This window comes from Miscanthus floridulus, chromosome 12 (assembly GCF_019320115.1).
Source record: "Miscanthus floridulus cultivar M001 chromosome 12, ASM1932011v1, whole genome shotgun sequence".
Taxonomy (NCBI): domain Eukaryota; kingdom Viridiplantae; phylum Streptophyta; class Magnoliopsida; order Poales; family Poaceae; genus Miscanthus; species Miscanthus floridulus.
This window is the reverse complement of record NC_089591.1, coordinates 49,760,563-49,832,651: the sequence shown is the minus strand read 5'-3', so window position 1 is coordinate 49,832,651 and position 72,089 is coordinate 49,760,563. Positions and strand designations below refer to the sequence as shown.

General features: G+C 45.5%; 2 protein-coding genes and 1 long non-coding RNA gene across 4 annotated transcripts; 1 reads left to right on the top strand and 2 right to left on the bottom strand.

Moving 5' to 3' along the window:
- Window positions 1-24,994: 24,994 nt before the first annotated feature.
- LOC136498471 (uncharacterized) lies at window positions 24,995-25,859 on the bottom strand. The gene is made up of 2 exons (XR_010769631.1): window positions 25,558-25,859; window positions 24,995-25,478 (listed from the first exon to the last, which is right to left on the bottom strand). It is a non-coding gene; the product is annotated as an uncharacterized lncRNA (long non-coding RNA).
- Window positions 25,860-27,339: 1,480 nt separating this feature from the next.
- LOC136498575 (uncharacterized) lies at window positions 27,340-39,661 on the top strand. Its single transcript, XM_066494474.1, is given in 10 exon segments — window positions 27,340-27,427; window positions 27,522-27,617; window positions 29,430-29,526; window positions 29,951-30,444; window positions 30,447-30,586; window positions 31,615-31,848; window positions 36,877-36,959; window positions 36,961-37,008; window positions 38,657-39,341; window positions 39,343-39,661. Coding segments are annotated over 10 exon segments (2,169 nt in total). The 3' UTR covers window positions 39,547-39,661.
- Window positions 39,662-40,858: 1,197 nt separating this feature from the next.
- On the bottom strand, window positions 40,859-50,120 carry LOC136496614 (splicing factor SF3a60 homolog). Of its 2 annotated transcripts, none has more exons than XM_066492338.1 (12): window positions 49,726-50,120; window positions 49,258-49,368; window positions 47,116-47,220; window positions 46,369-46,511; window positions 45,757-45,853; window positions 45,372-45,518; window positions 45,182-45,253; window positions 44,924-45,088; window positions 44,003-44,080; window positions 42,342-42,470; window positions 41,587-41,733; window positions 40,859-41,305 (listed from the first exon to the last, which is right to left on the bottom strand). In XM_066492338.1, exons 1-12 carry the CDS (start codon window positions 49,897-49,899, stop codon window positions 41,159-41,161), a joined length of 1,515 nt encoding a protein of 504 aa, XP_066348435.1. In that variant the 5' UTR covers window positions 49,900-50,120; the 3' UTR covers window positions 40,859-41,158. The 2 variants fall into 2 exon arrangements, 1 of the variants encoding a protein (XP_066348435.1); XR_010769090.1 differs by lacking the exon at window positions 40,859-41,305 and adding an exon at window positions 43,660-43,771 and having other exon boundaries at window positions 41,597-41,733.
- Between the last annotated feature and the right edge of the window lie 21,969 nt (window positions 50,121-72,089).

Sequence of the window (72,089 nt, the reverse complement as noted above, 5' to 3'; positions counted from 1 at the left end):
TCTGGGCATCAACAGTATATGCAGGTACCGACATCTGCCATACTCGAACAAGGCGACATAACCTCCCACGTGCATCTAACATCCAACAGTGTTGTGGGCGCCTACCATCATCCTGTATCCACCGGCGTGGGCAGCAAGGCTTAGAAGCATACGTACTCCCTCCCTCTCACTTGTAAGGCCATCCCCTTCATCTATAAAAGGGGATGCGCTCTCTCCCAAGAGAAAAAAGTCTGATTCAAGTTAATCCAGATCGATCAAGTTCACTAGTTCACAACCACAGAACCACCAGGTTCAGACCTCAAGCACATGCTTGAACACTTAGCTCATAGCGGAGCTCCTGTCGCTCTTGGCGCTTATGACCGGAGACAACCGGACCTCTTGTACACCCCATCTTTCTCCTTTTCATTTGTAACCCCACTGCAAACTTTGAGCACCTGGTCTCAGGAATAAAGTCCCTGACCGACTCAAACTAGACGTAGGGCGTGTTGCCTGAACCAGTAAAAACCCTGTGTCATTGATTGCTAGGCCACCTCCGATCATAACGTATGGCAAAACTACAAATATTTACTTGTTGGTCACTTTCTGCACCGACAGTTGGCGCCGTCAGTGGGGAAGATGTTGTATGTTCAACACTTTTTGGTCATCGGATGGCCCACTTTTCCGCCACCCTCACCGTAGCGGGCTCAGGCGATACGATTCGCTTCGGCTCACTGGAGTTTCCCGCACTCTCACTTGTTGGGATGTGGGTACCACCTGTCTTTGAGCCATCCCAGGCCTTCCTCTTTAGAAGCTTGGACTTCATCATCGACTAGCTCGGCATACTACACCTCCGTGAGGAGGCTCTTGTTCCGGTGCCCATCCAATGGGCGCCCTCCATCGGCTCCGGGACGCATAATGACTTCGATGATGTGGCATCTGTGCTTCATTCCGAGCAAACTCTCTGCTCAAACCCCGCTGTAAGTAACGTACATACTGTTATTTACTTGCTATTTTCTATCTTCCGCCGATTATCTAGCGGGACCCCATCATCTCCGCCGCGACCGCCACATGACCAGTTCCCCTACGGTCTCGCGTCCCTCGTGGATGTGTACGCCCGAGGGCCCCGAAGGGCACCGGCACCCCCCGCTCTCATGTCCGAATTCGTGGGAATGGTGAGCTATGCTCCCACATGTTTCCTCAACCTCATGGATGACGATGGCGAGAGTGACGGCTCTAGCATCGGTGACATGGAGCCTAGCCACCGTCTATCCTAGGAGCATGCTATGGTAGATGCTCCGAGACACCCACTGGTGGAAGTAGAGTCCTCACAGACTCACACACCTCTAGACTCTCGTGCAGAGACCCCCGAGCTCACACGGGAGCACGGCGAGGCACTATAACAATAGTGGTTGCATCAGCCACCGACTGTGCCAGCGTGCTCGGCGTACCACACTACGCCCTGTGCGCATAGACCGGTGAGCAGCGCCCGAGGTCACGCCCATCAGGTCTAGCACAACACGATGGACAGGGGGAACGATCCCCCATAGTTTGCTCAGGCCAGTCAGAACATTGCCGCTGCGGCAATGCTTCTACGCGGCTTGTCCGAGCCAAACGGCCCTCATGAACAGGTGATCCATCAGAACCTCTAGACACTAGTGGAGACCGTCGCCGTGCAACAAGCGGAGAGCTCTGTATTGCGACACCGACTTGTAGCCTCACTCCCTACCAGGGGAATGGGGATGCAGTAGATGGGCCGCTCCACCCGATCACCACTACAACCGCCGAGCGTGGCATAGGAGGCCGCATTGGCACCCCGTCTTGACTTGATGACCGCTCCACACCGACCGCCTATCTACGCGTGGCTCGGGCTGAACCGAGACACATGCAACAGTGACTAGAGTCCTAGCCCTGATGGCCTAGGACCGCTGACCTTTGTCCAACACCTATAGCAAGCGTCGCTCCCGTCGTGCTCCAACAGAGGCCAGGGCAAAGGCAAGGCCAAGCGCCAGGATCAGGACGAGGGCCCCTCTATGCAGAGGGGGAAAAGAATAGAAAGGATTGCCGCCGACCAGCCAACTTTGCGTTGGTCACCATGGCTGATCACGTGGGCACGTAGCCCCAGCAGGACCCTCTGGGCCACTTCCACGAGCTCATGGAGAGCCCATGCACCAACCATGACTACCCTATCAAACACCTCTACAAGGACTGTCAGCTCCTCAAGCGCCTTCTGTGGTAGGCCGGTGGGCCAAGGGAAGAAAAAGGCGAAGAAGTAGCGACCGAGAAAGGGGGCGTTGCGGGCAGGGATCCGGACGACTGAAGGTTGAAGTGATCTGACTGGACGGCTACCTACTGAAGGACATCAACGAAGACATTCTCACTGAACGCTCGGAATAGCTATGTTGTTTTTTCTTCCCCTAAATTTCAGTCTTACCATTGTTTACTTAGCGTCTGCTCTATAAGAGCACCCCGACCCGAACACTTTTTGGCCTAGGGCGCTTGGGGGCTCCACTAGGGTACACTACTACCTGTCTTTTTCGTTTACTATCATATGGTGAAACTCCTTCCTACCCAACCAAAAGGGTAGTTCATTCATTTAATTTGCCTTACGTAGCTTTGCTTTAAAACACTCCAACCGATCGCACCCCGCCTTTTCCTACGGTTATGAGCAGCTGAACCTCATGGGCCATGCCCTAGGCTCCTGAGGTTGTGGCCTATAGGACAAATGGGCAGGTACTAGAAAGAAAGAATAAAAAACAAAATTATGCTAAGGGAAAACTAAGGAACAAAAGGGACAAGCTTCCCCAAACGGAGTGACTCCATCATAGAAAATGAAACTGGTTGTAGTCATTAACTACATAAGAACATTTACACAGGGGCTCCCCCACAAACTTAAACTCTTTATGTTTACTAAACTACTTATATTTTATAAGCTATTGGGCTGGCTCGGCAGCATCTGCTATCGGTGCGACCAGTGAAGGCACGGGCTGCTCACTCTCCGGTGGCACGACATTCGGCTCGGTCGAAGCTAGGGCAATGTCCACCTCCAACCTAGGCTTCGTGCCATCTGTAGGCTAGGCAACGTCCTCCCGACACATGCTTCTGGCCATGTCTTGATGGTGGACATCCATCACCCACTGAGCAGAGACTTGCTCTGCCATCGACCTTGCGTGCGGTAGCAAGCTCTCCCCAATCGATTAGATGTCCTCCATGCTCAAGCCTTCAACGTACCCACTATAGATATGGCAAAGTCTAGGTTCGGATGGTGCATCACCACCAAAGTCAACACCCCCGATGCTCCGTAGAATAGCCCACTCGTGATAAGGTCCCGGACTGCATCTAAGACCTCCGCCAGCTGGACGGCGGGCGCGCCAGTGCTTTGCGCTGACCCGAAGACCTCCGAGATGATGAGCTGGGCAACATTGTGGATCTGATCAAGTTCCCCCTTGAGAGCACGTTGCTCTTCATGGGACTTGGCCAGCTCCTTTGCATTCTGGCTGAAAGTCGCCTTGATCGTCTCTAGGTCCTGCTCCAGCGTCTTCACCCTTTCGCCCAGCTCTAAAAGAGGGGCGACAAGCTTAGAAATAGGCTGAAGGAAGAAACCAACACGATGAAAAATAGCAAAGGTACGTACCAAGGCGAAAGTTCTCAAGGATGGAGAATTCCTCCGCCTGTCAAGCCGCCTGCGCGCACAGTAGGGCGTTCGCCTCCTCTATCCCCATCACCTGGCCCTGAAGTGCGAGTACTTCCTGGTCTGCCTCCAACTAGGCCTTCTGCTCCGACTCCAGGGCCTTCCGCGCCAACTCCAGGGCATTCCGCTCTGACATCTAGGTGCTCCACTCTGACTCAAGGGTCTCCAGGGATTTCTAAAGTGCCATCTCAGTGCCCGCCAGGGATGTCCACAACCCCACCTCGGTCTCTGCCTAGAGGGCCTTCATCGCCTCAAGCCCTCACTCGGCGGCGGTCGCCTACTCTGCTGCACGCTGCCCCTCTACCTAAGTCACGGTCGCCTCGGCCGCCCAGTACTGGGACTCATGGCGAGCGAACTCTAGCTGATGCTCAAGCTCAGCCACCTAGGCGTGCTCCATTCGGAGGAAGCAAGACTTGTGGGACGACATCCCCTTCAGACTCTATGAAAAACAAGCATGCTAAGGCAACCAACAAAAGATTCAAAGGTCAAGGGCAAGTACGGGAAACTCACCTCCGTGGCAAGCTGTAGGTCGACCTTGACTAAATGCTGAGTAGACTTAACCCGCTCCTAGACGTCTCCGAGCTTCGTGGATAGGTTGGTGAGTTCGGACACTACAGCAAGTTCTTGCTCCCCAAGGATGTCCCAGAGCTTATGCTCATGTGAATCCCAAAGGATGAACCGCACCTTTGCTCGGTCCTTAGGGTAGGGCCACTCTAGGTCACCCTCTAGTAGCCCACCAGAGGGCCCCGCGTCCGACCAAATCACCGCCAGCTCCCACGACGACGATGGTAGCTCCACCACTACATCTGCCTCATCATCAGATGGGATATCCAGCACCTCGGTTGCGCGCAACGACGCTAGGCATTCCGACCCTGTCCTGACCACGTCTCCCCCCGATGCCTTTGGCTCTGACCATGAGGGTGAGCTATGCAGCCCTCCACCCAGCGAGGCAGGGAGCTCGGTCTCCCTCTCCTCTTCCACCATGGCTGGTGGAGGAGGGGCCACGAGAGTTACCTCCGACGCGACCTCTGACGTGAGCATCGGGATCGCCGCCAACACTGACACCATCGCTGCTGCCGTACCAACAACCAACCTAGGGGGCCCACCCCTAGAAGGGAAGGACTCACCGCCGCCACCCTGTTCCCTCCTATCGCTCACAGTGACACACTGCAGGGTGGGCCTCCAAGTCGCCTGCATGGGAGTTGGGGCGATGCTCTACCCTGTCATCGCTCGGCCACTGACAAAAAGTGTGGGTAAGTCACACTCCAAAAAGACTCAATGGTGAAAGATTGAAAAGAAACAAAGAAAAACGTACCGAGAGGTGAGCGGCATGACTCTGAAGGCAAGACCCGATGTTGACGGGCCTACAGGGCAAGGACCGCTCCCAGGCTGCAACCCGCGCCCTATCACTTTAGCCGGGGGTGAAGTCATCCCAACCATCTCCTGCCTGGCCTATGAGTCATTATGACCCTTGGCTCAGGACTTCCCGATCAGAGCAGCAGGCGGGGCATCCTCTGGCTACGAGTTGCGCGATGCATGGGTGCCAGTCTGCTCCTTGGACCACTCGGCTTGCTCGACCATGCCACGGCAGGCGGGGCATCCTTCGGCTATGAGTCGCGCACTGGCACCGGTCTCGGCGACACATGGGTACCAGTCCGCTCCTCGGACTCCCCAGCTTGCTCGGCCACATCCGCAGCAGGTGGTGATGGGACCGGTGACACCACCAAGGGGCATGGTGACCACATCTGCTTTGCCTCCTGTGCACCGATGGCGTCCACGCTCACCGCACGCTTCCTTGGCATGGGAACCACCGCACGCCTCTTCGCCTCCTGCTCATCCTCAGCGGACATCGCCGTAGGGTTGCGACACTCCGCTGAGGTCACAATGACCTCCTGACTTTCCTCCTCCTTGGAGAAAACCATGTCATCCACATCCATGGGATCCTCTAACATGAGCTCCAACTCAACGTCGCTCCTACGTTCCCCGACCTTCATGCGCCTGGCAATCTCCTTCTCCTTCTCTTGCTCCCACCTAACCTCCCTGGTTCTCTTCTTCTTCCTAGCATCTGCCACCTCCTTTTGGGCGGCCTACTGGGCCACTTCCTCCAGTCCCTTGGGAAGGTGTGGCTGAGACTTGAAAACTCCAAGCCCCTACAGAATGGGTGGCTCGAAATAAAAAAATCAGAAAGCAGAGGAGGAAGCACGAACTAAATAGAAGGGAGCATACCAGTCTGGACATGATCGTGGACTTGAAAGGTGTGGGCTTCCCATCAACCCTCTCTTTGGGCTTTAGCTACAGCACCCTACCAAGGCGACTCCAGACCTCTTTGTCCGGCAGCTCCTCCGATGACGCATGGTCCGAATCTGAAGGGCCGCTGTACTTCCACATTGGATGTGTCCTCTCCACCAATAGCACAACCCAATGGCGGTAAAGGGTGTGGAACACCCGCACCCCATCATGGCCGTGTCGCACGATCTTCAAGAGCTCCTACTCAATGATCTCCACCTTCTTCTTCTTCTTACGGGCACACCCCCACGACCAATTGTCCAGCTTCTTTGGCCTCCCACCGGTGAACGCTAGGAACGACGCCTCCACCAGATTCCTGATGTAAAACCACTCCCCATGCCACCCCCGGTTGGAGTCGCAGGGGATGCATGCGGGATATGAGCCTCCCACGCTCAGTTTCCTCTAAAGGGCGAAACCCCCCACTGCCGCAACCTCGGCCAGATTCCTCGCCATCAAGGCTCTCCTAGAGAATAGTTGTCGGAAGAAATCTGCATGTGGCTCCATCCCGAGGAAAGCCTTGCAGATAGTGACGAAGCCAGCGATGTGTAACACCCCCGTCGGATTAAGGTGCTGCAGCTCTAGACCCCACTCATTGAGGAGCCCACGCAGGAACCAGTGCGTGGGGTATCCTAACCCACGCTCATGGAAGGTGAGAAAGGAAACCACCTTGTTAGGCTGAGGTTGCAGGAACTCCTCCCTCCTGGGAGCCCTCTAGTGCGCCACCTCCTTCGGTGGCAGAAACCCCTTTGCGACGAAGGCCTTCAACACCGACTCCCTCACGGTGGATGACCTCTAGTTCAACATTTCACTCCGGGATCACAGAAAGGATTGGTGAGTTTTTTCTATTCTCCCTCGCTCTCTCCCCTTTCTTTCCTAGAAACCGCCACCGCTCTCAAGAACACTCTCGGCGAGAAGGAAGAGAAAAGGAGGTAGCAGATGAGGAACAGGCAAAAGAACGAAGCAAAAACCTTCTCCCTCCTCCTACTTAAGGAAAAGGGTACAACAGTTAGGGGAGGGAGCACCGATCAGGAAAGGCGAAACGGCGAAGCGAAAAAACCCTCTCTCTTTCCCATTTAATGTAGATGAGATGCGCCCTGATCGATAAGACATGCCCTACTCGACGGAACGGTTCCTGATCAGACAGGACGTGGCTTGGGTGTGGCCCACCACTACCGCATGCCAGCCACTACCGCACGCTAGGCACAAGAACCAAAATGCCACCGCACATAGGTGGCTCTCCGCATCCCTAGGCGGGACTTAGAAAAAACACAAAATGAGATCTCTGCCAGGAGAGACCGTTGGACTTCTTAAGTCGATCGAACGGCTTAGAAAGACACACTGAGCGACAGGTAAGGAGCAAAGGGACGCCCCATGTTGGCCATGCTGACTTTGTCATGAACGACGAGCACAGGTCTTGGTCCTGGTCGGACATTTTCGACTGGAGCACTTCAAACCCCGTCGCTCGAGTCATCAAGGTAACACTACCGACACCCGCTATTTCTTTATTTTAAATCATTTCATACAACCATACATGCATTCATTTCATACGCATGTGCCCCCCGGACGATTCGAACCCTGAACCACCTAGGGGCTCGAGAACTAAGCTTCGCACGTGCAGCCAAATGCATCACAACGCTCCATGTTGCGTCACGAAGTGGCAGTTGCCTCATTCTACATGAGCAACGATAGAGCCAGGGGAGAAAACATAGATGAGCCTCGTGCGGCCCTTGCCTAGTCTGGCAGACAGGGTCATCTCAACCTTCTCGTTTGATCCTAAGCCTCTACTAAGCCCACAAAATCTCCATCGAGGGGAGGCCATTAGGCCACCCGAGTCGGTCTCTAAAATGACCCAAGCATCTGCCGAGTTGTAGGTAAATGAGCAGTGGAATGTCACAAGAGGGTTATGTCAACCCCATCATGAACGACGGATCATACCTGTTAGCGAACTCACCGAGAGCGTCACTCAAGCCCAAGCGATCGGGACAAGCGACAAAACTCAACCCCTCTGGTTGTGAGGAACCAAGGACGGAGAAACGCACACAACTCACACTGACCCCTGCTAAGGCCCAATAGGGCTCAGGGGCTCAAGACACAAAACGCCTAGGTCTATGACCCCGAACTCGCCCCATCCGGCTACGCTCCAAAAACACCTAGGTCTATGACCCCGAACTCGCCTCATCCGGCTACGCTTCGACTGCACTCCAAACACCTAGGTTTGTGACCCTGAACTCGCCCCATCCAGCTATGCTTTAACTGCACACCAAAACGACCGAGTCTGCAACCCCAAACTCGCCCCATTAGGATCCACGAGCTCTGTCTTGTCCGATCCCTATACTAACTGCGTCGACTACGCGAACTGCACCGAGGCTAGAGTCTATGACTCCGACTCACCTAATCCCATGGCACTCACTGATGCTAGGATCAGAGAGCTCAGCCTTGTCCGATCCCTATACTAACTGCCTCAGCTGCGCGAACTACACCGAGGCTAGGGTCTGTGACTCCGACTCGCCCGATCCCACGGTATGCACCGACACCAGGATCAGCGAGCTCCGCCTCGTCCAATCCCTATACTAACTGCCTCGGCTACACAAACTGCACCGAGGCCAGGGTCTATGACTCCGACTTGCCCGATCCCACGGCGCGCACCGATGCTAGGATCAGTGAGCTCCACCTCGTCCAATCCCTATACTAAACTGCCTCGCCCGGTCCCATGGTGCGCATCGATGCTAGGACCCACGAGTTCTGTCTCGACTGAACCCTTGACTAAACTGCCTCGCCCGATCCCATGGCGTGCATCGACGCCAGGATCCACAAGCTCCGTCTCCCCCCATCCCTAAAAAACTAAACGCCACGGCTACGCAATGATGCCTTGGTTAACAAACTCCATCTCAACTAAAAACACGCACACACGCCCGCTGATAAACACCCCCAGACGATTCTGCCCGAATCGCCCAAGGGCTCGGGGGCTACACCCACGGGTGCACTCGCGCGCACTCGCTAACAAAACAGTAACCTCCCCCACTGGCAACACAAAAAACCCCCTAGACGGTCCTGCCTAAACCGCCTGGGGGCTAGGGGGCTACACCCGTGGGTGCGCTCGCACGCACCCGCCGTCAAGGCAAAAAATCCTAAGACGATTCTGCCCGAATCGCCCAGGGGCTCAGGGGCTCCTGTTGAGTTGATAAACCCGGGGTCCCTCGCGGACTGGCTTCCCCGCAAAGGTTTGGCCCAAGCAGACAGCACGCGACTCATGGACCAGCCCAAATATCTAAACGACAGGGTAGAAGGGCAGTCCAATCTCCGACCAAAAGGTCTGGCTGAGGAGAAGTGGCACCCATTTTTCACCTCTGGCCCACCTCTTCGACCGGAGCGCTCGGTCTGCCTCTAGCCGCTTTCGGACGGTCTCTTCGACTAGAAGGCCTAGCAAAGCACTACCGCCGACTCCAACCCCACGTCTCCGACCGGGGGATGCAAAGACATTGATCACTGCTCCTCTCTAACTGGCGCAACCAAAGCCGACTAGAACCAATTGACTGGGGACGCTTGCCTGGAAAGGACCGGGGAACAAACGAAGAAGAGCAGGGCAAGGCGCACAAGTCAAACCATGATACCAGGGACCGTACGCTACACACCTATAGGAATAGTACTCTACGACCGCCTTGACATAAACAGTGTTGTAGGCGCTGACTTTTTACCTACAGTATTGTGGGCGCCATTAACTCCCATATGGTAAGGCTCCCCCACATGCCTCTGGGCATTGATAGTGTTGTGGGCGCCGGGATTTACCATACTGAGTGAACATGGCAAAACTCCTCACATAACTCTAGGCATCAACAGTATATGCAGGTACCGACATCTGCCATACCCGAACAAGGTGACATAAACCTCCCATGTGCATTTGACATCCAATAGTGTTGTGAGCGCCTACCATCATCCTGTACCCACTGGCGTGGGCAGCAAGGCTTAGAAGCATACGTACTCCCTCCCTCTCACTTGTAAGGCCATCCCCTTCATCTATAAAAGGGGATGCGCTCTCTCCCAAGAGAAAAAAGTCTGATTCAAGTTGATTCAAGTTAATCCAGATCGATCAAGTTCACTAGTTCACAACCACAGAACCACCAGGTTCGGACCTCAAGCACACGCTTGAACACTTAGCTCATAGCGGAGCACCTGTCGCTCTCGGCCCTTCCGACCGGAGCCGACTAGACCTCTTGTACACCCTATCTTTCTCCTTTTCGTTTGTAACCCCACTACAAACTTTGAGTACCTGGGCTCAGGAATAAAGTCCCCGACCAACTCAAACTGGACGTACGACGCGTTGCCTAAACCAGTATAAACCTTATGTCATTGATTGCTAGGCCACCTCCAATCACAATGTACGGCAAAACTATAAATATTTACTTGGTCACTTTCTACACCGATAGTGGCACTAACTAAAATAGATAACTCTAACGCCTAGTGTATTGGTATGCAACTTAACATAGAAAAATAAGACAATTGACTTACCACTCTGTCCAAGATCGGTCCTACCTCCACCTACCTTCCTGCACGAGTAGATTGGTCGTACGCCGTGTCTTCATCGTCGGAGGATTCGATGTCGGCGTAGTCATCTTCTGTTCACTGTACCCTTAGCCTGCAACGTGTCGCATGCTGGTACCAAGCTTGGTACCACCTGAACTCACGGTTCGTGTGCGGCTCGTTGTTGTCGTCCATGTTGTCGTGCATCTTGTCCCATTGCTCAATGTAGGATTGGTGGTGCTTCTCCCAATCAAAAATCTTTCTATTCTTCTAATGATCCAACCTGCACGTATGTCATCATTACTTGAATCCATGTATATGTCACCATATTAATAGAAAAGGACCATCACGAGACATTTGAAATAGCAAAACGCTTACTTATGTAAGTCAACGCCAGTCGAGAACGGAGCCGAAGGCCAAAGCTGTATCACTCCAAATTGGCGTGCAACTCTATCTGGCAGGTGGAACTTGACAGCATAGAAGCATATTAGAGGGCAGCTCATCCTATAGAAGTCGTCGTCGAACCCACAAACATTGCTCAACTGAAAAGGAAGTGCCCCCTCTCCATCGTACGGCTCCCACTCCACCTACAACATGTCCAAACAAGATGTTATATGGTATACTAATCCATTTCAAACCAGCATGGGAAATAAAATTTACTTACACTAGACACCGTCAGCGTGTCTAGCTTGTTTGTGAACTCAATGTACGCCTGCTCTAACCTCACGTATGAAACCCTGACCTGGTCCCAAAGGTATGCCCACGTTGGCTGCCGACTTGGAGGCAACCTTGGAACCACTCATGACGAGCTAGAACCTCTAGACGACCAACTGGAAGATGAGCCCACATCCACAGCTATAACAGGTACACACATCCACCAAGTGATGCGTTGGATGAAGTTCGACGACACCCCTCGCACAGCTGCCAATATGGAAAACCCAAGACTACAGAGCCCCAGCTGTAGTGACTTGCCTGGTCCTAGTCACTGAGGCAGTGGACCCACATCCAGGATGCAGTGTCACCCATGGCGTCGGGGAAGAGAACATAGGCAAATAAGTGTAGGATCCACGCCCTGCAGTAGTACCCAACTGTCTCCTCATCTGCCTCCTCGGGGCACTGTGCGATCTCTTACCGGAGCCCAGAGATGAGAACTCTAGAAGTGCGAGCCCCTTGCTTGCCAAGCTCACGCCCAAGGAAGGCCTCCACTTGTGCTCTCTAGCCCTCTGACCTGCACTGTCTGGTGACTGGGTTGCCGTAAATCCTTAGGCTTAGCATCTTTTGACAGTCCTAGAGCGTGACTGTCATCTCCCCAAAAGGTAGGTGAAAGTTGTAAGTCTCCGGTCGCCACCTATATTTTAGACAAAGCAAGATTACATGTCAAAATGGCAAGCGCATGAACAAATGGCCATGAATGGAGGCAATGATTGAATATAATACCTGTCAACCAACGCAGTTATGGTCGCTGAGTTGAACTTGGGCAACCCACGACGAACCTGAAAAGAGATGACATCCATGCCAACTCTTTGTAGGAAAGGAGTGTACCTGTCGTCGTACCGCATGTCCAAGAATCCATTGTGGGTTCTTGGACGAATGCCAAAACTACTACACTACAATCAAAGCTAACTAAGTACGCACATTGTAAATTCATAATTTTTACCTGTCCGACGATGGAGTCGCGGACGTCGGCGGAGTCACAGCGGACGCCGGGCGTGGGTCAGGCCGACGAGCCGGGCCGGCGGTGGCACGGCCGGCCGCTGCAGGTGTCGGGGCCGGCGGGGACGAGGCCGACAATGGCGGTGGCGGGCGGCGGGCGCGAGATGCCCGGCGCTCCGCGCGGCGAGGCCGGCTCAGCGGGCGCGGGCAGCACGACGGGCGCGCCCTAGGCCAGCGGTGGCGGGCGGCATGGTCACGGTCACGGCACCGGCGCGGCGGGGCGCGGCCAAGGTGGGCGCTGGCAGCACGTCGGGCGCGGCTCGGGCGCAGGGACCGGCGAGGGGACCGAGGCGCGGGCGCGGCGGTCCTGCGTGGCCTCGGGGCACGGCACGGCAGTGGTGGCGGCGCGGCGCGGGCGTTTGGGCGCGGGGCGCGGCGAGGCGCGTGCGCATGCGAGGGCGAGGCTGCGCGGGCTCGGGTGGCCGGTTAAGGGAGAGGGCGCGGGCGGAGGCGGTGCTCTGCTCGGGCGAGGGAGATGCGCGAGAGAGAGAGGGAGAGGAAGAGAGAAAGGATTAAGGCCCATACGTAAGAAAGGCTCGACGCCAGTCACTCTGGCGCCGAGCTTCCTACCATGTCGGCCGCCACGTTTGCTTCGAGCCCAAGAGCTCGGCGCCAGCGACGCTGACGCCGAGACGTGTTAGCTCGGCGCCAGCAACGATGACGCCGAGCTAAGGGTCCAGATTCTGAAATATTTCCTCCAGAGACATATTTATGAAAAAATTTCAAACAAATGACTAAAAAATAAAAAATTCGGACGTGAGGGTGGCACGCCTTCCACCTTTATTAAACTCACAAGAAGTGTACACATTTAAGTGAGCCAATCTCCTATACCTATACATGATTATTCTTTTATTATTCTTGCATTTATTACGAGTCTTGGAAATTATTTGATTTAATGTTAGATCAACCCTAATTAAATCTAATAAAAAATAGCTAGCTCACGAGAATCACACCATAAATTACGCTCTGTTACAGCGCACATCATGTTTGCTGGTTAATAGCAATAGCGAATTTGTGAAAAAAATCGTCAAAATATCCAAATACATTCTTTAATAATCCACTAGGTACACAGGCTTCCACGCATGTGTTTTAATTTCCACAAAAGCATATTCTCTCAATGCTCCTACTTATTTTATGCACCAGACGGATAATTAGTAGTAGTTATAATCGTACAGATGTACTAGTATACTCAACAGGCTCACGTGTTTAAGATTCTGTAAAGGTATGTGATATAGACTCCGAAAAGACTACATTTATTTATTTTTTCTTATAAAAGTAATACTAGTTAGGTCCAAACCTTTCACATCAGTTGACATTGAGTGTGACTCACCCATCATTTTTATTTGGGTAAAGTACACTTTACAACCCTCAACTCGCGCTGAAGTTCGATTTTCAACTTTCAACTATGAAACCGGTCAAGAAATACCCTCCAACTATCAAAACCGGACAAATTTGGTCCTCGGCCGGTTTTAAAAGTGGTTTTCTATTTTTGGGAGGCGCTGAAATTTTAAATTATTTTTTTAGCATCTTAATGTCCTCAAATGAAAAAACTCAAAACTACAAAGTTGTAGATCTCATTGAGGTCTACAATTTACATATAAAAATTATCTTCATCCGACATCGTATTGAAGGGTTTTCTATTTTTTGAAATTTGAGTCTCATCACGCGACAAAATATGGTGTTGAAATTTTATATTATTTTTTCGAGCATCTTACTGTCCTCAAATGAAAAAACTCAAAACTATAAAGTTGTAGATCTCATCGAGGTATACAATTTATATATAAAAATTATTTTCATCCGACATCGTATTGAAGGGTTTTCTATTTTTTGAAATTTGAGTCTCATCACGTGACAAACAATTTTATCGCGTGATGAAACTCAAATTTCAAAAAATAGAAAACCCTTCAATACGATGTCGGATGAAGATAATTTTTATATGTAAATTGTAGACCTCGATGAGATCTACAACTTTATAGTTTTGAGGTTTTTCATTTGAGGACAGTAAGATGCTCGAAAAAATAATATAAAATTTCAGCACCATATTTTGTCTCGTGATGAGACTCAAATTTCAAAAAATAAAAAACTCTTCAATACCATGTCGGATGAAGATAATTTTTATATATAAATTGTAGACCTCAATGAGACCTACAACTTTGTAGTTTTGAGTTTTTTCATTTGAGGACGTTAAGATGCTCAAAAAAATAATTTAAAATTTCGGCGCCTCCCGAAAATAGAAAACCGCTTTTGAAACCGGCCGATGATCAAATTTATCCGGTTTTGATAGTTGGAGGGTGTTTCTTGACCGGTTTCATAGTTGAAGGTTGAAAATCGAACTTCGGCGCGAGTTGAGGGTTGTAAAGTGTACTTTACCCTTTTTATTTAGATATATAATAAGCGAGGCTGCATGTTTTTTTTTTTTTTTGAAATAGAAAAGCATAGTTTCATTAGCGTGTTCCTTGCAGATTGTCGGACACCAACGAAGCTACAAAGTCCGGTACATGGTCTTGCCACGGTAGAGGACCATCAGTACAACTCAGGCCTATGGCCGCCAGATTATCTCCTCCAGCAGCTTCTGGACACCAGAAAAATAATATGTTCGAAGAACTCTAAATACATATAAAAGTTTTGATCTCAACAGATTTGCAAGCAGAGATCTATCGAAGCATTGATCATTTAAGGCCCTAGCAATAACAGCTACATCAATCACTAAAATAACTCTCCTGATTCCCAGTAGAGATGTATGCTCTAGGCCTTTTACACAAGCAGTTGCTTCAACATGTTGAGGTGACATTAGAAAATTTATACTCCTGCTGCTACAACCATGCCAACAGGATTTCTAATAATAAAACCCCACCCAGTTTTATGTGATCTAGGGATAAAAGCCTCATCACAGTTAATTTTGTACACATCTTCAGGTGGAGCTATCCATTTTGGCTTGCCAGATAATATAAAAGGTTGCTTGTCCAGGTGGTTTGCATTTCTCCATGCCTGAAAAAAGAACAAAACATCATTAGTCACCTCATGTGCAGTTCTCTTCCTTTCACCCTAATTTACTTTGTTACGTGCAGACCACCAGCACCACATAAACAAAATTAATTTACATTTGCAATCCTTGTCGAAACCCTATATTTTCTGTAGCGTTGCTTTATGAGAATTTTTTGCCATCAGCATGATTCTTTCTTTTTTTTTGAAGAATCACAGCATGATTCTTCTATCCTCCATGTTAAGCAACTGCCAACCATGTCTTGCCTCCTTGCATTTAAAACAGAGATGACCTGTGTCTTCATCAAACCTCGAGCATATTGGGCACGGAGTATTAAGATCCAGACCCCTTCTTGCAATGTTAAGCTTCACCTGCAGACCACTATTATGAGCCAAGTGCCACACAAACAACTTTCACACGGTTCGTTTGGGCTTGTTTGGTTTATAAGCCGTACTTATTCAGCCAACGAACAATATTTTTCTCTCACATTAAATCAGTCAATAGTATTTTCAGTCATAGCTTATCAGCCAACAAGTCCAAGCGAACAGGGCGTTTATTCGGAACATCCAGCCTCCATACCCCCCCCCCCCCCCCCCCCCCCCCCCCAATCAAATCCACCTCCCTCATAACCCCTGAGGTGGAAGCAATGCTATTGTTTTGGTGATATCTAATTTTGGTGCCCAAGGCATATGCACATTTAACATAAAACATTCCTTTTGGATTAGGGTGCCATGCCGGAAAATCTTCCCTCGAACAGAAAGTGGTAAGGATAGAATGATGTTTGCATCCTCTAAATAAAATGTGTCCTGCACAAGTTGTTCATCTCAATCCTCAATAACTGGATCAATCAGTTCAGACAGCTCTGAAGGATAGATGTGTCCCTTGGGGTAATAACCTTTCTTGTATCTCTTGAAGGATAGATGTGCCCCTTGAGGTAATAACCTTTCTTGTACCTCCTCGAGGGATCCATAGATCCCTCCAAATATTAATAGAACTTTCATCGCCAACTCCACAGATTAAAGGATAGACATGCCCCTTCGGGTAATAACCTTGGTTGTATCTCCTCGAGGAATCCAAAATCCCTCCAAATATTAATAGAATTTTCGTCGCCAACTCTACTGATTATACCATTCCTCAAAAGATTCATTCCTTTTAGGATACTCCGCCATGCATAGGATACAAATTTTAGCCCTGTGCTAGTAACAAAAAGGGGAAGCCTGAAATAGAGATGATTATTAATTGCAAGAATAATAATGAAAATAGTTAAAGAAAAATTATAAAATAAAAAAGGGGAAAAAAGTGTCGTAGCAATATACTCCCTCCATCCTAAATTATAAGTCATTCCAACTTTCTTAGAGAGTCAAAGTATCTCTAATTTGACCAAAATTATAGGGAGAAATTATATAGATTTATAACATTAAATAAGTATAAATGAAAATATAATTAATAAAGAATCTAATAATACTTATTTGGTATCATAAATATTATTATTTTATTATATAAACTTGGTTAAACTTGAGATGATTTGACTCTTCAAAAAATTAAAATGGCTTATAATTTAGGACGGAGGGAATACGAAGAAAAGAAAAAGGAAACGGAGAAAGAATGAACCAGTTTCATGGTCGCTCTCCCTAATAAACTAGCGTAGTCATGCGCCTGCACCTACACAAAACGAAGACAGAGAAATGGCCCCAGCTGCGCGTGCGGAAAAACTAAAGGGTTAATTGGATCTGTGCCATTATAATTATTTTGTTTTTGAAGCGCACCATTACTATTCGACGAACTATGCCAATGCCATTATAATTCCGCGCTTGTTTGAGGCACGCCACTATCTACGCCCGACAACGTCTTGGGGCCACTTTCAGGCGTATCGGAGTGAGACATATTTTCGTATGGACTCTTTTGCCCTCCCCCGAAAGGATAAGGTCGCCAACGCCCGCGTCCTCTCTCCATTCGTCGTCCCCGTTCCCCACTCGCTTCCCCAATCCCTAACCCTACAACACCAGCGGCACAAATCTTGTTCACCGGTGTCGGGTACCTTAGAATGGGGTACCCCAAGCAAAACATCAAATGGGTTGCCTCAGTCCCATCTAAAAAATAACGATGATAAAAGCAAAAAGGTAAGTCGTGGGCCCCTCCCCGTCACGACCAGGCCCACTGGGTCCTCCTCCTCCTCGCCTCGAGCCCCGAGAAGGAGGTCTCGACATCCTGGCGAGGCTCCCCAGGGAAGGCCTCGGCAGGGAACGCCGTCTCCGCCTCGCCCGAGGCTCTCCACAGAAGGCCTCGGCAGGAGGCGCGTTCTCCGTATCGCGCGAGGCCTCTCGCGCGAAGCCTCGACAAGGAGCCTGATCCCCGTCTCGCGCGAGGCCCCATTCTCCGTGTCGCTCGAGGCCGGCTCGCCTGCAGTCCGTCGCCCCCCGCCTCGGCCGACCCTCCCGACAGCCGGTCACGTCCCATTAATGCTTTCAACCACTCCCGTGATCTCAGCCGGACAGCGGCTCAACGTCACAGAAAGACCGACGCGACCCGAAGTCGCATCAGCACCATACCGGCCAGGACAGGGCACGGCGGGGATTACCGGCCACTGTGTCCAAACACTGTGACCACGATCAGCCGCCGTCAGCGCCTGGGACAGGATATGGCGGGGATTACCGGCCACTGTGTCCAAACACTGTGACCACGATCAGCCGCCATCAGCGCCTGGGATAGGATATGGCGGGGGTTACTGGCCACTGTGTCCTACCACTGTGTCCACGATCAGTCGCCCGCTCAAGGCCTCGGCGCTGTACACTAAGGCCTCGACACTGTACATCAGGGCCTCGGCAATATTGGGGTCCGCGCCTGCCGAGACCCCCCACCGCAGTACCAGCCTCGGTCCCGACCAAGTTTCGGCCTCGTGCATAGTCCGTCCCTAGCGGCTTATGGTCGCCGCCACGTCCACTCCGAGGTATTCCTGGGGCTCCCACGACGCACAGGATCTGATGGGACGACCACGCCGTCCCAGTACTCCAAGGATGGGCCACTCCGACGACCACGCCGCCACAGGAACAGGCCACAGGGCTTGGACATGTCGTCCCTGGCGGCACGACGCCGCATAGTAATACATGTACTGTCCTTGTCCCCCCTTCAACTATAAAAGGAGAGGACTTGGGCCACTTAGGGGGGACGCCCGGAGAACACACACACACGCACACCTTCCAGCCTCTTGAGAGCAACGTCTCAGACGGCCCCACGACACCCTGCCGAGACCTGGGACAAGTTCCCTCTCTCCCTTAGCTTGTAACCCCCTACTACGAGCACTTCGGTGCAAGGAATACAAGTTCTATCCCTCAGACTGGACGTAGGGCGCCGATTGCCTGAACCAGTGTAAACCTTATGTCTCTTTGCATCACCATCCGGAATCGGGAGCACGCAGAACAAATTCATTAGTCGGTTGAGGACCCCCCGGTCCGAAACACCGACAACCGGCGACGGCGAGGCGCTTTACGGCGGTGCACTTGGTCTCCGGCAAAGACTAGGCGGAGTGGGCATCCTCCAACCATGAAGGTCGACATCGCTGAGGCGTCGGTCCAGTAGGTGTTGCAGTGGCCATGAAGATCGGCGACATCCCGCTTGCGCCATCGGCAGCGGCGGCGGAAGACGCCAAACCCAGATCCAGGTATGCTCTCTCTTAGTGGAACGCTAACTCGTGGTTGAAGTTGTTGTGGGCTAACTTGGGACGATTATGCAGTATAAGTTGTTAGGATTTTCCGCTCGTGCTTGTTTCAATTCAGCTTTGACTGTTTTTCTTCTCATTTCTGTTGTGCTATAATGTCTATGTTTTCGTTAGAGATCAAAGTTGAAGCCTTTATGACGAAAGACAGTGATGGGAAAAAATTGTACTGTAAGGGAAAGATTGTTAACTGGGCTGTGGATGTAGGCACGATTACATTTGATTTGCTGCTTTCTAGCCTGTCCAGTGTGGTCAGTTGGAGCTCTAACCAGAAGGCCACAGCTTGGTTCTCTGACAAGATTGTTGGTGAGGATGTAATGCTTGTAGATGAATTGCAGTTCCAAAACTTGTTTGAAATATATAAGTCAGAGATGCATTGCCAAGTGCTCATAGTTGTGGTGGATAATACTGTGTGGGAACAGCATGAGTTTGATGATTTAGAACCCATGTGTGTGACTCCACCTGACACAGATGCATCAAAGAAGCCTGTCTGTACACAAATGCAACCAGACCTACCACATCTTATTGATCCAGAACCACAGCTTGATCCACCAATGCAGCCTGAACCACCACAACCACATGATCCAGAACCACAGCCTCATCCAACAATGCCTACTAGTACAGAGCGTAAATAATCCAAAGGTGTTGAAGAAGAAGTCCCTAACATCTTTGACAATGAAGAAGAGTATGTTGGTGTCAATGATGAGCATATGTACATTTCAATTCCACTTGCACAACCATCTATGAATGCTACTGCTGATTCATTTGTGCCTACTAATGATGCCAATGAAAATTGTAGCACCCGGTTTTAAGAACAAAATCAGATACACACCATATGTGAACTAAGGAAGTCAAATCTCACATATGGCTATAAATAAGGGTAATATCAAAAGACAATGCTCAATATATAACGTACTTAGTATAAAGGATATAACCTTAGACAATAAATAGCAGAAAGACAACTCCGATCTTCGGGTGAAAACTCCAATCCATAGGGACAACTGATTGGTTGATCACAAGCCTAATTCCTCCAAACTCTAGCAATCTGGTACCCATCCGGAATTTTTATCCAAATAATTGAAAAATAAAGCAAGCGTAAGTACATGTCGTACTCAACAAATATAACATAGGGTTCACAAGGCTCAGAAGGCTGACACTGGTTCAACTGTGATTGCTTTTAATGGGTCATGATTTTAGCAATTGGGTGATAACAAGTTTATCCACAAGCCCATATAAACACATGATCAGGTAAACATGAATAATGAACAGCATAACAGTAATCATTAGTGAACATCTTTATCATCAGTGTTCATCAACTATTCCGTAAGGGTCTAAGGCCGCTCGCGACCGTGAGCACGGCTGATATACCATATAGAGGTTGTACACTTTCACTGTGAGTCGTGATTTACCCTTTCGTCTGAGGTAGCTAATCCCTAGACCCACTTTCAAGGAAGGTCGGCAGGGTTCACTATGAAGTCTTTCAAAGGTTCGTCTAACAAGTTAAGGCTATTAGATTCACTCGGCAAACAGATATAGGAACCCCCCTGTCAAATGGCATAATTCCATCACGGCTATACACATAAGAGTAGAGGTTGTCCTATAACCAATTCGTCAAGCTATTTTTACGCCAATAAAGGTAACCTCTAACAAGCTAGAAAAGGTCCTCATACTGAGCTAAAGCCAGAGCCATATAGCCCTTACTGTAAGTCCCGGATGTTCTGTAAGTCAGCTGTACTGTAAGTCCCGGATGTTCGCTTACAGATCAGTCCTTAAGAAGAGGAATTTAGAGCACCATAAAACAACCCAATGCTCTAGCCCCCTGATTCCATGTTGCTAAAAAGCATCTTTTTTGCATATACCATTAGTCAAGTTACAAGATCATGGTCTTTAATTGAGCACTAGCATCATACTACCCAATGCAATAACCCATAAAAATCAAGGCACAAGGTAACAAAGTATTAGGAAATCCTTAGTGGTAATCAAGGTAGACACATGCAGCATGAATTACATGATTAAAGGTGTATAGAACAACAAGGAAGATCCCATGCTATGCTTGCCTTAAACTCTTATCCTTCTTATAGTACAAAGCTTCCAAGGAACACCTTCTTGATCAATACGTAAAGCTCACCGACTAGGCAGGATCATAAAGAACCACACAAACATCCATACAATCATACACGAAGCAAACAATGGAACTAAATTAGAACAGTACACCAAACATATGAAACAGCAAGTAAAAAGGTTTTAAAGATGTTCTACACATTACTACGATCATACAGACGCGACAAGCACTCTAATCGGAGCTATAACGAAGAAGTTATGAATTAAACAAGATTTTCTTTAATAAAATAATAGATTAAATCTAACCTTGAATTTCAAAAGTTGAAATTATATTTAACAGTAAGATAAACATGTAGATTACACAATTACGAATCTAACGCAACTTGAACGGGTCAAATCAGAGTTAAAACGGGGATTTTATGGCTAAAACAAGATTAGTGGCATTTTTGTAAATAAACAGAACTCAATTTTGATTTAAAATAAATAAAATCAGATTTTAAATTCGGGCCAGGGACTATGGGCGGAATATTCTAGAAACTAGGGGTCTCTTTAGCAAAAAGGCCGGCGAAGGGGTATCTTCTAATCTGGATCGTTGATCGGACGGCACCTGACGCTTGGGGTGTTTCCCACCGGCCGGAACAGTAGTGTCGGTGGCGGCGACCATTGCCAGCAGCGAGCAACTCACCGTCGAGCACAGAAAACGGCCTACGGGCCATAGTTGAGCAAAGCGAGAGCACGGGGATGCGTAACTCGAGCTCATGAACTCGATGGGGGCCTTGGAGATGACCGTGAGGGCACAGGGGTAGCGGGATGCTGGCGATGGCAGCTCAGCAATGACGGCGAGCTCGTTTTCGCAAAAAGGAAGGGAGGGACAGAGCAAGGGAAGTACTGGTGTGCTCCTTACCAGCTTGCGAAGCTCAGGGATGTGGTTACGGTGGCAGAAGATCAACGACGGCGGAGATCGAAGCGGCGACGGCGGATTAGGGTTCTGCGGCTGCTGCGGCTCTAGTGATGGCAGCGCACGCGACTAGGGTCTTGATGGGATGGTGGCGTAGTATGAGCAACTACTATTTATGGCATGGAGCGGCGTGGAGTGCACGCCAACCGTCGAAATCGGGGCGGCGTAAGACTCTGGCTCGGTTCTGTGTCTGGGTCGACGACGAGAGGTAGAAGAGGGCACTGACATGTGGGCCTGGGGTGTCAGCAAAACAAGGCGAGGGTCAGGTTGTCAGTGAACCGAGGGAGAGAGAGGGACAGGTGCTTGCGCGGCTTCGGCCTGGGCCGGCCTCCTTGTTGGCCCGCGAAGAAGAAAGGAAAGGAGGCGGGCCGAAGGGAGGAAGGGAAGTGCTAGGTTCGGCCAGAGCTGCTGTGGCTGGCCAGGTTAGCGGGGCTGGGCCTATGCGCGAAAGAGGGAGAGGTGAGGTCGAACTGGGCTAAAAGGGAGAGGGGAGAGAGCTGGGCTGCGGTTAGGTGGCGCTCTGGGCCTTCGGAATGGGAGAGAAGAGAGGAGTGAGGACTGGGCCGGCTGGGCCTTCGGGCTAGAAGGGGAGGAGGGAGGGTTTCTTCTTTTTATTTTCTATTCTTTTATTTCAAAGCACTTTCAAATCATTTCAAAAGCAATTTGAATTCATTTTGGATCTAGATCAAAACCACGCATCACAATAAAACATATGAACCAGCATGAATGCATCAACAAGGTTGCTAACCCTATGATGAATTTTAATTTTATGAAAAATTTTGTTTTCCTATATTTTCATTGAGCACAAAAATACAAAATTAAATCTTTTCATCTATATTTCCAAAGGAGCAATTTTTAGGGTGTTACAAAAATGCTGCTGCTGATGGGGCTATACCTCCTGAGGCAGAGGTTACTGATGCAGATTCTGATGAGATAAGGGTCCTCCATGATCCTGAGAACCCAAGAATAGAGAAGGGTGCCTTGTTTCCTGACATAATAACATTCAGGAAAGCTGTGAGGCACCATGTTGTGAAGACAGGATTTGAGTTTGCTCGTGAATCAAGACTGACCCTACCAGGTTTATTGCAAAGTGCAAACACCCTGGTTGTCCTTGGCGCATTCATGCTTCAAGGATTCATGATCAGAAAACTATACAGGTACATACTACTTGTAGCTACTTGCTCCTTTTGTATTAATTTAGTTTGGATGTGCATACTACTTATTCATGCTTGCCTTGTCCAGATTAAGGTTCTACCAGCAGAGCACAATTGTCCAACCACGAAGCTTGTTGAAAACAAAATGGCTTCTCAAAGCTGGGTGGCAGATAGACTGACAGACTGGTTGAAGAAGAATCCAAGCAAGGGGCCGAAGGTAGCAAAGGAGAAGGTTGAGGGAGATTATGGAATAATGCTCAAGTACAGCAAGGCATATTCAGGCATGTAGTTGGCACTGCAGCAAATTCATGGTAAATATTTAGAGTCATTCAAAATGCTATTTAATTGGAAAGCTCAGATGGAGATAATTTGTCCTGGTAGCATTGTAGAGATAGATGTGCAGAAAGTAGGCAAGAAAAGAAGGTTTAAGAGGATATTTGTAGCTCTCAAACCATGTGTGGATGGTTTTCTAGCTGGCTGTAGGCCATTCATTGGTAAATAGACTGGTAAATAGACTGGACAGTTGGCATCTACTACATGAGTTGATGGACATAACTTGTTGTATTACATTGCATATGCAATTTTTTACTGTGAAAATGAGGACAATTGGAAGTGGTTTATGCAGCAGTTGAGAAGGGTTGTTGGGAGCCCTCATGGTCTAGTGATCTGCACAAATGCATGTAAGTGCTTGGAGAAGGCAGTTGGCGATGTGTTTCCTGAGGCTGAGTACAGAGAGTGCATGAGACATCTCTATTCCAACTTCATGAAGCATTACACTGGAGATGTTTTCATAACTCATCTGTACCCAGCTGCTAGGAGCTACACTGAAGGGCTGTTCAGGTGGCACATGAAGAAGATACATGACTTTGCTCCAGATGCAATTCAATACTTGCAGGATCACCACAATAGGATCTGGTATAGGTGTGGGTTCTCAGAGGACAACAAATATGACTACCTAACGAACAATGTATCAGAGAGCTTCAACAGTCAAGTTAAAGACATGAAAGGGCTGCTGATACATGAGTTGGTTGATGGGCCCAGGGAGATGGTGATGGAGAAGAGGTTTCTAAGGAGGAAGGTTGGAAGGGAAATGACTGGAGACAATTTGTCAAGTGTTGTCAAGGAGCTCAACCTTATTAGCAACCACTTGAGAGTAGTCAAAGTTGTAGTAAGTGATGATGATTTTGCTGAGGTAACCCTGCTTGATGACTGGAACAATCCAAAAAGGCACACTGTGGATCTTGTCAACCACAAATGCAGCTGCAGGGCATGGCAAATCAGTGGGAAACCATGTAGACATGCACTTGCTTGGATCTTGTCCAACAGAGGCTTGCAAATCAATAAATCCTGAACTACTTTTTACTATAAATTGAACTCACTTACCTGACATCACTGTTAACTATTGCAGGGTTAGAGAAGAAGATGAAGGACCTAGCCAGACACCAAAACAGAAAAGAAAGAAGACAAGTGGGAACAAGCAGCCGGCAAACAAGAAAAAGACTCTTGTCAAGAAGAAGCTAAAGAAGGCTACCAGCGCACCTGAAGCAAGAGTGGTCAGGAGCCTGAAGAGCTGGCTTGGCGTCGAGTAGATGACTCAGGAACTTTTCTGGGCTTTTGATGGTCTAAGTTAGATGATGAGTTGTATGTTTTGCTGCCAGGCAACTCATGAATGGTGCCTCTTGTGAACTGTTAAAGTAGCACCTCATGAGTCTTTTGTAGTCATGATGCGTAGTCATGTTAGGTAGCACTGATTTGGGAACTCTGCACCTGGAATGGTGCCTCTTGTCATCTAGTATGTTATGTTGCATGGACAAAACCAACTTGTTATGTTATCTGGGCATTGCCAACCTGTTATGTGATCTGGTGATTTCAGTTAGTTGCATGATTTCTTATCTGGTATGTTATTGAGGGCATGCAATGGCAAAACATTCAGTCACAAACATATCAAAAGCATGTCAGATGACAGCCACATTCATTAACCAGTGCAAATCAGCCACATTCAGACAAGGGTTCAGATAACAGCTACCTAAATTACATGACCAAACCTTGACAGATAAGGGTTCAGATAACAGGTGCCTAAATTACATTCAGATAAGGGTTCAGATAACATACTACCAACTAAACTTATAGCTAACCTAAATAATCTGACAACTAATCACTGGTGGAGAATTCTTTCCCTTAGCAATCTATTCTTTGATCTCTTCCTTGGCCTCCATGATCTTGACGATCACTTGACCAAGCTGGGCCTTCATCTCACACATCTGCAGCTTCAACTCACAGACCTCGAGTTTCAGGTCGGCATGGACCTCTCCTCCAACTGCTTGCACTTCTTCTATAGGAGCCGGATTCATCAACTCATGGTGATTCGAGCATAGGTACTCCACATAGGCTTCCTCAAACCAATAGTATGGACACTTGCTGTCATTCTGCGACAACAGAAAACCTTGCTCAAACCAACAAACACAGAAATTTGAAGCTAACAAAGGCTGCCAGCGCACAACATACCGGAAAGTGGTTAGGGCACTTGTAGTACACATCATTGTTCTTGCTCCTGCATCTTATCACCTTGAGGCTGCACTTGGGGTAGTCGATCCTAGGGTGGTCACCAAACTAGGTCCTACTGGAAGATGCGCCGCTAGCCATCTCCTAAGACGACCAAGGCACGGGTGATGGAGAGGGGAGAAGCCGATGGAGAGCGCCGTCGCCGGTGAAGAACAGAGGACGGGGGCGGGCGTGGGTGTTCTAGGGTTAGGGATTGAGGAACGATAATGGGGAACGGGGACGGCCAAATCGGCCAGAGGACGTGGGCATCGGGTGGGCTTATCCTTTGGTTGGAGGGCAAAAGAGTCCATACGAAATATATGTATCACTCATGTACGCCTAAAAGTGGCCCCAAGATGTTGTCAGGCGTAGATAGTGGCATGTTTGGCAATGACGTAGTTTGTCGAATAGTAATGTTGCGCTTCAAAAACGGGAGAATTATAATGGCACAGATCCAATTAATCCGAAACTAAACTAGTTGTTTGTTGTTTTTCTTGTCTTGTGCGTGCGCGACAACTAAGCGACCGCCGCCGCCCTACGCCTGCCTGCTGCCCAGGTCTTCGTCAAGCCCTTTGCCAGCGATGACACCCACCGCACCAGGTATGCTCGCCCCTTCTCTTCCCTTTCTGCTGTGCAAAACTGAGCACCCGAACCCTACTTTGAGCTATCTGGCTATCTGTATTAGGATGTAGCTAGTGTCGGGGCCTCAGGGCTAATTCATTAGATTCAACCGAACCAGTCTCGTCAGTTTTAATGGTGAAGATTCGATCCTGCTATCTCTCTAATTTAATTTGTCGTAAATGGGTTGGGGCATTCTAACTTTCATCGTTCAGTTTTGGATCCTTCTTAGGGGGTTTGGATTGGCTAAGGCTAATTATTAGTCTGGGCTAAAAATTATAACTATCAGCCCATGAATGTTTGGATCCCAGGCTAAAAGGTGCATATTATCCTTAGCAATGAACTATTAGCCCTTATTAACTAGTTGTGCTTGGCTAACGAACTAACAATTGGCTTAAAATTAGCCCACCCATTAGCCGTCATGTTTGAATGGAGTAAATTTAATTTTTAGTTGCTAGCTGTTAGCCCATGGGATCCAAACAAGCCCTTAAGACATGCGAGTTCAGCTGAACAGTGTGCTTTTAGTGAAAGCAGAAGACAAACCTGTTCTATCTAAAAAGAAAAAAAAAAGATCTAGCTCTTCCTGAATGTGATGGGTATTGCGACCATTCTAGCTTCTTGCATATATGATTTACGGCTTAATGGAGTACAAATGGCTGTTTTCTGTTCCAGACATTTTGTGGATTGGCACAACACAAGTTCATGCCTGTCTGGCTGTTTCAAAGCTTCACCTAGCTGCATGTCTTGTCTGGATGAAGACTATAAGTTAATGGAGTAGTAGTATGATTGTCAATGTGCATTCTTCTGGCATCCAGGCCAAACGATAGCTATTGTTTTTTATCAAGATTGATTCATTAGTGACACCGGAAGAGCATTGACCATGAATTCACCTTTTTTCATGGATACCTTTGAGAAAAGATAAGTCAATGCACTTCAAAATTAAACTGGATGCAAATGTTCTAAACCAGAAATCAAAATGGCATGAGCTTGTTTAATGTGTCAAGATTTATAATATTTGTTGACCTTAAACTTTCGTTTTACACCGCTGATGTGTTTATGCTTTCATTTTGCAGTCAAATGATTAGTTGATTTCCTTTAAAGGTATTCCTGAACAACTATATTACAGTCATGAAATCGGTACCCAAGCAAGAGGCACAACCAAAACCACGGCTCATTGTGCGCCTTGGTGTATTCCTTGCATCTCACCACATTTTTTTTCAGGTTCACCATCCTTTCTCCATCTTGTTGCAGTCTAAATCCTTCCTTTCATCCTTTCTCATTCCCCTAACTCACTATTCACCATTTTCCTATCAGTGTTCTATGCTGCTTTGCTGGCATTATCATACTACTACTCCTTCCTTCACTTGCAAAAAACACATACCTCTCGGAGAATGCTCTTATACCTAGTATTTTACCCTCTTCTCTATTTTACTGTTACTCTATTGATGCATACATGTTGTTGTTCTTGGAGGGTGTGCCTATCTGGGCCTCTGGGGGCCTTACACCCAGATCTTTAGATAATCAGATTACATACTGTATATATTTTATAATAAAGTGAATTGTAGTGTTCTCAGCATGCTTTGTTCAATAAGTTGTCTGATGAAGCAACATATCAATATTGCTAAATATCCTGGATCTTTGGGTGTTCAGCGTAACTTTGGGCCTCATTGGATTTATCATGTGCCAACGAATACCTTCCGAAGTTAAATGGTTGAATATGATATATCATAGTGGGTTTTGATGTTTGGTATCAAATAGTAAAGACAAATTATTCATATCCAATGTGGTTGCAAGAATATGCATTGTATGTAGGCTAGTATAGCAGGCTAGCATGGTGTTGTACAACAACAACATAGCCTTTCAATCCAAAGCAAGTTGGGGTAGGCTAGAGTTGAAACCCACCAAGAACCCCAAGTCACGGTTCAGGCACTTCAATAGCTGCTTTCGAAGCACTACTATTCAAACATAGATCTCTAGGTATATCCTAAGCTTTCAAATATCTTTTTATTGCCTCCCGCCATGTCAATTTCGGTCTTCCTCTATCTCTCCTCATATTATTAGCTTGGCTTAGGACTCCACAATGCACTAGTGCCTCTGAAGGTCTCCTTTGAACATGGTCAAACCACCTCAACCGATGTTGGACAAGTTTTTCTTCAATTGGTGCTACCTCTAGGCGATCACGTATATCATCGTTCCGAACTCAGTTCATTCTTGTGTGACCGTAAATCCATCGCAACATACATATTTCTGCAACACTCAGTTGTTGAACATGTCGAATCTTTGTAGGCCAACATTCTGCTCCATACAACATAGCCGGTCTAATCATCGTTCTATAGAACTTGACTTTTAGCTTTTGTGATACCCTCTTGTCACATATAATGCTAGAAGCTTGTCGTCACTTGATCCACCCTGCTTTGATTCTATGGCTAACGTCCGCATCAATATCTCTATCCCTCTGTAGCATCGATCTCAGATACCAAAAGGTATCCTTCTTAGGCACTACTTGACCTTCCAAACTCACATCTCGCTCCTCATGTACAGCTCCGCCAAAGTCGTATCTCATGTATTTGATTTTAGTTCTGCTCAATCTAAAACCTTTAGACTCAAGGGTCTGCCGCCATAACTTTAGTTTCCTATTTACTCCTGTCTGGCTTTCGTCCACTAACACTACATCAGCAGCGAACAACATATACCAAGGGATATCCCCTTGTATGTTCCTGGTAACCTCATCCATTACCAAGGCAAAGAGATACGGGCTTAAGGCGGACCATTGATGAAGTCCAATTTTAATCGGGAAGTAATCTGTGTTACCATCGTTTGTTCGAACACTAGTCACAACATTGTTGTACATGTCCTTGATGAGGGTCACGTACTTTGATGGGACTTTATGTTTGTCCAAAGCCCATCACATAATATTTTTTAGTATCTTGTCATAAGCCTTCTCCATGTCAATGAAAACCAAGTGGAGGTACTTCTGCTTTCTAAACCGCTCCATAACTTGTCTTATTAAGAATATTGCTTTTGTGGTTGACCTTCTGGGCATAAAACCAAATTGGTTTGTTGATATCTACGTCGTTCCTCGCAGGCTATCATGGTGTTGTAATCACACAAAAATAGAATATATGTTGATAATGATAATGATATTTTTCATTTCTAACTCTCTTTTGCAACTTCTGTACATAAATGATCTTCTCTAAAACTAGAGGCCTTGTATGTAGGCTTCGCCAATCCATTATTTTCTACTGAAGATGCTATTGAAGCAAACAAATTTATGAAAGGAATTGAAGCTGTGGCTGGAGACTCAAGAGGTGAAATGTATGTTACTTTCTTCGGCCTTTAATATTTATATGTATTGATCTTTGTGCGTATAAGGTATAAGTCATGTAGTTCAACTGGTCTGTTATGTTCAATATTTTGTGACTGCTGTTGAGAGATTTGCTATGGTAAAGTACATGATTACTATGCACTGTAGTTATACTAGTATAGTAAGCATATATGTCGAATCCATGTAACTCAAAATCGGATTTCAATGTTTTGATAGTAAAGGATTTTTTTTCAGTTTTGCATAAGAAACATGATTATAAACTTTTTGTGTTAAGTTCATTAAGCTGAAGTCACATTTTTAATGACATGTAAATAGGACAATATGCATAGGGAATAACTAGTTTAATCCTAGCATCCCAAAAGGGAAATTTTACCAATTTTCATCTAACTTACATTTCTGTGTGCAATATTACAGTATGGCAAATTTCATAGCACAACAAATAGAAGCTCTAGGTGCAGAAGTGTGTTACCATAAGTTTATCCCTCATAGCAAGAATTTTCATCCTCTGAAGTTCTTCACCTACATGACAAATGATAGGGCAATTCAACCTAATGGCACCGACACCAATTTCGGGATAAACACTATCGGCATTGTACGAGCTCCTCGGGGCGATGGAAAAGAAGCAATAGTGCTGGTTAGTCCTTATAATTCTCAAAGTGTTCAGTCAAATGAATTATTATCGCTGGCTCTTGGTTTCTCTGTCTTCTCCCTCTTAAGTCGAGCCGCATGGTTGTCCAAAGATGTTGTGTGGCTATCTACAGACTCACAGTTTGGAGAGTATGCTGCAGTCTCTGCATGGTTAAACCTGTATCATAATCCGGTGTTTTTGAGTCAGACAGTAATATTGCATACCAAGATGTATGGCGCAAACCATATAAATGATGGTAATTCAGAAAAAACAGAAGTCATGGCTTCAAACGTGCTGGAACAATGGCTGCTGCTCTCATATTTAAAGTTGGGGAAACCATAAGATATGGTGACAGAGATAGTGTTATGATGTATGCAGAGGCATCTAATGGACAAATGCCAAACTTGGACCTACTGAATGTGGTGCTGTTACGATCCCTAGTCCGGCGAGAGAGGGACCGAAGACTGTAGGTGTGTGTATTCGGAGGTCGGGGCTTGAGGACGCGAGGAAGACGGCGTGGCGGCGCCGTGGTCGCACGAGGCTAGGGTTAGGCCACGGCAAAACTCCCGGCTCCCTTGGGAAGCCGAGAAACAATATATGTTTCCGCTTAATTCTCCAAAGTAGTCTTACAAAGTATTTATATGTCCTCTAATAATAATAATAGAAATAACCCCCTAATAATTATAGTAATTCCGATAAAAACTAAATGCTGATGACTTGGGCCTTCTGGCCTTCTCCTGCGCGGGCGTGTCCTAGCCACTGGAGGGGTTGCGCCTGGTGTACTGGACGCCCGTCATAACATCTCTCCCCGCCTGCAAAAACAGCTCGTCCTCGAGCTAAAAGTCGGGGTAAGCTTCCTGGAACTCATCGAGGCGCTCCCAAGTGGCATCGTCTTCAGCCAAGCCGTGCCACTGGATCAGCACGCGCCAGACACCACGGCAACGCTGAGCCTACAGCGCGCGTTCGGGAGCAGGAAGGACGCGCCCGTCCTGCGTCGGAGGTACGTGGCTGACGTCGCTGGCGCTGATGGCACGGGCAGGGAGGCGGAGGTGGACGGTGGCTGCGTGGATGTGGATGGAGGACCTGACATCTCTGATACCAGGCTGTTACGATCCCTAGTCCGGCGAGAGAGGGATCGAAGACTGTAGGTGTGTGTGTTCGGAGGTCGGGCCTTGAAGACGCGAGGAAGACGGCGCGGCGGCGCCGTGGTCGCACGAGGCTAGGGTTAGGCCACGGCAAAACTCCCGGCTCCCTTGGGAAGCCGAGAAACAATATATGTTTCCGCTTAATTCTCCAAAGTAGTCTTACAAAGTATTTATATGTCCTCTAATAATAATAATAGAAATAACCTCCTAATAATTATAGTAATTTCGATAAAAACTAAATGCTGATGACTTGGGCCTTCTGGCCTTCTCCTGCGCAGTGCGTGGCCTAGCCACTGGAGGGGTAGCGCCTGGTGTACTGGACGCCCGTGCATTATTTGGCTGTTCATAGACAAGGTTTTCGTGTGAACATAGCTGCATTTAGTTCTTTGTTGAGCTCTGCATGGCTTAGGGTTATTGCTGAATTTTTACATACTCTTGGGAGTGTATTAAGAAAAATAAATCCTGACTGGAAGCTTGATATTGCAGTCCCTGACTATGTGGAGGGGACTGCAAACCTAGCTAACTCTATATACAACCAGGTAACTGAAATTAATATTTCCCATTTCACCGTAATGGCACTTTCCTTTATGACTCTACAGTCCCTCTTATTGGGGTTTGTTCGATACTGTAGAAGGAAAAGCACAGAGAGAGTATGATCCAAACTCCACACCTTGTATTGATCTCAAGTGTTACATATATATAGTTACATGAGAGGCCATTGGCCATGATTACACAGGTGGTGCAGGCGAGCACGCTACGGCAGTTGTGCGAGCGCGCATCAATCGGATCGTAGGAGAATCGCCGTGGTGACCGCGTCCAGCGGAGCAAGTGCGGGAGCGTGGGCACGTTGTGCCCCTGAAGACTCGGCAATGATCTAACCGCCACGGGAGATACGACTCTGCTGACACCCCCCCCCCCCCCCTCAGTCTTGACGTCGTCGGCGGTGACGGAAAGACTGTCTCGGAAGTCGAAGAATAGAGCGGAGGGTAGACCCTTGGTGAACACGTCCGCGAGCTACCGCGCACTGGGCACATGTGTGACGCGGAGCTCGCCAATGGCGACCTTCTCCCGGACAAAGTGGATATCCAGCTCAATGTGCTTGGTCCACCAATGATGAACCGGGTTCTTGGACATGTAAACGGATGAGATGTTGTCACAGAACGCAACAGTCGCCGTGGGCACCTTGCACAGAAGTTCACCGAGGAGATGTCGTAGCTAGGAGCACTCGGCGACGGCGTTGGCGATGGCACGGTACTCCGCCTCGACGCTGGACCGCGACACGATCGTCTGTCGCTTGGAAGACCAAGAGACAAGAGAATTGCCGATGAAGATGCAGAAGCCTGAAGTAGAACGCCTCGTGTCCGGACAGCCAGCCCAGTCGGCGTCCGAATACGCGGTGATTGTCGGTGATGTCGCGGTTCGGAGCTGTAGTCCCAGATGGAGTGTCCCTTTGATGTACCTGAGAATTCGCTTGAGCATAGTATGGTGAACATCGCGCGGTGCATGCATATGCAAGCATACTTGTTGCACGGCGTACGCGATATCAGGACGTGTGATCGTCAGATATTGCAGTGCACCGGCAACACTCCAGTAGGCAGTGGCGTCCTTGAGAAGAGCTCCATCAGTTGTGGACGGCTTTGGCTTCGTGTCGGCTGGCGTTGCCGCTGGATTGCAGGTGGCCATGCCGGCGCGTTCCAGGAGCTCGGCGGCGTACTGAGATTGGGACAAGTAGAAGCCGGTGCTGTTCCGACGAACAGTGATGCCAAGGAAATGGTTCACCGGTCCCATGTCCTTCACAGCAAAGGCCTCCTGTAGACGAGCGATGATTTGTCGAAGTAGACTGGAGCTTGACGCAGACAGGATCATGTCGTCCATGTACAGTAGCAGGTACGCCGTCGAGCCGCCATTGTTGTAGACGAACAACGACGAGTCTGCCTTGGATTGCACGAACCCAAGGGATGTAACATGGCCGACAAATCGGTCGAACCACGCCCGTGGAGCTTGACGAAGGCCGTAGAGCGATCTAGAGAGGAGGCAGACGGCATCCGGCTGACGAGAGTCAACGAAGCCAGTGGGTTGCTGACAGTAGACGTGCTCCTAAAGGTAGCCGTGCAGGAAAGCGTTGGAGACGTCTAGCTGATGGGCCGACCAATTGTTTGTCGCGACGAGCGTGAGGACGGTGCGTATGGTGGCCGGCTTGACTACCGGCGAAAATGTCTCGCCGAAGTCAATGCTGGGTCGCTGATGGAAGCCTCGGACAACCCAACGGGCTTTATACCGCTCGAGCGTCCCGTCGGAGTTGAACTTGTGTTTGAAGACCCATTTCCCGGTGATGATGCGAGCGCCGGGTGGACGTGGAACGAGAGTCCATGTCTTGTTAGCCTGTAGAGCGTCGAACTCACACTGGATGGTGGCGTGCCAGTGTGGGTCTTTGATGGCGGCACGGACACTGCGAGGGATTGGTGAAATTGCTGGAGAGGCCATCAGTGCATACTTGGGGTTCGGTTTGTGGATGTCGGCGTGAGCACGGGTGACCATGTGATGGCCTATGAGTGCCGATGTGGGTGAGGTTGGTGCGGTGGCAGGCGCTGGAGATGAGCTGGGTGCACTGGGCGACGACGAGGGGGACCGCGACGAGGAGGAGCTGTCGCTGATCACTGATGGCGCTTGCTGAGGTGCTGGTTGTGCAGCACGCACCATTCGCGCACGTGTGGGGTGTTGGGGAAGGATGTCGATGAGGCGCGGTGGTGTCGATGGTGGAGTCGTGGGCGCGGTCGCGGTCCCACGTCGGCCCGTAACGGGAGGAGGCGGATCCTCAAGTTCCGGTGGAGAAGAAGGCGTGGGGGAGCAGGCCGTGCGGAACGGAAACTTGGTCTCGTCAAACGTAACGTGACGAGACGTGATCACCCGCCTTGTCGCGACGTCGTAGCAGCGGTAGCCGCGATGATCTACGGGGTAGCCGATGAAGATGCACGGCGTCGAGCGTCGTTGGAGCTTGTGCTGTGTGGTTGCCGTGATGTTGGGGAAGCAACGACACCCGAACGCGCGCAGCTCATCGTACGTGGGGGCGATGCCGAAGAGGAGCTGGTATGGCGTCAGGGAGCCGGTGGCTCGACAGGGACGGCGGTTGACAAGGTACGTCGCCGTGGCCAGTGCCTCGGCCCAAAACTCCGACGGTGCTGCACTATGAACAAGCATAGTTCGAAGACAATCGTTAAGCGTACAAAGAACTCGCTCAGCTTTCCCATTTGTTGCGATGTATACGGGCAGGACAGACGCAGGTGGATGCCGTGCGCGGAGAAGAGAGAACGGAGAGCATAGGAGTCGAATTCCTTGCCATTGTCAGTTTGCAAAGCCAAGGTAGGCAATCGGAACTGAGTCTGGACATAGGCTATGAAGGCGCGAATGGTGGGCAGGACTTCAGATTTTTGCCGAAGAGGAATGGTCCACAAATAGTGTGTATAATCATCAAGAAACACAACATAATATTTGTAGCCTGAATAGCTATAAACTGGTGAAGTCCAAACATCTGAGTGTAGAAGTTGAAAAGGAAAATAACTATGGGAAGTGGAGTTACTGAAAGGTAACCGGACGTGTTTGCCCATTTGACAGGAAGAGCAAACATGTGCATCGGTCTTATTACACTGAAAATCAAAAGACTATAATAGCTGGGATAGAACGGGTGTCCCTGGATGGCCAAGCCGCTGGTGCTAGAGTGAGATTCCGGAGGAAGCAGCAAGAGCTTGATGATGCGGGAGCCGAAGAAGATAGAGGTCGCCCATGCTCTCACATCGGAGCATCTCCGCCCTGGTACGAAGATCCTTAATGGAGAAACCAACAGGGTCAAACTCGATCGAAACATTATTGTCGCGGGTTAAGCGACGAACAGAGATTAAGTTTTTGATCAAAGATGGTGAAATAAGAACGTCATTCAGATGAAGGGGATGGGTGGTAGTGGGAATGAATGTTCGTGCTTGGTGCATGACAGGCATGCTAGCACCATTACCCACTGTGATAACAGATGACGAAGGATTAATGGAAGAAGAGGGAAAGTTACCCGGGGACGAGGACATGTGGGACGTCGCGCCGGTGTCGAAATACCACTTAGATGTGCTCGGTGGTGCTTGCGGGACGCCGACAGAGTTGAGGGCGGCGTAGAGAGCAGCAGTGTCGAACGCGTTCTGGGGCGCGCCGCTGTGGTGACCAGCCGTCATGGCGTGTTGAGGTTGGAAAGGGCGGCCGTGGGCCGAGAACACCGGCCCCTAGCGCACGGAATGGCATAGGCCACGCCTGCACCATGCCCTGCCATGGGTTGTAGCCGGCAGCGTAGGGTGTACCCTGGTTGTTGGAGGAGTTGTTGTTGGTCCTTGGTCCGCCGCGTCCGCCGCCGCCATTGTTGCCGCCGCCCCCGCCGCGTCCGCCACGACGTCGGTTGGAACGATTGTAGGAGCCCCCGGTGGTGGTGCGGTTGTTGTGACGGGGGGTGTCGGAGGAGGATGATCCGTCGTTGGCGGAGCCGGATGACGCGCTGGATCGATCACCATGAGAGGCGGTGAGGGCTTGACTGGCTTCAGCCTTGGCGTCGTTCTGGAGACTGATTTCCTTGAGGATGAGGAAGGAACGAGCGCTCATGAAGGTGTGCGGTGGGTGTTTGGCGGTGATGACCGGCTTGACGTAGCGGTACTTGGGGTTGAGGCCGCAGAGTAGATTGAGCACCTGGCTCGGCTCGGAGATGGGGTGGCCGATGTCGCGGAGCTGATCAGCGAGCCTCTTCAACTTGGTGCAGTACTCATTCATCGACAGATCTCCTTGCTGCAAGGAGCGCAGCTCCGCCTCCAGGTAGACGGCGCGCTGCAGCTCATTATCCTGGAACAGGTCCTCGACGGCGTGCCACAGAGAGAACGCGTCGTGGCGATCACGGCGAACAATGTCAAAGACGGACTTGTGGACGGTGGAGAGGATCCAGTTGACGATGCATGCGTCAACCATGCGCCACTCGCCGTCGCGATCATCATCGGGCGCAGTAGAACGGACATGGCTCTGAAGGCCGAATTTTCCGAGGGTCGAGTCGAAGAAGAGACGCCATTGGCCGTAGTTGGCCTCGTCCATGTCAAGGATGACAGGAACGTGATGGCGGATGGAAATTCCCTGGATCTGGGAGGCGCTGGCTGGAGCAATGGAGAAGCCATCATCGGAGGACTCTGAGTTGTTGGAAGAGGGAGCCATGGCAGCGGAAGAAGTGGCGAAGGGATTTACGAAAACCTTGGACGATGATACCATGTAGAAGGAAAAGCACAGAGAGAGTATGATCCAAACTCCACACCTTGTATTGATCTCAAGTGTTACATATATATAGTTACATGAGAGGCCATTGGCCATGATTACACAGGTGGTGCAGGCGAGCACGCTACGGCAGTTGTGCGAGCGCGCATCAATCGGATCGTAGGAGAATCGCCGTGGTGACCGCGTCCAGCGGAGCAAGTGCGGGAGCGTGGGCACGTTGTGCCCCTGAAGACTCGGCAATGATCTAACCGCCACGGGAGATACGACTCTGCTGACAGATACAGGCTCTTGGAGTGCCCACAGGGTCCCATGGCGCTTTCTGTGATTATCAAGTTGACGCGGTTTCTTTAGAATTTTCACCAACATTTCATGTCAAATGACAATGCTAAATCTTTGTTTCTTCTAAGGGGTGGAATGTATGTTTCTTATTGTGTTTCAATTATGCTGTTTAAGGTTGCAATCTTGTTAGAGCATGGGAGCGCCTTTTGTTTTTTTTATTAATAATGGAGTGGAGGACTTTGCTTTTTCATGCGTTGAGGCATGGAGCTATTTGTATCATTAACTTCACAACAATGACAGCATTGGAAGCAATGAAGATTGCATGGAATATTGGTTAGATTGATTGCGAACACACACACACACACACACACAAGGGTGAGAAGATCTCGTGGTTTATAGAAACAGGACCAACCGAGATCACCTCATATCTGTCTAATCAAGTATGGGTCGGCTGGCTATACCAGGCGCGGACTCAAAAGGGGTGGCCGGCTATACCAGGCACAGACCCCTACCATATACACGCATAGCACAAATATACATTCTAACAAACGTAACTGGCAAAATTTATTTAACTTTTTTAATGTACATATAACAATTGCTGAAGTTCTATAATCTCCCGGTAACAAATAGATAATCAGTAATAGTTTTGTATCTGCCGTGACCTTGCAAATTCATGCACAAAATTATTTCATCAGGTATATGATTACATATTAGAACTACCAGTAACAAAAGTTTCCGGTACGTAGGTATGAGGAACGTGGTACGTGGTACGTAGATTGACAATTTTAAGTTCCCGGTTCATAAGAGGGTATACCTCTTAGAATGTTTGGTTCGAGGATGGGATCATGATCCCTAATAATTGGGACGCCGTACCCGGAACGTAGCTACAGAACGAGGATCAATCTTAGTTTTTGTCATTTTTAACTGATTATTTTTTTGCCATTCCCCCCTGTTTTTTAGAACTTTTTAGCTGTCATTATTTCACACTGGGCTGGAGGCCCATTTACGTAAGGTGTGAAGTTGTGCTCGCTTGCTCGCCCCATTAGTCGAAGCGTCGCTCCCAGGTCCCAGCGCCGCCGCTGTTCGATGCTGCGACGCCGCGCCGCTCGACCCTAGCGCCGCCGCTGTTCGATGCTGCGACACGTCCCCTTCTCTTCTTCTCTTGATCCAGTTCATTGTGGTACGCCGTCCCAATTCGCGACCCAGGCACGTTCCTGCGACTGTACCGCGCCGTCCCCGTTCCGCGATCCGGAACGAAAGTTCCGGGAACGGGGAACGCCGCAACGTACCGCATTCCGTGTGACTTTGAGAACTACATAACAGTTAACAGGCAAAAATTTACTTGAGTTGGGTCTTATTTGCACCTCTGACCATTTCATAGCTATGATTTTCTAAGAATTTTAGCATTTGCGGATTTATCAATGGTAGTAAATAGATGTTATGTGTATAAAAAATATTAAATATTACTGGTACGAATGAGATTATTAGCATGAACTGGTAAAACTTGAAAAAAAAACACCATAATTAGTTGTTTTTTTTGGGGGTGGGGTGGGGTGGGGGTGGGTGGGGGGGGCATGACTATAACAACCCAGGTAGAAAATATGTGCATGGATAGAGGTCACAAGTGTTTATGCAAATGTTGCACTGAACTAAACACAGGAACAGGATCTCTTATGTTGCCACTGGGTGATAATCTTAGGGTGTTTAACAGCTTTCCTTTCATTTTCCTGCGAAAGATTCCTCAGTACAATGTGTTTGACATGTTTGGGAATGCTTTTGATTCAGGTTAATCGAAGGAGCGGTGCGTTCTGTGAACAATCTGCTTGAGAAGTTCCATCAGTCCTTTTTCCTGTATTTCCTTACTGCTCCAAGCAAGTTCATTTCAGTTGGCATGTATATGATTCCGTTTGCATTGCTGTTGGCACCTCTCCCAATAGTTGCTGCTGCCTTTGCTGATGGCAGTAAAAGCATGGAAAAAACAGTAGATAAGTTGATAGAACACAGTAAAGCAGATGACATTGCTGATATCCCGCAAAGCAAGGGTGGATCATGTAAATGGCTTCAAGCTGCAAAAGTATTGCTTGTTATCCAACTATGGGCAGTACTTGTTTCACTACTTCCATATTACATTACTCAGATACCTGATGCCACACCTATGCAAAGCACACTCATCTGGGTTGTTCTCTCCATTGTCATACTGATCGCCCTATCTGTCTTGTTTGGCTCACCATACTCAGCTGGTGTTGAATGGAAACTTCTGAAAGCTACCATGATCACTTCCATGTCCATCGGGTTGGGGCTCATGTCAATCATAAATTTCGCCACTGCTCAGCTTGGTGCTCTGATAGTGATCCCAATGTGTTTGTTTTCTCGGCCTCTGAAGGCATCAGGGATGAATTTTCTTCCTCGGGCAGTATTATTGGCTTCAAACATAGTGTTTGCTGTGTTGGGTTTTCCTCCAGCTGCAGTGCTTGATTATGAAAGGAATGTCCAAGGGGTCGTGTTCGTGGACAACAGATTTTGGAGATTTCTGGATATGGATGGAGTTCCCGTGGGAATGGAGCAGCGCGACGTATCTGTACCTATATCTTGTCCATCTTCCCTGCTGGCTTTTGTGCATCCTTGTGTTGCTGCACCCATGTCGCCAATTAGAATCTAAGATAAAGCAGGACTAGCTCTTTGGTCTCGGGGGTATTTTCTTTTCGGTTGGTAAATTTTAGTGTAGACTTGTGTAGAAATTTCTCACTTTCACTATTTTTGGCCTGCTGGTCATTTACTTGGCTGTCCATTATTCGGAACTTATTGACCTAGTTGGAGAAGTCATTTTTTCCTCGAACCATTAAGGTAGAAAATAGAGCACATGAGTCCAGAAGGGGGCAGTTGGAGAAGTCTTGTAACATGTAAATAGGATTTGACGATGGATCGACCCCGGGCGTGCCCCCGACCCGAGCAACCGTCAGCCGGACCAGCGCCCCCTTCTGCAGTACCCCCGGCCGAACAACATAAAACACTTCCAACATGAAAAAAAAAAACATGTCAGAATACAGATGAAACACTTGGAATATGCACTTACAACATGTATGTCGAACACATGAAACATCCAAAAAATAGCACTTGCAACATGAAATCACTTATTGTAACATAAGATTGAAACAACTGAAATATTTTGGAACATACTGTTGCAACATATGTGTGAAACATATGCAACATCCAGATCAAAAACGATTGCAACATACGTCTAGAAATAAATGAAACATTTTGAACAAACGCTTGTAACATGCATTGAAACATGTGCAACATCCCCCGATCTAGTTTTGCAATATCAAAATGGAACAATTGCAATATACATCTAAAATGTCTGAAACAATTGAAACATACATATGCAACAAAGGAGAGAAGAAGGCCGAGGCACGTCGATTCTAGCCGCCGGGGTCAGAGCTGGCAGCAAGCGGCGGCACGCGAGCACAACCGCCACCAACAGAGGGCTTGGCTCAGCCGGGTGGGCGCACTAGCACCAGCAACGCGTGTGCACCACCGCCACTAGCATCAGTCTTAGCTCGGCCGGGCAGGCGGCGCGCACGACGGGCGGAGCGAGCATCAGCACTTGCGACGGGAGGGGACGAGAAGCGCTCGCGACGAAGGCGAGCAAGCGACGCCGAATGGGGCGCACGACAGCTGCGAGGCAAAGTGGCATCCACGTTCAGGACGAAACGGACCGAATGGCAACCCAAGGCGATGTGGTGGAAAGAAAGGAGCGAAAGGGAGAAGGTTTTTTCTTTTCTTTTTTTGATCGGTTGGGGGCAAGGAAGTGGATGAGCAGTCGTTAGACTACGTCGCGGCCCCATCCGAGCAGACAGACGCCCCATACCAGCATTACCTTTATGTTTTGTTGACAGCAACCGAGAAGGATACCAAAGTTGGAGGTAAGGAAAGCTTTAGAAATCATAAATGAAGTGCAAAAGCACTAGGAGGGGTATCTCCTTCAAATATAGGGAAAAGCATGAGCATTGAAAACAAAGGCAGCCGAACATGAGATTTCAGTTGTGCGCATGTCAAAGTGTTCAATGAAAACAAACATGTTTCGATACAAGGGCTAGGCAAACACGGGGGAAGACGAAGACTACCATGACAACCAGGAAAAGCACATAATCTCCAGAGTATATCCTATCATCTTACTACACAAAGTATGCCAAATGGGCCAATATATCAGAGTTACAACAAATATCGAAATAGAGTTCTGAACGAATCCTGAAAATTTAACCAGCAGGAGACCCTAGAGCTAGAATTTTAGATCAGGCCTTGACGCTGCAGGTCAGTGTAGGTCTTCTTGTTGTAGATGTTGCCTTCCTGATCTTCGTACTCTTCTTCTAGGTCTGGCCGCCACTTGTTCACTCCTTGTCGTGCTTGAATTTTCTCCCAGAGAGCTTTCGCCTCCTGACAGCAGAAATAAAAAAAAATGTTAAAACGCATACAATAAAACAGCCAATGTACAACATGGTCAGTTAAATAATACATAGAGGGCATGCATTCATTTGTATTATGTTTCATAGCAAACAGAATAATATAGGACAAGTAAAACCAATATGATATGGGCAAGTAATAAAAAACAAAAGACCAACTATTCACTACTTGGAGAATAAACAGTGTAGTAAGCTATGTATCAATAAGTATCCCAAGTAAAGAAAATAGTATCAACACGACAAGAGATGGCATACATCAATGGATGTGATTTCATTGAAATTCTTAGTATTAGGAATGCCAAGGCATCGCATCCCATGTTGATGGCGCCATTCCTTGAAATGACGCTCATAAGCCCTTCGCCCCCAATAGCTATGGTTTCCACATATCTCACACTTGAATTCCTGTACAAACCATAACAGTTAAAAACATGTTAATGATACGGTACCAAATTTAATGGAAATTACTCAGTTGATGGTTCAAAGCACTTTCGAAAAGAGGAGAAATGCACTAACTGAACATGTGATCACATAAATACATTAGTAAGATGGATCACATTAAATTAGCATACAGTTTAGGCAGAAATAGAATATTTTAAAGCTCTAGACTGGGTAAGGAGAAAAAGAGAACCTGATTAGGTGGAAATTTACTTAGAAATTAAAGCCAAAGGTTACTGTCAAATTTTAACACTGCAGAAAACATAATAGAAGACTTCATATTCATCCTATACTACATCATTGTTCATTGCCACCTCGCACAAGTGTTAGTCATCGAACAGAATGGCTACCAAATTTATATATCAACACATAATTTAATTTTTGGCATCATAAATGTTGAGTGGTGACTGATCAGTTCACAAAGGACAGACATCTTAATTAAATGAGTGTCAAATAGTCAATCTGTGCCATGAATGAAAGCATGGGTGGTGCGCACCATCTCACCAACTACGACTAGACGGAATAAGCTACTAGGAAATATACTCCCAACTCACAAATATGACAAAACTTGTTACCTGTCCAAGGCCATGTAGCTTGTACAGCCAATAGGGGATAGGCTTGCCATCCCAACCCATTGGCAACTTGAGAGGATTGTAGATTTGTTGTTCTTCATCATCACTCTCGGTGTCAGCTTGTACCTCCTCCTATAGAAAAATACATATACATATATATAAACCAGTAGTTCAAAAACTTGGTACTTTTACTTCCATGAAAGAAAAGGAAAGTAAATAATATGTTCAGCCAAGTCATAAGATCATACAGAAATTTGAAGCGAACAAGCCAAGAACTGCATTCTAAGTTTCTAAATGAAAAGATTCGCTCACTTTACAACAAGTTACAACCAGTACCCACTTAGATTTCACACTGATGGACTCATCGTGAATCATGATATGTGGATTAATCAGTAATTAGAGCTAAATGTGGTAAACACTAATCAGCAAATCTCTATGGAATACACATAGTAAATGACTTGAGAACTTAGGGCATGTTTGGTTCTTGTCCCATAAAAGCCATGCCAAAATTTGGCATGCCCTAAAGTTTTGTCAGGCACATGGTAGGGGCCAAAATTTGGTAGGCCAAAGTGATTTTGGCATTAGCCAGCTAAAGTACACGTGGCAGCTGCGGCACCAGACGGGCAGCCGATTCACTCGCCGCAATTTCCTTTGGCCAGCCAGAAAAAGAATATGGGTGAGGTGGCAACAATGTGTTGGTTGCATGCATTTCAATAGCTTTGTGTTAAAAAGCTTTATTTAAATGAGATTATTTCTTAAACAATATAATTAGTGACATTTGGCTCCCCCATGTCATACTCACAGCTGTAAGAGACTTTGGCATGCTACAGAATTTTGGCTTGGCCACCATCCAAACATATCTAATACTCCCTCTGTTCCAAATTATAAGACATTTTAGCTTTTCTAGATACATTACTTTTATTATGTATCTACACATAGTGTATATCTAAGTGCATAGCAAAAGCTATGTATCTAGAAAAGCCAAAACGTCTTATAATTTGGAATGGAGTATAAGCCAATTTTGGTCATGCCATGTTGTCTATGGCCTGTATCCAAACATTCCCTTGTTCGCTATGCACTATACGTCTGTACCAATTTTTCAAAGCAAAAGGTCATAACATGACCCAGAGAATGGATTTCAGAATACAAAAACGAGGGGGGTTACAACCAAGACACTTGTAGAACTGTTTTAGGGGAAAGGAAAATGGTACTCCATGAATATGATTTTGGTATATCTCAGTAGGCAACAATAGGTGTACCCAGTGCAGAGAGCTCCCGCTCTGTGCGGGGTCTGGGGAAGGGTGTTAGTGGCAAGCCTTACCCTTGCCTGTGCAATGCGAGGAGACCGCGACTCGAACCCGGGACCTTCCGGTCACAGGCGGTAAGACTCTACCGCTTGCACCAGGCCCGCCCTTCCTCAGTAGGCAACAATACTGACAAAAAAAAACAGCCAAAAGCATGTTAGCTGAGTAGTTTACTTTCTAAAGCATATTGCACATGCACATGTCAAAGTTTATGTTTTAAACTTCTCCCATTGGTGTTTTCAAGACGATAGCACAACCAATAGCAGCAGCACGTTAAAAATAGAGAAGAACATGTTGGAATAGTGCAAGACACAGAGAGAAGTTTTTTTTTTAATCAGAGCAGGGTGAGTAACTAAGTACCTCCTCCCGTTCTGCTTCCATCTCTTCATACGTCAGTGTAAGCTTCTTCTCCGCATTTTCCTTTGTCCTTACAAAGGCCTACACAAGCAACATAAAGTGTCAAAAATATGTCAGGTTAACTTCAGCATATAGACAAATAAATTTAGCAAATGGTAGTGCCCTTCCAAAAAAAAACATAGTAGTACAAGAAGTGAATCATTCTGGAATCGAATTGTAACGAAGTCCTTGTAGCTTGTACAGCTTGTGCTTGGGTTTGCAAACAAAAATATCCATATCTACCATATTAAAACTGGCATGTGATTATATTGGTGAACAGTACATATACTGTATTAACTTATTAGGAAAAAGACAAGAGGTGATGCACTAATCAGCTGTTAAATTTTTATAAAGCCTTCTGAAGCATGTTTTTAAGTTGTGGTAATACAAATGGAGCTTTTCAACACAAGTACAAGGAGAATTCACACATACAAGATCATAATTCATAACACAAACGAAGAAGGCACCCACATATCACATTCACATGAATAGACATTGAACTATTCCAGGACGAGTCTACAATCATACATTTGTACTACTCTAGTACTCTGCATGCCTAAAGTTGCAATTTGAGGAACAGTGTAATGCCAGCATGCTGCACACCCAAAATGAAAAATGACCCCAGAATTCTAGAGAAGACCAACTCATTCTAGACAAACGAGATGGTCTAGCCAAAGAAATCCATATTCCATTTGAATAGACTAGCCTAAGATGGAAATAAAGTACATTCCTCAAACTAAACAGGTTTTATCTTCATAGGATTATAGCTTATATAAGGACGTAAGTGGTCACTAAAGGATTGACTGCACATGCTAGTGCATTTGCATGAGTGTACCATGCATCCAAAATTACACGCATAAACACAGGGAGCAACGAAGAGCTGACCTCATCTAGCAGCTCACAAAGGCGCCTCATCTTTACTTCCATCAATGCGATTTCCTTCTTCATATCATCCTTAACATTGTTGCCATTAGAAGTTGTGTCTGAGCCATCTTTAGTACGTAGAATTTTGGCAAAATGCTTCCTATCCAGTTGTTCCAATGGTGTATGCTGCAAAATATAATTAACAGTAAGTTCAAAGAAATGGTAAAAAGGTAACAAAAATAGACTGAATCTACATAGCACTAGTGTCTTTAAAATCACCTTCAGCAAGAAAAGCCGCTCCGCACGCTGTTGAACAGTGCCACCACTCTTCAAACCACGAGCAGCTAAAGCCTATAAAGATGTAAATGAATCAACTGAACTCATCAGACAAAGGGACCAATGAATAGTCAACAATAACAGACAAGAAAATAATGCTTGGTAATAACAGCATAATGTTTTAAGATCAAACCTGTTTTAACTTTTCTGGGCCAAGCTCAACAAGTTCTTCAACTGTGCTGTAGTAATCAAGATCTATTTCAGATTCTTTTTCTGTGCCTTTATTTCCCCATCCAGGTATTTCTCCATTAGCCCATCGTTCCTCAAATTCACTCTCCAGCTGTACAAATGTATGCCAATAGAATGTTAGTTATTAGTACTTAATCATACTCAACGTTATTGAACAAAATATTGCCAAACCCACAATTAGCAGCTCCTAAATGAATATAAAGGAGTGACATCATAGTTAAAAATGCTATGAATGTAGAGGATAATCCGAAGTGAAACACTACATAATCACATAAGCCTGTGGAACACAAAGGGGCATTAATACAGAAAAAAGGTAAAATAAGACTGACCTTTAGAAAAATCTTCTCAATGTCTTGCAATGGCTCTGTGCGGTACAGAAATGATGTCAGATATTCCAAAATGTGTTCCAAGTATTCTCTGTATTGTCTGTCAATTAAAGAAATTGAAAAATATAAACAATATAACAATAGACATATAAGGGCACCACCATATGAAATGAATGCTAGACAGATGAAACAGCTACGCAACTATCATACACATGTACTTGGATATGCATTTGCCCTATATCACGACTTAGGGTTCTTTCCCCCTATGAACCATGTGAAATGAATGCTAGAAAGGTTAAACAAAAAACAGCTGAGTAATTACCCTGCATATAGACTTGAACATGTTGAGCCCTACTAACCTACAGTTTTAGGCAATTTCCCTGCAGTGTCCCTCACCACATATTACCACTATCAGAAAAAAAAAAGGGAATTCAACCAGAGGTGCATATGGGCTATGGCATAGCCATACTAGTCAAGCCCATGCCAAGGTCGGGCCTGTTCGCTTCTACTTTTTGTGACTGCAGCAACAACTGAATAGCACTGTTGCTATTACTGGGCAGCAGCAGATCCTGTTGTCTAATATGTTTCAGGCCTTAGTGAAAATGCATGACATACCTGGTAGCCTTATGACTATGTGAGATGTTGTCCGTCTGGGAGAAACAGCCAACATAAGCCGAGTATTCCATAGGCTTTCCAAACTTGGAATTTATGAACTCATTATAAAGCTCATGCAAATCTAGGTAACGGCCAAAAGTTTCCTATCAAAATGCAGAACCAGGTCATTAGCAAACCTAATTAAAACTATTGTAAGAATAGTAGAATATTAACAGCAAAAATGTTGTGAATATGCAACATGATCTAGCAGGAAAAGAGCCACACAGCGGTGCAAATCAAAAAAGGAATAGATCATTGAATGATTGTCAAGTTATTGATCATTCTCCATCACAGTTTCAATCATTGCCTAAATCTAAATCTTACCATCGACACCACCAAGATCCCACAAGAGGAATCAAACAATCCTGCAGAAATTAAAGTACACATATCACAACGGAGATACCCTCAGCTTCAAGACTACTGTAGTGAAAGGAAAAGGAAGGGCACTGCTTAGGCTAAAACAAAGACTAGAACATAGCACAAACAAATTTCTACTTGTTTCAAACAATTATAAAAAAGATGTATTCAGGTAAACTGCAATAATTTTAGAACAGCAGAGGATAGCAACACAGGCATATAAAGTATAAATCATCAGGGGGGGAAATGCATGCAAGTAACAAATTACTAAGATTAAACGTCATATGGCTCATAATTAAAAGGCACACAAATTATAAAGCAGAGTTACAAGCAACAAAAAGGTGACAATACCTCGCCAGTGAACTCAATAACTGGTTCCTCCTTTAAAAGCTCTTCATAGTCATCAGTTGTACTGACAAAACGGGCAGATAGGTTCCGCCGATGATATTCACGGATCTTTAAGCAAGCAACAAAACGTACTTAAGTCAGAATTCACAAAAAAGGAATAAACTAAGAAAGACTAGAAATTTGCTGATAACGAATATATGCTTGCTAGCACAGCATCTTTAAAGACAAATTAGGTTTGGACAACTGAGGGCCAATTGGAATAAAAAAAAAGGATGCATGTACAGTACCAACATGGTGCAAATCTAGCAATAATAGGGAAACCGACCAATGTCTGATCCTCCTATTCAATTTCCAATGCATACTTTGGAACAGCGAAAAAAAGACTACCCCCCCCCCCCCCCCACACACACACACACTCTGGAAAAAGAGTCGTTTGTAAATTACAAATTACATGCATGAAATCTCGGTTGTTGTCAATTCAGTCTGTTCTCAAATTGTCGACTTTTTGGATATTCACATGAATTATTTCGTTAAAAAAACATCACCATTGAAAAATAATAGCATGTCCATCTATTGATACATAATATGCACCAACCTGTTTCTGATTGTCATATGGTCACAATAAGATGCTGAAAAGATTAGACTCATGGAATGGTTAAAAAAAAACTTGGGAAGGATATTAACATTGAATAAGACTTGGTTAAGTAGCATGCCTATATATAATTATATACAATGGGATTTTACTTATTAGCAGGAGTTCATAATAAGATGAAGTGATGAACTCTATCAGGTTAAAATTCTTCTGGCAAGGTGCATAAGATAAATTCAACAATATATCATATGGCTAAGTTGGAAATGTTATTATGGTAGTCAGACCCAAGGACCAAAGTGGTCTTGGGATAATTGAGACCAAGATTATGGATGAATATTTGCTTGTAAAATGGATTTGGAAATTTTTGCAAGGCTCAGATGATACTTGGTACAGAGTTCTTCAATCCAGAACAAGTCAGCCAGATGATAACTTTTAATTCCAAACATAAAGGCAATTCTCAGCTATGGCAGTGCCTACATAAGTTCTACGCATTTGTTCAAATGTGGAGCTATTTACAAGGCACACAATGGTAGGAAGAATTTTTTTCCTGGAATGATACATGGATTGGCTCTGTACCTTTAAAAATCAAGTACCCTGGACAACATAAGATATGCGAAGAACCAAATGCTACAGTGGCTGAATATTGGACTGAAGATGATTGGGATGTAAATTTCAGTGGGTCTCTATCCTCATCTGACTACAATTCATGGGTGGATTTCATGGCTGCAGTTCACTACCACATCTCTATACAGACTTTTTAACTGATGATGGAGGGGTCAGTGACAGTATGACAGAAGAACTTTGGAAATGAAAACTGCCCATGAAAATTAGTATCTTTCCTCTGGCAGTTCTTTTATGGTAAATTACAGGCCACAACAGTTTTGAAAAGAAGGGCCCAGAAAGGTCGTGTGCATTGCTCTCTGTGATGAACCTGAGAACATAGACTGTATTTTTCTTTAGATACCCTATTGCTAGATTTGCATGGTGCAGTCTTACAGAGGCTTTCGGTTGGGACTCTCATCCCATTTCTGGATCTGACTTCATGGGAAGTTATGCTAGAACCTGCATTTACCTCAGCGTCTATACTTTTCTTTTTCTTTGCAGGCTTGGCATGGTCAACTTGGAAAACATGCAATAAAATGACAGTTGAGAGGAAAATTCCTAGCCACCCCTCTGAAGTGCCGTTTTATGCTATATCTTTTCTGCAGATGTGGGTGGAGCTACTCAAGCCAAAGGACCGAATTAGAGTGGTGAAGATCATTTGGAACTGGATGGACAACTTCAGGCCTTTGGCTATAGCCTGGACATTAAGGAGCTTTAGTTGCGTTGTAATAGGATAGTTCTTTCCCGTTTGTTTTTGTTTGTGTTTGCAAGCTGGTATCTCTAGCTGGGGCATTTGTACCGTGCGTTATTGCTATCTTCAAAGCAGAGGAGACTCCTTTCAAAAGAAATACATAATATGCAGCACCAATGCATCATGTGCTTTGGTGCCTGAGTAGTGAGTACTGGAATCAACTTTTTGTCACAATCAGGCAAGCAGCTAGGCTATATACCTCTTTGAGCCTTTCATAGTACTTGCTAAACAGTCCACTTTGCGTGGGCGCAGTAAGATGGGTGTTGATCTCATCCTTCCTAGCATTGTCCTTGTCTTCATAGATCTCCACCTAAAAAAGTCATAAGCAACATTAGCAAAGTGAGATCATCACTGGAAAGCAAAATCTCAATTTCTCAAGGGCAGTTCCTCAAACCAAAAGAGAAAAGAGGGAGGGGGCAGAACGGTACAGAAATAACCCTCGCCCAAACCTCAAGTGAAACAGCACTAGTCAGCTTGTGCCAACTAAATAAGAAGAATAATTCGCTAGAGAGCCGGATATCTAATTCCTCATACGCTCAGAAGCCAACCTTAAGATTCGACAGAAACGGTAAATATCGATCGTATCCAAATCTAGCCTAGCTAACCGTGAATCACTGACGTAGATGGACTTGTAATAAACCCTCTCAGAGAGAGAAGGGGGACGTACGAGCTTGTCGGAGGTGGAGACGACGAGGTCGAGCATGTGGCGGACGCGGTGGGACTGAAAGAGGCGGTCGCGCGGGTTGGCGGGCTCCCGCTGCAGTTCGCGCACCGCGAGCCGCTCCAGCCTCTCCAGGTCCTCATGCGCCGCCCGCGTCGCCTCCAGCACCGTCGACGCCATGGCCCACCTGCTAGGCTACACCCGCCTCCGGTGCTTTGTACAAGAGGCCGGGTGTCGCGCAGCGCCGCGGAGAGGCGGGAGGGGCAAGTTGCGCCGGGTAGCTAGGGTTTTGGGAATTTCGATTTCGCGGTTCGGGACAAGACGACGCGGCGCGGCGCCGGGGGAGGCGCGTGTGCTCTGGCCTGACTGGTGGGCGGCGCACGGCGGTGACTGAGGGACAAGCCTGCATTCACATTTTTTTTAAAAAAAAATTCCTCCCCTAAATAAACCGGTTGATTCCAGGTGGTGGAGCAGGGTCACGTCACCCTAATTATTTCCGGCCGTCTCGATCGTGTGGCCACCGTTGCTTGGAGCTGCTTCGATTAGAATCTGCTTCTTGCAGCTCCTCGTCACTTTCAGTGGATTTTTCCAGCTTCCGTTGATTCTCGTCCAAATCCAATCGACCAAATATATACACCAGCTTCTGCTTCTCCTTTAGGAAAATTCTCTCCCCTCCTCTCTCTGTCTCTCTCCTCTTCGCTCCCTCTCTCCCTCGACGCGGACAGGGCGGCGGCTGCGGCCACCTTTCTCCACCTCCTCCTCCCCCCATCGCGCCATTATGTGTCGGCCGGTCCCTCGCTGCTGGCTCACGCCGCAAGGCGCTGGCGGCGACCGATAGCGCCCTGGGCTACGGTGCGGCGTCGGCCATGGGACTCGACGGTGCCCGTCTCTGGCCATGGCGCCGCGCGAGCGGGCCTCGCCGGTGGCCACTGGTGTGCCTCCCACCCCTTGCTGCCTCCTCGCGCCGGTCAGCGTCTACTTCTATGCTCTACGAAACCCTAGCCTCTCGCTCTTCCTCCCTCCCTCTCTCCATAACACCGTAGCCTGGGCGCGCGGCGCTGTGACTGAGAGCTGTAGGTGTGCTTTTGTTCCGATGTTTGCTTCTTTTGGACTAGGTCGGTGGATTGGATTCTGGATTCGTCTGTTGGTGCTTGCTTATTTTGAGTAAAATCACATATGTTCTTGCTGAAGCATATGTTTTTGTCATGTGTACATGTAACAATGAGGTGTCCCCGTAACATATTATGTCCATGTTATATTATTATATTACCTGTTTTCAAGCAGTTGTTTCAATGCAGGATGTTATCTATAAGATTTCCCTCATTTTCTTATGTTCATTCTTTTCCTTTAAATATTTGATTGATTGCAGGATATTTCGAAAGGGGCTATAGATGCAGAACCTAGGTGTCAACATCATCTGTATTCAGGTAATATACCATTCATAAAACATGGGTTAGGTCAATATGATCTTTCAAGCTTATAATATATTTTATATTGGAATTTATAGCCAGAAAACAATGTTTTCTTACGGAGTTTATCTATGGTTCCAGGGAAAGTAGTCAATGCCTGTCTACAAATACTTCATTGTCCATTATAGTTCTCCAGTATCAATGAATGGTAGATCAACTTCCAATGTCATGTCAATTGTTAAGCATAAAGGAATTTCATAGTTACATAGAAACATAGTATGATGCGTACGCTCCAAATGACAATGTCGTGGTGTTGGTTTGAATTATGAACCTCTATATCTAGAGACTATTTTCCCTAAATGAACATTGGGTATGTGCTGATAATCTCATGTGTGTTCATGTGTTTATTGGTGTTTTTACCTCTGCCCGTTGCAACAAGTAATTACAGATGCATATACTATTTTCCTTATTTTTATTTAGACACCTCCACCTCAAATCGACGTTGAGCAAACCCTAAAAAAGCATTTTTGCTCTGAGTAAGTTACTTTTGCAGATAATATCGAGACAACGCATTATTATTTAAACTGAAACACACTCAGTTTTTTCTCCTTCTTCGTTTTGCACTCAGATTCAGATCTTGTAGCTAGGCCACCAATAGACACAAGAGCTACTTGCAAGAAGCTATTCCACGAAAAAAAGGACGCTAGCCTGGCACATAATCGCTACATACTTGGTCAATTCACAGGGTGTTTTAGTGCTACCATTATGAGGTTTCAATGGTTCATGAGGATTCATTATTGTCATTCATTTTATGGTGCCTCTTCGAACAACAGACATTTTCTCGACTGAACGTTGTTTGGGTAAGGCCATTATTCACAAGCTATGTTTGTGTTCCTAACATTAGGTCTGCGACTTACATGCATTCTTTATTTAGATACCTCCTTATATGTCTGCTCTATCGTTTTATAGCACATTTGTTCAGAAAGACGCTCCCTGTTTTTCTCTGCCCTATACCTACAGAGATCAGGCAATTCATATTGCCTAATGTTGTGCTGCACATGCCGAATCAAAGGCGACAATGAACTCTACCGTCTCAAATAAATTTCATATTCTTCGCTGTACTATAGTCATCCTACCTTACATTGTCTACCTGTTTCCATGGTTGCACCTGTTGTTTCAAATTGATTTGCAACAGCCATATTATAGACATGTTTAAAAGTATTAATTATCCACATGCTCTGCAAGTATTCTCTTAATTGGATAGATAAATCCTTCCTCAACTGAATTGATGCTGAATTCTGCTCTCTAAAGTTGCTGCTGAATTTATTTAGTTCATCCTCAGAATTCCCAAAGGAAATAGAGTAATGTGTTCCAAAGTCTACTGTTGCCACCCTCTCTCCGCTTGCATTCTCTGCATTTCACGGTACATGGTAAGAGTCAAACAGATTGGAAATTTTATCCTATGTGAACTATCTGATTACCTGCTTTTTCTTGGTATAAATAACTAGATCTAGACCCTTGTGTGCTCAAACTATACATGCTACATGTTCTTTTTTTTTACCACGATACATGCTAAGCATACTTCAATACTATACATGCTAAGTATTGAAGTATAAAAAAATTAGGTGACCAATTTGGAGATCTTGTTATGATTTAGTTATGATATTCTGTTATGTTCCAATTTCCCTGTTCTTACCATGAATTAGGTGTGGTTCTAATTTGGGTGCATACAAATGTGTCCCATTTTCACTGAGTTATGGGCTAGGTATAGGGATTTTAATTTTTTCTAGATCTTTTCTGAATATTTTCCTGTTTTGCAGCTCATCGAATGACTACAATGAGTCGACTGCGACTACAGAGATGGCTTGCCATGGCCCATCGCTTGTCACTAGCATCTCCACCAGCATGGTCTGCAAACTAGCACCTTAAAGTCGGTGCCATTCCTTTCTTGCATCTCCTCTTCCTTTGTCTACGCCTATTTTCAGTTTTCTCTATACATGAATACTTTAATATTGCTCAGAGTTCCCTAAATACCCACCTTATAAAGTAAGAAATGCTTCTCAAAATCTCATTCCATCCTTTGTTTTAGTGCGTGGTTATCTCACACTTTCTTATATAGATTTATACTACTAATTCTTTTGGGAAAATGGTTTTAGATTGTGGCCTCACTATTCTCTATTTTGTTGCGGGTTCATGGGCGATGCTCTTTTAATTCCAGTAGCTGAGGTATGCACCAGTTTAAGCTTTACCTTTGATAATTTACATGTGCCAATTAATATATACACCTTCCTCGTATTTCTCTTCTGCTAAACAGCATGTGGGTTGTCACAACACCATCATCCTTTTAAGTGGTTGGTGATTGTCGGTGTTTCGAATAAACACCAACTAGTAAATTTATATTTGTTGCGCGTTAGGCTCGGATGATGTGCTAAAGGACACAAGGTTTATACTGGTTCGGACAGAATGTCCCTACGTCCAGTCTGTTGCTGCTCATGTTATTAACACCGAAAAAGGTTCGTAGTAGGGGGTACAAACGGTCGAGAGAGGGATAGATCCCAAGTCTCTGATAGAAGGGTCGAAAGGATGCCAAGAGCTTGGTTGCTGCTTGGTTATGTGTTGTGTGATGTGCATGTATGAAAATTGATCCGTCCCCTTAGTGGGGTGCCCTGCCCTCCCTTTTATAGACCAAGGGAGAGCAGGGATTACAGATGGGAGAAAGAGAAAAAAAACAGAGGGTAGAGAAGGTCCTTCGAAGAAGCCGGGTCTTCCTTTCCCCTTGTGTCTGCCCTGCTGACATGGCAGACCGTGTCAGGGATGGCGTGTTCGCTGATCCTTATAGGGCCGTGCCCTGGCCTCATTCAGCAAGTGGGTACATCCCATCCTACACCGGCGGACGGTGAGGCGTGCCAGAGAGCCGAGCTGTGACCCTATGGGGAGTAGACGAAAAAGTGACCATACGTCCGTCACTGTAAATGATGTGAGTTCCCTTCTAGATTATAGTGGTTGTCGTATGCTTATGTTAGGATCCATGTCTGAGGGATGATGGCGGCGCCCACAACACTGTAAGACAAAAGTCGGCGCCTACAACACTGTTCGGGCTCTGTTAGGCTGGAAAGGGCTTAAAGCGCTCGTCCCGTCGTATCCTGACGGTACCTTCTCGTAGGTGCGCAGGGCATGGTCCTCGGTACTGCGGTTGACCTGAGTGTCTTTGTCCTACCTTGTACCCGTCATTATGAAGGAGCAGGGTGTAGTCGTCGGGCAAGGCGGAGCCAGCCCCGGGACGTCGGGCGAGATGGAGCCTGTCCAAGGACATCGGGTGGGGCGGAGTCAGCCCTCAGCCGTCGGGCGAGGCAGAGCCAGCCCTCAGCCGTTGGGCGAGGCGGAGTCTGCCTCTAGGGGTCGGGTGAGGCGGGGCCAGCCCTCCGGCATCGAGCGAGGCGAAGCCAGCCCTCACCCATTAGGCGAGGCGGAGTCTTCCCCTAGACGTCGGGTGAGGCGGAGTCTGGCCCTCGAGGGTCGGGCGAGGCGGAGTCCAGCCCTCGGGGGTCGGACGAGGCGCGGTCGTATGGACAAGAAGTGCGGTTGCGTTCTTGTCTACTTGAGAGCATCAATGTTTGATGGTTATTAGTTCCACCTCATTGGGTACCCCAGTATTAGGTCCCCGACAGTGCTCATGCTAGATACTTGATAAAGGGTGTACCCAGTGCAGAGAGCTCCCGCTCTGTGCGGGGTCTGGAGAAGGGTGTCAGTGGCAAGCCTTACCCTCGCCTGTGCAATACGAGGAGACCGCGACCCGAACCCGGGACCTTCCAGTCACAGGCGGTAAGACTCTACCGCTTGCACCAGGCCTGCCCTTCTCATGCTGGATACTTGATACCCAAACAATTTTAAAATCAACTTTTGAGTTCTAAATCTTCAGTTCCTACTATCTATTTTGCATATGAAAACACACAGCACAACTCATACCTTCCAGTATTCCCTGTGAACTATAGTGTCTTCATAGGGCATTGAAATTTGTTGTCGCACAAAAAACGTTTTTGGTGGCTCAATATAATAGTCCTTCCAATATTATATCACAAAAATTCTTTTGAGGACTATTACAGCGTGATTAACCTCATATAATTTGTAGAAATATCTAAACTGATAGGGTGACACCATTTTGTTTGTTTTTTCTATTTGGATTAGCTACGAGATTGGATGGACTAACTGCTTGTGTTTTAGAGTTCTGTTGCCATCAGTCTAGGTGTAATCTGCATACTTATTGTAGGTATCTCTAATGAGGAAAAAAAAGGATCGGCTCCCAGTCCACAAACTGATTGTAGCTGCGATTTGAAGCTTTTTGTTTTTCCACATTTGAATTATTGTATTTTTTGGCTTTCAAAGTTGTGTTCAGTACTTATTGCTACATTGATAGTGTGCCTATATTTACAAGTTTAGTGGTTTTGTATTATGCACTTCTGTCATTGTTTTCCCCTTTAAATTTTGAGGCCCTACACTACTGATCAGCCTACTTCTATTGTCACAATATGATACTGCAAAGCTATATCAACTTCTACCAAACTATACATGCTAAGGTTTTTTTTTAACTACGAGCTAAGTATACTTCAATACTATACATGCTAAGTATTGATATGACTTCACTTCAATTACTGGGTACTACGACTTCAGCTGTACTTTTAAGCGTGTTATTACCTTCGTTCCTAAGTGTTGGTATTCCAAATTTCAGTTGTACTATGACTTTGCAATGGTCCTAGATTCAATTACTGCCTGACTCACAAAAAAAAGATTCAATTACTGCCTTGGCCATAAAAAAGTAAAATGTCTGTCATCTTCGGATGCATGAAAAATATTATATACAAGCATTTATCCAGCAGGCCATTTTTTGGTATGCTTTCTTCCTTTTTTCCTTTCCTGGTCATCAATTGAATTTTGTTTCCACCAAAGTTCGTATATGCCTTGCAATTTTGTAAATTTGATATGTAATGATTACTGCTATTACTGTATGTGAATCATATTAGGTGTATTCGGATGCATCGTTTCCAACACACCAATTGAAGGTGCCATGCTCAACCATATTAGCTGTGTTCAAATGGATAATTACCTTCTTAGGTATGCATTCCTTCACAAGCCTAACCTATGTCTATATTAGTTTCAAGATTGTTTACTTTAGTCTTTGCTATAAATAATGTTCCTTTCCCGTATGATTTGTTCGGAATTAATTCCCAGCCCAGTTACTTGCACAAGGAAAGAAAAGAAGAGTAAGGATCTAATTTATAATAGGATGAGCATTTCATTTGTGTGGAAGCCTGATTCTCTTATTTAGAGACTACTTCATACTTCAGACCTCTTGCAGACTTGAGTGCTTCCTGCATGTCTAGACTGCATGTTCAAAAATCAACCATGCCATTGTTTGTCTAACCGTCCACACCAACTACAAAATTATTTTGGGAGGATAAATATGGATTAGCGCCATTGCTTGTCTCAAATTATCCTTATTTGCATATAGAGTCCTACTAGATAATCATTATAACAGGATACAAATGATTACTACTGAAGAAAATTCTAGATATGATACTATCCCCTCTATAAAGAAATAAAAAGGATGTACATTAAATGTTGTCCAATGTTCAGAACTGTGTCTCAAATTAATTTTTGCCCTTTCTATTTCCCAATAACACAGAGTGTTTACTACTTATTACCGCTATTTTCAATTAAAAAGAGAATTAATCATTAAGTGTAAGTCTATTAGTGCATTAACCAGTATAAGCGCAGGCCAATATCGCACTGATGAACACTTTATTCTAATCAAAGTTGTATGCCACTTCATAATTTTGAGTATATATATAGTTATATCATGAAGACAAACGCCAACTTTGTGCACTGCCAAGTGAACATACTTACATAAAGCAACACGTTAACTTTTCCCCTAAACGGAGTTGAAAAGATTTGATTTAACCTATCTTTTTCCTTCAAATTATGTTTTTATAAATAAGGCTGATTTTGCTATTGACATGCCAACTTATCTTTTTCTTAGATTTGATGAAACAGGTCCACATGGACCACGTACATATTCTGGCCATATGCTACCTGAAGTTGTGCAGAAAGATCAGAGAACTGGTGCACAGGTGATGTTTTCATATGACTGGTAGCCCTATAAGGGCCTGTTTGGATTGGAGTTTTGCCATAGGAATTTCAAAGGAACAAGATTCCTCCATTTTTCTTACGTCACCATGTGTTTGGATTGCAGGAACTGGGCGTCCCTTTCCTCTGGAAAGGCTTCGTTTCCTACGCAAAATGAAGGAAAGGAAACATCCACTTGAATCCCTTGGAAAATTTTCTGCGCATGAAGGATGGCCTGATCACTTGCTAATAGTGATCTAGGAGCCTCGTTAGCAGTACCTACCTGAGCCGCCAGAGCCACCTTTCATGATTCCACCGACGAGGCATTAAAAAATACAAGAAATGAGTGGATCACAGCAGACCACAATATTTGTACATTTAATAACTAGCCTGTAGGACCACTGTGCATTAGTATGAGCACTTAGATTTATTTCTAGCTCCCTCAAATTCCTGAGATATTTCAATTCCTGTGTTCCAAACACAACTCCAATGAAATTCCTGTGTTTTTTCAATCCTCTATTTTACCCATTCATTCAATTCCTGTGTTTTCTTGTTCCTGCGTTTTTTCCTATTCCTATGTTTTGTATTCCTCCGTTCCAAACAGGCCCTAAAATGGAACTTTATGGTTACAAAAATGTTGCTTCATTTTCTGTATAGTGACTCCTTTTTTGGCTTCCAGTAATCCTCTGTCATCCAAATTCAACTAATTATAACAGTTGTTACGGCTTGTCATATTTTTTACAAAAATGTTGCTTCATATTTTGTTGACCATATGCTATTGCTCCATATTTTGTTGACCATATGCTATCGAAGTTTGTTTTATGCTCTTAACAGTTCCATTGCGCTGTGTCTTTGTGCTAATTTGAAGGGCAGTCATGTGTATAGGTCATATTGCAGTATATAGATCCAGCACATTTCTCCATCTTTACAATCTCTCCTCTGCCTCGCTTGTGCACGAGATAGGGCGCACCCTTCACTAGTAACTCTACAAATTGGCACATGTTCCTTGCTGGTAAGCCTATTCACGTTGGCTATAATTTTTTCAACCATTCGATTTGTACAGCCTAAACTTTCTTACGTACAACCTCGATCACATAACATCCTACCTAACAAAAAATGAAGCCGTAATAAGAAGAAAGGGAGAGAGAGGAAAGAAGGCCCATCCAGAAACCTAGGGCCTAGAAGTGTCGTCACCTTCCTCCCCCTTTCCATTTTCCTATTTTTCCTTTCTGCTTCACTACCTGGTGCTGCCTCGCTGCTCCTAAACCTGTCCCCCCTGCTGTTCCCCAGTCATGGCCTGACCTCTGCTTCGTTCCGTCGCCTACGTCTACCACACACTCATCCTCACCTTCCTGTGCCAGATCTGGTGGCCTATTCATGGATTTGCCATAGGTCCCCCGTGCCTGGCGCTACAGCAACCCCGGCCTCGGCAAGTAATTCATTAGACTTTGTCCTAAATTAAGGACTCAATTAATGCTTCACATTCGCATTAGACTTTTTATTTATGTTAAATGAGAATTTATGATTGTCATTATCGGTGCTTGACATCACCTAAACGGCTTAGTGATGATTGGGAGCTAATTGATCTACCGGTGGTGATTGTGAGAGGTCAAACTCATGGTGTAAACGATTGTGGGTACTTCACCATGCTGAAGTAGCGAAGAATCAACCCGTTGAAAGCTCTAGTTTGGCTTTGGTGAATTGATGAAACCCTAAGTGCTAACCTAGTTTATCAAGTGATTATGAGATAGGTAGCACACTTCAAGTGGGGAAGCCAATGAAGATCATAACATGACAATGGTGATGACATGGCGATGATCAAGGGCTTAAACTTGAAAAGAAGAAAGAGGAAAAATAAAATGCTCAAGGCAAAGGTATAATCCATATGAGCTATTTTTGTTTTGGTGATCAAGACACTTAGAGAGTGTGATCACATTTAGGTTTGATAGTCATACTATTAAGAGGGGTGAAACTCGTATCGGAATACGGCTATCAAAGTGCCACTAGATGCTCTAACTCATTGCATATGTATTTAGAATCTAGTGGAGTGCTAACATCCTCGAAAATGTTTGAGAAAATATGCTAACACATGTGCACAAGGTGATACACTTGATGGTTAGCACACTTGAGCAAGGGTGAAGAAAATGGAGAAGATGCCAGCGTCGGTCAAGTGACCAGACGCTGGATCCAAAAGCACCGGACGCTGACTGCTTGCGTCCGGTCGCACTGACTGGCGGTACAGTGGCTAGGGTTTACCACTGAACGCTGGGCTGCGTCCGGTCGAGGTGGACCGGACACGTCCGGTCGAGGAAAACCCATTTTCGACCCTTACTGTACTCGACCGGACGCTGAGGCTCCAGCGTCCGGTCAATTTTACCAGAGTGTCCGGTCAGCTTCGTAGCCGTTGAAATCTGATGAACAACATTTGAAGCTAGTGACACATGGCATCCATCAGTGGACCGGACGCTGAGTCTAGGGTCCAGTCAGTTTGACCGGAGCGTCCGGTCAGAGCGTAGTGTGCCCAATGAAGGGGTACAATGGCTCTATTTCGTGGGGGCTTCTATTTAAGCCCCATGGTTGGCTATGGCTCGCATCTTTGGCCCATTTTCATTGACATAGCAACCTTGTGAGCCTAGCCAAAGTCCTCCCACTTATCTCCATCACTGATTCATCTTCATCATAGTGAGATTGGGAGTGATCCAAGTGTATTGCTTGAGTGATTGCATCTAGAGGCACTTGATGTTCGTGTTTCACTATGGATTTCGCTTGTTACTCTTGGTGGTTGCCACCACCTAGATGGCTTGGAGCAGTGAGGATCGTTGAGTGAAGGGTGGTGATTGTCTCCGGCTCCGATCGTGGTGATTGTGAGGGATTCTTGACCTTTCCTCGGTGGAGCGCCAAAAGGTACTCTAGTGGATTGCTCGTGGCTTGTGTGATCCTCATCTTGTGTTGGTTGTGCAGCACCCTATTAAGGGTTTGGCGTGTGAAGTCAATTAGCGCATGAACCTCCAAGTGAGTGAATCACCACAACGAGGACTAGCCTGCCGGTAAGCAAGTGAACCTCGATAAAAATCATTGTGTTTATCATTGATTCTGAGGTGATTGGTCTTCATTGTTATTCATCTTCGTGATTGATTGGTTCTTTCATCTATATGGCGGTACAACCCTCTTGATCACTCTCTTTACTTTACCGCAAACTAGTTGACAAGCTCTTTAATGTAGCTAGTTGTGAGAGCTTGCATGCTTGGTTGGTGTGGCTCTTTAGTTAGCCTTTGAGAGCACACTAACATAGGGTAGTGTCATTGCTCTTGTGTGAATTGACACTATCTAAACTAGAATTGTGGTAGGTGGCTTACATTTTGAGTAGGCTAGCGCAACACTTGCTTCACCTCATAATTGTCTAACCATTTGGTTAAGTGTTGTTATAGAAATTTTTATTAGACTATTCACCCCCCCCCCCCTCTAGCCATTAGGAACTTTCAAGTGGTATCAGAGCCGAGGTCACCGTTATTTAAGGCTTAACAACCTTCGGTGTTAAAATAGCTCAAATCAATAACACCAAGAAGCCACCCTAATTTGATGGCACAAATTATCCTTATTGGAAGTCAAAGATGACAACACACATCAAGTCAATCAATAGAAAGGTGTGGAAGGTGGTAGAAACAAAAATTAAGATTGGTGATCCGGAGAATCCCACCGCCGCTGAAGAAGTGCTTCTCCAAAACAATGGCATTGCTCTAAGTGCCATTCATGATGCGATTGATGAAAGAACATTTGAGCAAATCAAGAATATTGAGATGGCACATGAAGCTTGAAAGAAGTTGGAAGAATCATTTGAGGGCACTCAAGCCGTGAAGGGTGCAAAAGCATATATTCTCAAAGAAAAGTTTGCAAGCTTCAAGATGAAGGAGGATAAGAGTGTGCCGGAGATGTTTCATAGGCTTCAAGTGCTTATCAATAATCTCAAAGCACTTGGAGAAGAGGTGAAGGACAAGGACTTCTCCCACAAGTTCTTGAGATGCTTACCCTCAAGATTTGGTACATTGGCCACTATTCTAGTGAGAAGTGGTTTGAACACCATGACACCAAACCAAGTGTTGGGAGATATAATGATCGATGATACTTATAGAGATGATGATGAGAAGGAAGAAAAGAAGGAGAAGAAGGATGAGAAGAAGAAAAACGTGGCATTCAAAGCCACATCATCCAAGGGCAAAGCAAAGTAAGAAACTTCAAGTGAAGAAGATGAATCTTGGGATGATGATGATGATGAGAAGATGGCTCTATTTGTTAAGAGATTTGGCAAATTCATGGTGAAGAAGGGCTACCGTGCTAGAAGAAAGAAGTCTTCATCCAAGAACAAAGAAGAGTCAAGAAGGTGCTTCAAGTGTGGAAGTAAAGATCATCTTATTGCTTAATGCCCATACAATAGTGACAATGATGATGACAACAAGAAGAACAAGAAGAAGGACAAGAAGGAAAAGAAAGAGAAGAAGGACAAGATGGCCTTCAAGAAGAAGAAGGGTGGTTCATATGTAGTCACTTAGGATAGTGATGACTCCTCAAGTGATGATGATGATGATAGTGATGATCACAAGACCACCAAAAAGAAGGTTCTTGCAAGCATTGCCATCAATGAGAAGCCTTCTCTCCTTGAATCTTCATCATGCTTCATGGCTAAGGCTACTAAGGTACAATCTTGCGATGATGAAAGTGATGAAGAAAATGTTGATGATAATGAACATGAAAATGAAAATGATAGTGATGATGATGATGATGAACCTACTAAAGATGAATTAATTGACATGCTAGAAGATGCTAGAGAATACTTTGATATTAAGAGAAGGGAATGCAAAAGCTTGCGTAAGGAACTAAAAGCCCTTAAGCAAGCCTTTGATGAGCTCAATACATCTCATGAGAGGCTAGAGGAAGCCAATGAAAAGCTTGGCAAAGCTCACAAAAAACTTGAAAAGGCTCATTCCACTTTGCTTGATGAGCAAAATAAAAGGAAGGATGTTGAAACTTGTAATATAGGTTTAACTTATGATATAATTGATGAATCTCTATCTATGCCTATCATTGTTGCTTATACTAACCCTTCTTGTAGCACTTTCACTTCCACCTCATCTAGTAGTGATGGTTTCACTTGTGATACCTCACTAGTGGTTGAGAATGAGAACCTCAAGAAGGAGGTAACTAAGCTTACTCACACCTTGGCTAAGGCTTATGGTGGTGAGGACCGCTTGCTTATGGCCTTAGGTAGCCAAAGAGCTTCTCTCTACAAAGAGGGATTGGGCTATACCTCCAAGAAAAGCAAGGCGGCCTTTGCTCCTCACAAGACTAGTTTTGTGAAGAACAATGGTCGAATTTGCACTAGTTGCAAGCAAGTTGGTCACAAAGAGCAAGAATGCAAAAACAAGAGCAAAAATGCTAATGTATCCTCCATTAAGCTTGATTCATGCTATATGCTTGTTAAGGGTACAAATGGTATGAAGGCTAAGTTCATTGGCAAACTATGGATGGGCTCAAAGAAGAAAGCCATTTGGGTGCCAAAGAGCTTGGTTACTAACCTTCAAGGACCCAAGCAAGTTTGGGTACCTAAAAAGAATTAAACTTCTTTTGTAGGTCAATTACAAAGCCGGAAGAAGGCATTGGGTTCTTGATAATGGGTTCACTCAACACATGACCGGTGATGCAAGAATGTTCAACTCAATCAACACCAATGGCAATGATGGTTATGATAGTATCACATTTGGTGACAATGGCAAAGGCAAGGTCAAAGGGCTTGGTAAGATTGCAATATTCAATGACTTGAGCATATCCAATGTATTGCTAGTAGAGAGCTTAAATTTTAACTTGCTATCTGTGGCTCAATTATGTGATCTTAGATTCAAATGCATATTTGAGGTAGATGATGTAGAAATCATAAGTGTAGATGGCTCTAACTTGATCTTCAAAGGCTTTAGATATGAGAATCTATACTTGGTTGATTTCAATGCTAGTGAAGCTAGATTATCTACATGCTTGTTCACTAAGTCTAGTATGGATTGGTTATGACATAGAAGGCTTGATCATGTTGGAATGAAACAATTGAATAGATTGGTTAAGCATGACTTAGTTAAAGGCTTGAAAGATGTTGTGTTTGAAAAGGATAAGCTTTATAGCTCTTGTCAAGCCAGCAAACAAGTTGGAAACACCCATCCTAAGAAAAGCATGATGAGCACTAGTAAAGCATTTGAGTTATTGCACATGGATTTGTTTGGGCCAACACAATACACTAGTATCGGTGAAAACAAATATGGATTTGTGATAGTGGATGACTACACTAGATACATATGGGTATTCTTTCTAGTGGACAAAAGTGATGTATTTACAACATTCAAATCATTTGTCAAAGGCATTCACAATGAATTTGAAACAACCATCAAGAGAGTTAGAAGTGACAATGGTAGTGAGTTCAAAAATACTAGAATTGATGAGTTATGTGATGAATTTAGAATTAGACATCAATTCTCGGCCAAGTACACACCCCAATCAAATAGCCTTGTTGAAAGGAATAATAGAACACTTATTGATATGGCAAGGTCTATGCTTAGTGAGTACAATGTGAGTCAATATTTTTGGGCTGAAGCTATCAACACGGCTTGCTATTGTAGCAACCGCCTCTATTGTCACCGATTGAAAGAGAAGACACCATATGAGCTCTTGAATGGTAGAAAGCCCAACATTGCATATTTTTAGGTCTTTGGTTACAAATGCTATATCTTGAAGAAAGGCACAAGATTGGGCAAGTTTGATAAGAAATGTGATGAAGGATTCCTACTTGGTTATTCCACTACAAGCAAAGCATATAGCGTTTGGAATTTGGATAGTGGTACTCTTGAGGAAGTTCATGATATTGAATTTGATGAAACCAAGGGTTCACAAGAAGAGAATGAGAACTTAGAAGATGTTAGAGGCATTTAACTTTCAAATACCATGAAGAATATAGATATTGGTGAATTGAGGCCTAGGCAAGTGATTGATGATGAAGATGATCAAGTGTAAGTACTCTCTAACTCAAATGAGCAAGATGATACAAATTAAGCTAGTGCAAGTGACTCTCATAACATTAATCAAGATCAAGTGGCTAGTACATCATCTCAACCCAATGATCAAGCAAGTGCAAGCAATTAACTTCTAATTCTCCAACCAACCAATGTTGCAAGAGATCATCCTTTGGATACAATCATTGGTGATATTTCAAGAGGTGTACAAACAAGATCAAGATTAGCATCATTTTGTGAACACTTCTCGTCTGTGTCATCCATTGAACCAAAGAAGATAGATGAAGCTTTGAAGGATGTTGATTGGGTGAATACTATGCATAAAGAGCTTAACAACTTCACAAGAAATCAAGTATGGGAGTTGGTAGAAAGACCAAAGGGACACAATGTGATTAGAACTAAATGGGTCTTTAGAAACAAGCAAGATCAAGATGGAATTATAGTAAGGAATAAAGCAAGATTAGTAGCACAAGGCTATACACAAGTTGAAGGTCTTGACTTTGGAGAAACATATACCCTGGTTGCTAGATTGGAAGCAATAAGAATCTTACTAGCCTATGCTTGTGCCCACAACATCAAGCTCTATCAAATGGATGTTAATAGTGCATTTCTCAATGGTTATATCAATGAAGAAGTATATGTTGAGTAACATCTCGGTTTTGAAGATGATAAGAAGCCCAAGCATGTATATAAGTTGAAGAAGGCATTGTATGGCTTGAAGCAAGCACCTAGAGCATGGTATGAGAGATTGAGGGACTTCCTCCTCTCTAAAGGGTTCACAATGGGCAAGGTCGACACCACTCTTTTCATCAAGAAGATTGGAAAAGACTTGTTTATGTTGCAAATCTATGTTGATGATATCATATTTGGATCAACCAATCAAGAATTTTATGATGAGTTTGGAAAGATGATGGCTAATGAGTTTGAGATGTCCATGATTGGAGAATTGAGTTACTTCCTTGGTCTTCAAATCAAGCAATTGAAAAATAGTACTTTTGTGAGTCAAGGCAAGTACATCAAGGACATGATCAAGAAGTTTGGCATGATTGATAGCAAAGTCATTAGCACACCAATGGAAACCAATGGCAACTTGGATAGTGATGCAAGTAGAAACATGGTGGATCAAAAGTTATATCGGTCTATGATTGGAAGCCTACTTCATGTGACCGCATCAAAGCCGGATGTCATGTTTAGTGTATGCATGTGTGCAAAATTTCAAGCCTCACCAAAAGAAAGTTAGTTGAAGGCTACAAAGAGGATATTGAGGTACTTGAAGCATACACCAAATGTTAGTTTATGGTATCCCAAAGGAGCAAAGTTTGATCTAGTTGGTTACTTCGACTCAGATTATGCGTGATGCAAGGTTGAAAGAAAGAGCACATCGAGCACATATCAATTATTGGGAAGATCACTTGTTTCATGGTCATCAAAGAAGTAAAATAGTGTTGCATTATCAACCGCCGAAGCCGAATACATATCCGCCGATAGTTGTTGTGCACAAATACTTTAGATGAAGGCCACTTTGAGTGATTTTGGAATCAAGTTCAAGAAAGTGCCATTGCTATGTGACAATGAGAGTGCAATCAAGTTAACCAACAATCCGGTGTAACATGCAAGAACAAAGCACATTGATGTCCGCCACCATTTCATAAGAGATCACCAATAAAAAGGAGACATTTGCATTAAGAGTGTAGGCACCGAAGATCAACTTGTTGACATATTGAAAGGTCCTAATGGCTAGAGGGGGGGGGGGTGAATAGCCTAATAAAAATTTCTACAACAACATTTAACCAAATGGTTAGACAATTATGAGGCGAAGCGAGTGTTGCGCTAGCCTACTCAAAATGCAAGCCACCTACCACAATTCTAGTTTAGATAGTGTCAATTCACACAAGAGCAATGACACTACCCTATGTTAGTGTGCTCTCAAAGGCTAACTAAAGAGCCACACCAACCAAGCATGCAAGCTCTCACAACTAGCTACACTAAAGAGCTTGTCAACTAGTTTGCAGTAAAGTAAAGAGAGTGATCAAGAGGGTTATACCGCCGTGTAGATGAATGAACCAATCAATCACGAAGATGAATAACAATGATGACCAATCACCTCGGAATCAATGATGTCAGAATCAATGATGAAGACAATGATTTTTTACCGAGATTCACTTGCTTGCCGGCAAGCTAGTCCTCGTTGTGGCGATTCACTCACTTGGAGGTTCACGCGCTAATTGGCTTCACACGCCAAGCCCTCAATAGGGTGCCGCACAACCAACACAAGATAAGGATCACACAAGCCATGAGCAATCCACTAGAGTACCTTTTGGTGCTCCGCCGGGGAAAGGTCAAGAACCCCTCACAATCACCATGATCGGAGCCGGAGACAATCACCACCTCCGCTTGACGATCCTTGCTGCTCCAAGCCGTCTAGGTGGCGGCAACCACCAAGAGTAATAAGCGAAATCCGCAGCGAACCACGATCACTAAGTGCCTCTAGATGCAATCACTCAAGCAATGCACTTGGATCACTCCCAATCTCACTATGATGATGAATCAATGATGTAGATGAGTGGGAGGGCTTTGGCTTAGCTCACAAGGTTGCTATGTCAATGAAAATGGCCAAAGATATGAGCCACAGCTGGCCATAGGGCTATAAATCGAGCCCCATCAAATAGAGCCGTTATACCCCTTCACTGGGCAAAACGCGCTCTGACCGGACGCTCCGGTCATACTGATCGGACACTGGCCCTCAGCGTCCGGTCGCCCGATGGACGCCATGCGTCACCAGCTTCAAACACAGTTCGTCAGATTCCAATGGCTACGAAGCTGATCGGACGCTCCGGTCAAAACTGACCGGACGCTGAAGCCCCAGTGTCCGGTCGTTTCCAGTAAGCTCCCCGAGGCATGTTTTTTCGACCGGACACGTCCGGTCCACCTTGACCGGACGCAGCCAGCGTCCGGTGCTCAACCCTAGCCTACTGTGCCGTCTGACAGCTTGACCGGACGCAGCCTTTCAGCGTCCGGTCGCTGAGTGACCCAGCATTCGGTCAGTAGACCGACGCCACCATCATTTCGACCAACTCCATTTCAACTCTAACTTCTTCACCCTTGCTCAAATGTGCCAAACATCAAGAATTTTGCATCCGGCGCAATAGAAAATAGACACTTCATTTTCCCGAAAGCGCCGAATCCCGCCTCGCAAGCTCGGCGGGAGGGAGAGAGGGACCCAAACCCATCTCAACCCTACAACCACCTTGTGCACATGTGTTAGCATATTTTCACAAATATTATCAAGGGTGTTAGCACTCCACTAGATCATAAATGCATATGCAATAAGTTAGAGCATCTAGTGGCACTTTGATAACCGTATTCCGATACGAGTTTCACCCCTCTTAATAGTATGGCTATCAAACCTAAATGTGATCACACTCTCTAAGTGTCTTGATCACCAAAACAAAATAGCTCCTATGGTTTATACCTTTGCCTTGAGCTTTTTGTTTTTCTCTTTCTTCTCTTCAAGTTTAAGCCCTTGATCATCTCCATGCTATCACCATTGTCATGTTATGATCTTCATTTGCTTCTCTACTTGAAGTGTGCTACCTATCTCATGATCACTTGATGAACTAGGTTAGCACTTAGGGTTTCATCAATTCACCAAAACCAAACTAGAGCTTTCACATATTCACCAAGCCATTGGATGAGAAAAGGTTTTGCAAGCTAAGGAATGAGTTGAACATATTGGATTTCTCAAATATGTGTTGATGCACCCCTCACTCATTTAACATGCCTCTCATTCGAGCAATCTAAGGTAAAAGTTGATTGGTATGGCATACATCCTTGCTAAGGACATGTTTAGTGCATCTAGTCATATTTTCAATCTTATTAGGACCTTTCAAGTGGTTCTATTTTATTAGGCTCATTCATAAAAATCAAATGAATTTGATGTTTATATGGTATCACTATTGCTTCTATGCTTGGCATGATCTAGTAATAGCATATGACATGTTTGTGGGCTTGTAAATCTAGTGTTTAATCTAGAAAATGAGCTATAAGTATTTAACTCAACATGGTATAAGATAACCCTTATTTGGAGGTGTGAAGAAGCTTGTCCTTGGATCAAACCGAGTTAAATATCTTTGGTATATATTCTAGTTTGAACCAAATTTGGGAAAATAATCCTCACCCCATTGATTGACATTGATAATCTCGACCCTACAAGTAACACTATCTATATTTAGAACCTTTGTGGTCATTGATGACAAAGGAGGAGAGAAACAAAGATAGTAGTAAAAATAGTGAAAAAGGGGGATACATATCATAAAAGGAGAAAAACATAAAGATATCTTGATATATGAGGAAAGGGATCAACTAAAATTTTGAGCATACAAGTAGGGGGAGCAAGCTCATGAACTTGTATGATGCATTTGAATGTGCACTTTATATGTTTGCTTGCATGGCACAAGTTCTAAAAATTCAAAATATCCATGCTTGTGTGATAAATGTTAGTTGTAAGATTGGATGATGAAATGAAATCATTAGATAACTTTCATTTCCAAGTAAGCTTTTACAAGTGGTTTTTTTCCAAAGTATGTTTCCAAGTAATATTGAGCTAACCATGGTGCTAAGGATGGTATATTGCTGCACTCTGATTGGTATCACATTTCAAAGGTCCATCTTTTATATCTTAGCATCATTTGGTTGACATTGACTCCTATATTTCCTATCTAAGCATATGTGCAAGCTTCAATCCAAACTCTTAGTACATATGTAGGGGGAGCAATTGCTACCATTTGGGGTTCATGAAACTTGTCCATATCCTTTTACACATGGTAAAAATGCTTGGGCAAGCAACATGGATTCAATTGAATTTCAATTTATATCTTTGTATAAGGGTTGTCATCAATTACCAAAAAGGGGGAGATTGAAAGCTCTAGTTTGGTTTTGGTGAATTGATAAAACCCTAAGTGCTAACCTAGTTTATCAAGTGATCATGAGATAGGTAGCACACTTCAAGTGGGGAAGCCAATGAAGATCATAACATAACAATGGTGATGACATGGCGATGATCAAGGGCTTAAACTTGAAAAGAAGAAAGAGAAAAACAAAATGCTCAAGGCAAAGGTATAATCCATAGGAGCTATTTTGTTTTGGTGATCAAGACACTTAGAGAGTGTGATCACATTTAGGTTTGATAGCCGTACTATTAAGAGAGGTGAAACTCGTATCAGAATGCGGTTATCAAAGTGCCACTAGATGCTCTAACTCGTTGCATATGCATTTAGGATCTAGTGGAGTGCTAACATCCTTAAAAATGTTTGAGAAAATATGCTAACACATATGCATAAGGTGATACACTTGATGGTTAGCACACTTGAGCAAGGGTGAAGAGAATGGAGAAGATGCCAGCGTCGGTCAAGTGACCGGACGCTGGATCCAAAAGCACCAGACGCTGACTGCCTGCGTCCGGTCGCGCTGACTGGTGGTACAGTGGCTAGGGTTTACCACCAGATGTTGGGCTGCATCTGGTCGAGGTGGACCGGACGCATCCGGTCGAGGAAAACTAGTTTTCGACCCTTACTGTACTCGACCGGACACTGAGGCTCCAGCGTCCGATCATTTTTACTAGTGTGTCCGATCAACTTCATAGCCGTTAAAATCTGATGAACAGCATTTGAAGCTAGTGACACATGGCATCCATCAGTGGACCAGACACTGAGTCCAGGGTCCGGTCAGTTTGACCGGAGCGTCCGGTCAGAGCGCAGTGTGCCCAGTGAAGGGGTACAACGACTCTATTTCGTGGGGGCTTCTATTTAAGCCCCATGGCCGGCTATGGCTCACATCTTTGGCTCATTTTCATTGACATAGCAACCTTGTGAGCCTAGCCAAAGTCTTCCCACTCATCTCCATCATTGATTCATCATCATAGTGAGATTGGGAGTGATCCAAGTGCATTGCTTGAGTGATTACATCTAGAGACACTTGGTGTTCGTGTTTCGCTACGGATTTTGCTTGTTACTCTTGGTGGTTGCCGCCACCTAGACGGCTTGGAGTAGTGAGGATCGTTGAGCGGAGGGTGGTGATTGTCTCCGGCTCTGATCGTGGTGATTGTGAGGGGTTCTTGACCTTTCCCTGGCAGAGCGCCAAAAGATACTCTAGTGGATTGCTCGTGGCTTATGTGATCCTCATCTTGTGTTGGTTGTGCGGCACCCTATTAAGGGTTTGGCGTGTGAAGCCAATTAGCGCGTGAACCTCCAAGTGAGTGAATCGCCACAACGAGGACTAGCTTGCCGACAAGCAAGTGAACCTCGGTAAAAATCATTGTGTTTATCATTGATTCTGAGGTGATTGGTCTTCATTGTTATTCATCTTCGTGATTGATTGGTTCTTTCATCTACACGGCGGTATAACCCTCTTGATCACTCTCTTTACTTTACCGCAAACTAGTTGACAAGCTCTTTAGTGTAGCTAGTTGTGAGAGCTTGTATGCTTGGTTGGTGTGGCTCTTTAGTTAGCCTTTGAGAGCACACTAACATAGGGTAGTGTCATTGCTCTTGTATGAATTAACACTATCTAAACTAGAATTGTGGTAGGTGGCTTGCATTTTGAGTAGGCTAGCGCAACACTTGCTTCGCCTCATAATTGTCTAACCATTTGGTTAAGTGTTGTTGTAGAAATTTTTATTAGGCTATTCACCCCCCTCTAGCCATTAGGACCTTTCACCCATAGAGAGCACTTGAACCGCGGATCAAAGGAGGAGTGATACTCTTGCACAGGTGTGTTGAAATAAAACTAAGACTAAACATGATCTTAACTTAGCCTAAAATATGGTCACTAACTCATCTTAATGCAGAAACTAGTCTTAGATACTGTGGATGCCATCTGTGTTGCTAGAGATGGAGGTCGTAGATGTAGATGATGCAGGTTCACCTCCTAAGGGCTGGGATGCCCTCTGTCGGTGAGCAGGAGGGCGCACGGAGTAGCGGCAGCCTTCTCGACGCCGCCTGATGCCGCCTAGATGGACTTGCACGGGATGGATGTGGGAGATGACCTTCCTAGACCCTCCAGCGCCTAATTGACCAGTTGTGTGAAATGTATCACGTGGATGGAGCCGCCAGGGGCGTCTCCTCTTATTTATAGATGCGTTGTGGGCCAGGGGGGCGAACCCTAGAAGATCTAAGGGTTGTCGCCGATCACGACAGATCTTATTTAGTTGGAAATAAATGGCACGTAGACAAAAACTTAACGCTTAATTAATCTCGTAATTAAGTTTGGGATTAGCTGAACCGATCACATTCTAACAGGGTGCTCCAATGAGGACTAGTTGAGGGTGTCGACTCTCAGATACCTTGGGGAAACATCGTCGTGTTTCTAACCCTTCTCCTTTATATTTGAGCCATTTATCTTCGTGTCTTTATATTCTTAGTTTTGCTATGCTAGTATAGGGTTGAAACTTGGTTGCAAAACTTTGTGAGTATAATAGAAACATAGTTAGACATAAGGGGTGAAATGGGCTAAGTGATATGTTTTAATTTCACGAGAATTTTAGATTAGCCCAATTCATCTCTCTCTTGGGCATCTTGCTTCTTTTTAGGTGGTATTTGGATTTTATTTGGTTGAGTTTTTTTATTTTTTTTCACTGCCTCTGCTTCCTGCACACGAGTTGCACATAACTTCCAAAGCTTTGTGCGAAACCTTTGTGCCAAACCTCCATGCAAATATGCATAACTTCCGCGGTCTAGGTTTTCTTTTACAATGGCTCGATTCTCTTCTACTTTGCTTTCGGCGCTTCTTTGAATTTGCG

What these genes read in the sequence shown, in the direction of transcription:
- LOC136496614 (XM_066492338.1), bottom strand. Translation starts at nt 49,899, where the DNA reads ATGGCGTCGACGGTGCTGGAGGCGACGCGGGCGGCGCATGAGGACCTG. An exon ending in GCCCAGAAAAGTTAAAACAG is followed by an intron (nt 45,254 to 45,371) that starts GTTTGATCTTAA and finishes ACATCTTTATAG; the next exon opens with GCTTTAGCTGCTCGTGGTTT. An exon ending in AGCTACATGGCCTTGGACAG is followed by an intron (nt 41,734 to 42,341) that starts GTAACAAGTTTT and finishes TGGTTTGTACAG; the next exon opens with GAATTCAAGTGTGAGATATG.